Source organism: Apus apus, chromosome 22 (assembly GCF_020740795.1).
Source record: "Apus apus isolate bApuApu2 chromosome 22, bApuApu2.pri.cur, whole genome shotgun sequence".
Lineage (NCBI taxonomy): Eukaryota > Metazoa > Chordata > Aves > Apodiformes > Apodidae > Apus > Apus apus.
The window spans coordinates 7,219,800-7,288,131 of NC_067303.1; the positions used below are offsets into that span (position 1 = coordinate 7,219,800).

At 51.8% G+C, this 68,332-nt stretch overlaps 3 protein-coding genes across 7 annotated transcripts in view; 2 read left to right on the top strand and 1 right to left on the bottom strand.

The window, feature by feature from the left end:
• The first annotated feature begins 956 nt into the window (after window positions 1-956).
• Window positions 957-46,591, top strand: BCL9L (BCL9 like). Of its 4 annotated transcripts, XM_051638468.1 has the most exons (9): window positions 31,356-31,428; window positions 33,313-33,676; window positions 35,017-35,139; window positions 36,031-36,241; window positions 36,990-37,074; window positions 37,487-39,872; window positions 40,341-40,601; window positions 41,883-42,389; window positions 42,477-46,591. In XM_051638468.1, exons 2-9 carry the CDS (start codon window positions 33,376-33,378, stop codon window positions 43,040-43,042), a joined length of 4,440 nt encoding a protein of 1,479 aa, XP_051494428.1. In that variant the 5' UTR covers window positions 31,356-31,428; window positions 33,313-33,375; the 3' UTR covers window positions 43,043-46,591. The 4 variants fall into 4 exon arrangements, with proteins under 4 accessions (XP_051494430.1, XP_051494428.1, XP_051494427.1 ...); XM_051638470.1 differs by lacking the exon at window positions 31,356-31,428 and adding an exon at window positions 957-1,108 and having other exon boundaries at window positions 41,883-46,591; XM_051638467.1 differs by having other exon boundaries at window positions 41,883-46,591.
• A 4,136-nt stretch (window positions 46,592-50,727) lies between these two features.
• CXCR5 (C-X-C motif chemokine receptor 5) lies at window positions 50,728-56,656 on the bottom strand. The gene is made up of 2 exons (XM_051638519.1): window positions 56,446-56,656; window positions 50,728-51,804 (listed from the first exon to the last, which is right to left on the bottom strand). Exons 1-2 carry the CDS (start codon window positions 56,623-56,625, stop codon window positions 50,728-50,730), a joined length of 1,257 nt encoding a protein of 418 aa, XP_051494479.1. The 5' UTR covers window positions 56,626-56,656.
• Window positions 56,657-58,405: 1,749 nt separating this feature from the next.
• Window positions 58,406-68,332, top strand: part of DDX6 (DEAD-box helicase 6) — a 17,040-nt gene continuing 7,113 nt past the window's right edge. Inside the window, exons 1-12 of one of the 2 annotated variants that reach the window (XM_051638421.1) lie at window positions 58,406-58,527; window positions 59,669-59,806; window positions 60,715-61,182; window positions 62,683-62,746; window positions 63,236-63,340; window positions 63,973-64,102; window positions 64,522-64,668; window positions 64,882-64,980; window positions 65,816-65,934; window positions 66,426-66,554; window positions 66,885-67,001; window positions 67,813-67,876. In XM_051638421.1, the coding sequence (XP_051494381.1) occupies window positions 60,983-61,182; window positions 62,683-62,746; window positions 63,236-63,340; window positions 63,973-64,102; window positions 64,522-64,668; window positions 64,882-64,980; window positions 65,816-65,934; window positions 66,426-66,554; window positions 66,885-67,001; window positions 67,813-67,876 (1,174 nt within the window). In that variant the 5' untranslated portion in view covers window positions 58,406-58,527; window positions 59,669-59,806; window positions 60,715-60,982. The remainder of the gene's footprint in view (window positions 58,528-59,668; window positions 59,807-60,714; window positions 61,183-62,682; window positions 62,747-63,235; window positions 63,341-63,972; window positions 64,103-64,521; window positions 64,669-64,881; window positions 64,981-65,815; window positions 65,935-66,425; window positions 66,555-66,884; window positions 67,002-67,812; window positions 67,877-68,332) is intronic. The other variant, XM_051638420.1, reaches the window with a different exon arrangement.

The window sequence follows — 68,332 nt, forward strand, 5'->3', positions numbered from 1 at the left end:
TGGTTAACACATGGCAAACTTGTTCGTAAAGGCTAACACGTTGCCCATCCCAGGCAATGGGGCCAGCCCTTGTATATCTTGTGCAGAGAATATGGGTGAGGAGGCAGAGGGGGGCTGCGGTGGGGGATCTCCCCAGCACGGCGAGGCTCAAAAGCAGGTTACAATCAGAACTCGGTGATGTTTTCGGTGAAAAAGCCGGGCAGAGAGATGCTCGGCAGAAGTCCTGATGCTGTCGTGGGGAGGTCTGGGATGCAGCATTGCTGCGTTCAGGCGATGCTGGGATCTGTGTACAACGGTGCGTGTGTCCGACAACTGAGTGCCCGACATCTCCTGTACCTGGCTGGCCACTGGCAGGTGACCCCAGATCGGACGCCGTTTCTGGGCGGGGACTGCTCGTGGCACGGTCGTCCCCAGTCTCCCCGGCGCCCCCGGGTCCCTCTGGTACAGTGCCGGTTTCGGTCTCCCCGGTCCCGGTGCTGATCCCCCCGGTACGGTGCCGTTCTCGCCGGTCCCGATTTCTCCCCCGGCGCAGTCCCGGTGCCCTCCGGCACCCTGGTGCCGGTCAGGCCGTGGGTGCCGGCACAGCGCCCGCGACCAGGAAGCGGTTAATGAGCGCGCGGGGCTTTTATTTTGACAGGGCAGCGCCTGGCTCCGCACTCGGAGGAAAGTGAATGATCCCGTTTCTCCAAATGATTATTCCGGCTCCGGCGGAGAAAGGAGCCGCTCGCCACGCAGCGCCTCGCCCTCGCCACGGCGCCCCCGCCCGCGCTCGGGCCGCCGCGCCCGCCGGCTCCGCAGCCCGCCGCCGCCGCAGCGCGGGGAAGCCGCCCGCGGCCCGGGGCCGGGCGGGCAGCCGGGGCCCGCCGCGGCCGGACGCCAACCCCCGCCGGCGGGCGCGGGCTGGAGCCGGCGCCGGCGGAAGGAGCGGGGCGGCGGGGCTGGGGGCTCCGCCGGCCCCGGGCCCCGCGGCGGGCGGCCGAGCCATGAGCGCGGCCCGCGCCGCCGGCCCCGCGCCGCCGGCCGGCCCTCAGCAGCCCGCGGAGCCGCAGAGCCGCGCCGCCCCGGCGGGCTCGCCCGGCCTGCCCTGAGCCCCGCCGCCGCCGCCGAGGTGAGTGCCTCGTCGGGCCCGGGCGGCCGCCGCCCCATTGTTCCGCCCTGGGGAGCCTGGGCTTTGCGCCCGCCTCGGGGCTGTCATTCGGGCGCGTCCCGGTGCGCGGGGACCGGCGGAGCTGCCGTGCTGCAGCCCCCGGGGGACTTGGAGGGGGGGAGCAGAGGCGGGAACGAGACGGCGGCGGCCCCGGCGGCTGGGCCTGCCCGGCGCTGCGCTCTGCGGGCGGGTCCGGGCTCTGCGTCCGGCGCTCCGGCCCGAGCCGGGGACACCGGCCGGCTGGGGACACGCTGTCAGCGCTCCCGCTGTCTTCGGGCATCGCCCCCGGGACGCGTGGCCCTTCCCGCTTTACTCGTCAGTTTCGGGGTTCCCTCTTCCCGGCTCCGTGTAGCCTATTGCTGTGGCCGCTGGTGATTCCTCGAGGGCTCCACTCCAGATGCAAAGAACTTACTTGCATTGTGCCGGGTCTTGCCTGGGCTGCTCTGGGTTTTGCAAGGTGATATCGGTGCTGCTAAAGCCCCGAGGAGGATTGGAACTGGGATTCCTGTATCCAGGAATTTATCCAGGTTTTTTAATAAACCTGTCAGAGCTTATCCTAAGTGTCAGGGGAGACCTCTCTCCTCTCTTTGCAGGGTCCTACTCCATGGACTCCTGTTCCCTCTTGAGGTAAACCAGGCATGTGGTCAGCTTGGAGGAAAAAGGGAGGTAACACCATGCCTATGTGCTTTCCTTTCACACAGAAGGGAACTGATGTAACGAAACCTGCCTAGTGTTGTGTTGGGGACGTGTCTTTAGCAGGTGGTGAACTTGTCCTCGCCCTGCTCTGCTAGCAACCACTTGCTGGAGTAGAAACGTGAGAAGGATGCATATCTGAACACATGAGTAACACTACATGACAGGGCAGGCTGTTTTGTTGTGTGCAGCATCTGTGTGCTGTGGGACAGTGCTGTTTGACAGTGTTGGGCTTCGGTGACACATGGCTGAGTCCTGCCTGCGCCAGGCCAAGGGCTGCCGACAGCATGGCATGCAGGACGACTGGGCACCTTTGGCTGTTGTCCTCCCCATAACACAGGGCTGCAGGAGCCTTAGCGGTGCGCTCTTGACCTGCGGGATCCGTGCTGTGAACGTGACTCTGCTGCTACTCGTCCTGCCCACGCGCTGCTTCCTGCCAGGCATGCAGTAAGACGCACAGCCCCTTCCACACCTCAGTCACCAGGTCTCTGCAAGGGGATGTCTGTGCGCCTTGTTTTGCTACTTTGGCAGCAGGAGGGATAAGAAAAGTGAGTCACGGAGGAAGTGATTTGTCCAAGGTCGCATGGTGACTCCATGTCAGTGCTGAAGCAAGACCTCCTTTGACTCCAGTGCCTGTGATAGTGCTGGCTGCCACCACATGTGGGTATATAACACATATACCCAAGACTGGTGGTTATAGTGCAAAAATCGGTAGGTCAGTGTTGCCTGATTCTCTTTCACCTTGGTAGAAAGATGAGTGTATTGATGTGCTGTCTCTACAGCACCTGTCTTCTCCATCAGGGACTTCTAGAGCATTCACACCCTAGGTGGTCTAGAATTTTTTTTGTGTCTCTTTTAACATGTGTTTTGCCATTTTAGCTAAGCAGGTGGTGTGATTAGTGCCTCCCCCCCCCCCCGGGCCTGTATCCTCATTACCTAGAAAATACATTTTGTGGTGTTTGGTATTTTCTACAGTGCAATGTTGTAGGTGTTACTATGTTACCTGCCCTGAAAGTTACTTTACTCTTTCCAGACCCCCCCTCGCTGGAAAAACAAAAAAGCAGCAGCTAAGGGAAAACTTACTCAGAAGCTTGAAAACACAGTTGTTGGAGAAGGCAAAATAGTTACATTTTGTGCTTTAAAGCCCTCCACCTTTTGCATCTTGCTGTGTTGCTGTTGGAAGGTGGCCCTGTGTGACAGGGGGGTCAGACCACTGCCTGAAGCAACTGGGCCATCACAAAGCTGAAAGTACTGAGCTCGTCAGCTATGGTGTTCCAGGGTAGCTGCTGGAGATGTGCTGGACTTTCACTTTGGCTCCAGGCTAACTCAAGGCCATAGAGCCCTGTGGGCCTTGCTTGTGCTGGCTTGGAGTCCCAAAGGTCCAAGCTCAACTAAGCCTTTGACTTTTCTATCAAGTCGTTGACCCAGCTGGCATCATGTCCTCTGTACTTGCTGGTTTTCCGTGCCCCTGCTGCTGTTTTTGTTGCAGAAAGGCTGTGAGCACTTTCCTCCCCGCAGTGCTTGCTGAGTGGAGGAGTATGGAAGGGAGCAGTGGCTAGAGAGGAGGCTCTTGGTTCTCTCTGTGGAGCATCACCCATGTCCTGAGTAAAAGATGGGATTAATTCTGTGCCCCATCTCTTGCCAGTACAGTGTTGGGTTCAGCCTTCACTCCTTTGTACTGTCTCAGATCACTGCGTCAGGCTCAGCTGCTGCTAAGAGTGAAAGTTTTCATTTGTTGGAATGCTTGAGGATGTGTCTGTGTCACTTGGAGGGCCAGATGTGCTCTTGCTGGCACTAGTTGTGTATTCCAGCTGCTATGATGGGTTTTAAGCTGCTCGGGTCTAGCCATATGCTGACCTGATGCCACAGGCTGGCGTCCATCTCTTCATTCCTTAGGGCTCCATCCAGTTTTACATGCCCTGACCAGTGGACCTCCCAAGGAGGCCTCTCCTGTGAGTGGAAGTTGCTGTGGAAAAGCACAGGTTTGCTGTTCCTGCCTGAGAAGGCATCAGGGAGTCTGCTCCACCTGTGAGCCTTCTCCTGAGCTGCCTCCTCCAGAAATGCTGTTGGCCTCCATAGCCTTAGATAAGCAGAAGCCCGGAGCTTGCCCTGCAAATATTACTTTCCTTGTGCTGTTGCTCTTTTGGGAAAGACCCAGTGTCGCACTAGTGCCCTGGGACAAGGGGGAATATATGAGAGTTGTGCTATGTTTGTGACTGCTTTTGGCATTTTAAATAGGAAGTACGGTACATAGGTGCAAAGATACATGAAATATTGAAGGACAAAGATATCAGAGTGATATGAAATACAAATGCAGCAATATTTTGTCTGTGTTGTTTAAGTTGCATCAGCGAAGTGCTGGGAGGATTGCTGGCATGACCCTTCTGGCAAATCAAAATCTAAGGTAGGTCAGGACTCCACGTCTCTCAGCTCTCCTTTCCTTTCAGGGAGATATTGACTGGCAGATGCATCTTCTGTCTTCATGTGTTTCCAGGGGTTGCCTTGATTACTGACTTTATGTAGTTGATCTCCATGAGATTAAAACTACCCCATGAGGTTTCTTGTAGTGCTGAAGCTGTGGAAAAATGCACCCATCTCTGAGCGAGGGACCCAGGAAGCGTTGCAGCTGCTTTGCTGGGTTGAGGATAGCCAGAAGGGGATCCCTTAGTTCTTCCTGACTTGTGTTTTGAAGTTGCGTGCTCCTTTCCGGCAGGTTGGTCTCTGCTCCTCTGATTTGCCTTCCATTCTGCGAGCACTCTGGGAGCCCGAGTGGAAGGTACCCAGGAACTGTTACAGGAGGTTGGCAGGGATGGTTTCTGTTGCTGCATTTTGCCCTTCCTTGGCCTCTCCCTGGCAAGCAGCACCAGCCAAACCACGTGGCATGGATGAGGCACCCTTCCTCCTTCTGTGGTGCCTGTTCCAGGTCATCCGCTTGGCATGAGGCCCCCCCTAGGAATAGGGAGCTGCTTTTGTTTTCTTCCTACCTGATTTTCTTTGACATTCAAAGGTGGAGAGGGTGATGGATTTTGTTCTAATTGGGACCACTTCATGGTAGTGTTGGCTGTTGTCATGGGGTTTTACTCAGCAGGAGCCAGTGTAGAGGAAGCAGTTAGTGTCACTGGCACCTGCTTTTGATTTAAGGGAGAGCCACGCTATGGAGGGGTGGCTTGCCAGGAGCCCTGCGCTCCTGGCATCCTTGGCGAGCAGAGCTATGCTTGTCGGTGCCCTGGGAAGCCTTGTCCCTGGTGTGACAGGAGAGGGAGCCCAGGCCACCTCAGCACAGCTGTCTGAAGCTTGCGCCAAGACTTGGAAACGGGTGTGCTCCGTTTGAGTGTCCTGACCAGCTCCGAGTCCCACTTGCTTGGACCCAGACCTTCCTTCCCACCTTGTGCTCCTGCTATCTCTCTTCTAGGGCATGGGCCAGGCCACTGGAGAGAGACAGCCCTCCAGTGGGCAGGATTGCCTTGATGCTGGCAGTGACTCTCTGCCAGAGAAGCCAGTGTGAGGATGGTGGGCTGCGGCACCCTGAAGTGCCAAGTGGGAAACTGTTTTGCTGTCGCTAGGTGCGTGTCCAGGCTGGGCGCAGCCAGGGGCATGGGGCCTGCTTCCCACTTGTGCAGCTGTTTCTGGAGAGATGGGTTGGTTCTTTGGCAGCTGCCAGTGTCTGGACCCAAGCAGGTCCCCTGTATCCTAGTGTCCTTGCTGGATTGTCAGATGGGTGCATGGTTTCCAATCCCTCTGCACTGCCAGTGATGGAAGGGCAGGACCTTCACTTGGCATCTTGTCCTGCTGTGTCTTTCTCGGCAGCTGCAGGCAGAGGAACATGGTAGCTGGGCCTGGCTGTCTTTCAGATGCTGCGCTTCCCAGATTGTCTGCTGGCTTCAGACAGAGTTGGTAGAGAAAATGGCACTTTGTCGCTGGGTTTAGCTTCCACTGAGAGCCAGAGCTACGTTCTGGGTTTGGTTTTGTCAGCTGTGACTTAAGATGCCTTGAATCCTAGCTTGGGGATGATGGGGATCCTCTTCTGATGCTGGGGTAGTAGCGTCAAGATGGCTTTAAGGCTGGGCTGTGCACTGTGCCCAGAGGTGGGGCGTCACCCTGTTTGGTGAGGAGCTCTGCTGGAGCCAAGTCCTGGGCCGGCAGCCAGGTTTGTGATTCGTGCCAGAGAGGGCGAGACTTGGAAAGCAAAGCAGAGCTCCTCCTGTGTGAGAGATGGCCTGAAATACCGAGCAAAACCACAGAGTGCTCCTTGTTCCTGCCTATGCCTACTGGTCTTCCCTCTCCCTGAAGTATGTGGGAGGCCACAGGACATATCTGTTAGGGAGTGGAGGGCTGAACTCCTCGGGCACCTGTGCTCCAGCCTGTCTCTTCAGGCTACTGGTTGGGTTGGTTTTTAGGGTGTGTTTTTTTTTTCCTTTTAACCCTGCTTCTCTCATTGCCCTATCTTCCCTCATCCATCCTTGCTGCTGCTGTTTGAGGGCCACCTCCTTGCAGGTGGGCTGTCTGGAGCGATGCTGATGTGGTGCTGCTCCTCTGTCATGGTTTAACGTGGTGGCAGAGGAGAGGAGCAGGCCAGGATATGATTTGTGTAGAAGGTGCTCAGTAGCACTGACTGTTTACAGGCTCTGTGCTTCTCATCCTGTAAGCAGAGGAAGCACCGGGGTCTGCGTGGCTCCTGCATGCTGAGTATCTCACAGCCTCTGGTGGTACCAATGTTCTGCACTGTCACAGGCCAGAGGAGGTTTCAAGTGCTGTGCAAAATCAAGGGCTTGGTTTTTTCACCTCTGAAATAGAGACTGGGAGGAAAAGTAAAAGGAAATTACTTAACCAAAGACAGGAAGGGAATATGGGGCAGAGCTAGGGACAGAAGCTAGGATTTCTGATTCCTGCTCATCGCTCCACTCCTCCTGAGCTTCCTCCTTGGGTCTCAGCCTCCTAGTTGAGTCCAGGCATAGGAGGCTTTTCCAGCCCTCTGAGAAGGTGGAGGTCAGGAGCTTCTCTAATGAGGTATCCTCAGTGCTCAGTGTGTCTGTGAGCTTTCCACTCCCTGACTGTCTCCATGATTTGCCCAGCTGAGAAAACTAAGTTAGAAAGCTACCACTGGTGTGGTTACAGCAGAAGTAGCAAACCACGACCTTGGCTACTGAGCAGGTGTGTGTTGGTTGCCTGGGTCTGCAGGCAGGGACTCCGTGGAGCATTGCAAAGTCTTCCTAATAGAAAATATATTAATATCCTCTTTGGAGAAAGATCCTGCTGAGCAGCTGTTTATCAGTGAACAGTTTAGCTGCCCTCAGACAGGAAGGGTTTTCAGCAGTGGTTGGAAAGGCTGATGCTTCATTCTGTTGTTACACTGTGCTGGGCTCCGGGCTTCTTGGGAAAGGCTTTGTGCGAGGCTGCGAGCAGTAGAGCATGATGGCTTGTAAAAAGAGGGTTGCAAGGGTCCTGAGCAGCCATGATGTAGGTTTCCTGCAGCCCTGCCAGGCTCAGGACGGTGAGGAGCTGGATGGGAAGCTCTAAAGGGCAGTGACCAAGGGCAAGGACTGCACCTCTGGGCTACTCTTCCTGAGAGCAAGTTGGCCAAGGCTGTGGAATCCCCTGCAGCACTGGAGCTTTCACCACTTCCTCAGCAGGATTCGTTCCAGCACGGGTCTGCAGCAGGGGATGGGGCCAGACAGGGCCTGAATGGAGCGGGTCCGGCCGCAGGCGAGCCTCGAGCACGCAGCAATGAGGCTGGGCTGAAAGCTGCCTGTGTCCTGCCTCTGTGCAGCCTTGTTTGAACTTTTCTCTGGCAAGGACCAAAAGGAGCCAGGGCGACCTAGGGCTGGTCCAAGCAAGTTTCCTCTGCTCTCCCCACCCCCAGATGCGATGGGGGGAACAGCAGCAGCTCCAGACTGCTGTCCTGGAGAGGAGCGGTTTGGGGGGCCTCAGTCACAGCAACGTTTGAGCAAACGGTTTTTTGCCTCTGGTATTCCCTGTCTCTTGGGCTGCGATGCAGGGAGGGGGAAGTGAAACTGTGGTTCAGAACAAGCCCTCTGGATGGCAAGAAAATTGCTGAGTAGCCAGTTTCCAGGTTGCCGAGGTCCTAGCCAGGGCCCGGCACAGCTGCCAGAAGCAACAGGCTTGGAATTTCCTCCGGCTGGTGCCAGCTCCTCTTGGGCTGGCTGCAGCACCTCTGCAGGGGCTGGGGCTCCTCGAGCCCTGCAGATAGGGCGCTCCTGGAGCAGGGGTTACACTGGAGCCAGAGCTGCTCCCCTTGCTTCTCGCAGCCTGGTTTCTATTTTCTTTTCGAGGGTCCAAGCTGTTTTGAATTATGCAGCCTGCACCTCCCGCGGGGCTCCTTGAGCAGCCGTCTAATGAGCTGAGCTCCTGACAAACTTTGCTCTGGCTCTGGCTATGCTTGGAAAATTTTACAGCCTTTTCAGAAAAAGGAAATGCCAGGAAAGGCCTGTCTCTTCTTATTTTTATGAGGGGGTCCCAGTTGAGAGAGGGTGAGATGCATTTGGAAGAGAAGACAGGAAGGATTTTGTACACTCTGTGGCACAAACACTTTCTAGTGGTGGGGGCGAGTGGGCTCCATACCTCCTGCCAGGCACATTGCGGGGCAGGACCTGCAAGGCTCTTGGAGGCTGCAGGGAAGCAGTGGCTCTGATTCTTTGGGGGCAGTGTGGGTCTGCGTCTTCCCTTCCAGCTGCCAGCAGAGCTCCTGGCTATTTAAACTTTGCTAATTATGCTTTTTCTGAATGGTTTTGTTTCTACTGAGGTCTCAGGCAGAGACTTTGGTGTGTGGATAGTGTGCTCTGTGTTGGTGCACAAGACTTGCAGGGAGGACCACCACTGGGTACTGGGCTGGTGGTCCCCTGTCACAGAGGATGGCAGAGTGCCTGGGCAAGGTGCTGGTGGGGACAGGGCTGTAGGAGCACAGGTGCCATCAGCACAACGTTTGACCTGAAAGGAACTGTCTTGTGTAATTTACCCCTTTGGCTGAGCAACCCTATCACAGCAGAAGAAACTGGGGCACAAAATAACCTGTGACTTTCCTTGGTAAGATGGCACTGAGGAGGGAGCCAGGAGGCCTCAGTTTTGGACAAAATCCCCCTTGGTGAGGTGCTGAAGGTCTGCCCTGGCATTTGCCTGGCTTCCTTCAGCAGAGCCCACCAATGGTGGCATTGATCTTCTGACAAGTGCCTCTCTCTGTAGAGGTGCTGGGGCTACAGACAGGTCCTTGCCATCCTCCTTGTATGTCCTCATGGTGTCCCAGATGCCATTCCAATGATATAAAGACATACACAGGGACCAGGACAAGGGCATATGTTACAGCCTGTTCAACTGTAGCTGCCTGGGAAGCTGTGGAGCTTCTCCAGAGAGAGGGATTGAGGTTTCTGCATGATCCGTAGGCATCAGCTGCTGCCAGTCGTGGTGGATGAGCATCAGACATGGGCAGTGATGGCCCTGGGTAGAAGGAGCCTTGCGCCGGTCCTGCTGTGAGGGCTTTGGCTGTCATGCCTGTCAGGAGCGTGTCTCAGGACGGCTATTTGATGTGGCAGCCTGTGCAGGCCTGGCAGCCCTGGGAGTGGCATGTGGGCACAAGAACCATGCCCTCCTCTCCCTTTTCATCGCTGCTCCACCCAACCCCAGCTTTATGCTGTGTTGGGCAAGAGAAAGCTCCTCCTTGGGGCTGCATCCCCTCCTCCACCTGGAAAATGGGTGATATGTCCCCTTTCCATTCCTGTGGCTCACGGGCAGGAGCTGAGATCACGTTTGACAGTGGAGGCCAAGCTCCTTTGTTCTGCTGCTGGGAGGCACGAACATGGTTCTCTTGACTTCTCACAGAGATGAGCTTCGCCATCCCAGCTCACTCTTGGAGCTCAGAACACACAGGGAGCTGCTGGGAAAGGTATTAAAAATTGTTAAATACTTTTTTTTGTTGTTTCTGTGATGCCATCTGGTTTAGAGTGGCTGAACTGCATGTTTTTTGTACTCTTTAATTAGTTTTCTAATTGTTAGTGGGAAGTCTTGTTATACGTGAAGTTGACACTGCTGGAGAAAAGTCCAAAGCCCCATTTGTCATCTTTGCCATGAGAAAAGCACAAACCCAGATGAAGAACAGGTACGTGCAGGGGCATGGCTGTGTTTCCGGCACCTTTCCTTCTAAAACCTTTCCACAAGTCAGGGGTTCAGGAATGATTTGCCTGGGTTGCCCACCTCTGTTGGAGAGTTCAGTGTAAGTTTTGCTCCTCTCTCTTTTAAAACTCTATTAAAAAAAAAATAAATAAAAAGAGATCACAGTATTCAGTGTTTGAATCTGTGCTTTGGAGCCTGCTTCAGAAAAGAAAAACAAACAGAAAAGCCTCCCAAACCACAAACCGGGTTGTGCTCATTGCAAGTCAGTTTCAAGAGTTAAAGTTGTAAATGTTTTGTTGATTAGCAAGAGTTACTTGTTACTTAAGCACATCTTCAGCAGAGCAGTGTCCTGTCACTTACAAATATTTTGCTATAAATGTCCTTTTAGCCCTGATTTTGCATGTGTGTGTGTTATTTTAGTGAGAAGAGCAATTTACCTACCTGAGTTTGTGTGATCAGGACCTTACATGGAGGTGATGGCTCCCCATCCTGCATAGTGCTTTTGGAGTATTCAGACTCCACTACTGGTGGCAAATGTTTATCCGTTGGTTTAGTATGCTTCTCAGTCAATAGTAATTGTTAAAAGTCCTAGTCTAATCAAAGTGTGTTACTTATGTTAGTAGGTTTTAGACTTCTTTTAAGGGCTCTGGTTACTTTTCTGATGCTGGCCTGAACCCCTATGCAACAAATCTCAGGCTATTGCAATAACAGGCTGCCTTTCTTAAGTGCTTTCCCCAGCAGTAGCTTAGGGGCCCTTGGAGCTCTTCAGTGGGTAGGTTTAACACCACTAAAGCAACCCAGCTGCCCTTGGGGTTTCCCATTTCTTGGGCTGATGCTGGCAGTGCTGGGCTCCGAGCCCTTTCGGTGGAAGGGGATGATGTTGGCATTGCTCAGAGCTGCTCGTCCCTGTTGAGGTGATGCTGAGCATTGTGTTCATCTCACTTCAGCCTGATGGAGAGGTTAACTGCTTTGCCCAGTCTCTGGTTGGAACAAGACTGCAGAAGAGGGTAGCTGTAGTTGGTGGTTCATTAGTTGGAAGGAGAGAGGGGAGGTGAGCATGTCCAAGTGTGACGGCATGCTTTGGGATTGCCCTTCCTCCAAGACCCGATTCTGGTCATGTTGGATGGCTGCCATTTTGGTGTTTGATCTGTCACTGTTCCTGGCTGGGTTAGAGTTAACTTTCTTCATAGTAGCTGGTATGTGCTGTGTTTTGGATTTGTGCTGAAAACAGTGTTGATAATTCAGGGATGTTTTCATTATTACTGAGCAGTGCTTACACAGGGTCAAGGTCTTTTCTGCTTGTCACACCACCCCATCAGTGAGTAGGCTGGGGGTGCTCAGGAAGCTGGGAGGGGACACAACTGGGACAGCTGACTCCAACTGACCAAAGGGATATTCCACACCATATGACATTGTGCTTGGCATATAAAGCTGAGGGAAGAAGAGGGAAGGGAGGGATGTTTGGAGTGATGGCATTTGTCTTCCTGAGTAACTGTTACACGTGATGGAGCCTTGCTTTTCCATGGGGTCCTCCCTGCTCCAGAGAACCATGGCTAATGGCTGACCCTGGCTTGGGAAGAAGAGGTGTGCGGGAGTTGGGATTGTAGGGTGAAGCAGTGGGGAATCTGTGCATCGCCCTTGGCCGGTAGACTAGTCTAATGCCTTGTCTGATTTGCATGTCAGTTAATTTTTATTTTGAGAGGACTCAAGTGGACCCAAGTGCCAGACTGTGTCTCAGTATGCTGTAGGAGGAGCCCAGGAACGGCTTGATTTGATCTGAACAAGCCTGAGGGTGGTATCACTTAATGAGCCAAAGACCCCTCTAGCTGAAGGCAGTTCCTTTCCATCTGAGCCAGGCAAGCGCCGATTTTTCTGGGGGTTTTAAGGTCCTTTTGAGCAGTGTGGGCAGTGACAGAAAGAGCTGAGGTATAGTCTGATGGGAGGACCTGCCCCTGTCCTCAGGTGTCCCAGTGCCACAGGACTGATTCTCTAAGGTGCTGCTTCCTGCCATTGTACATCTTGTCAGACCAACGCTGCCTGGCTTGCTGCGTCCCAGGTGCAGGACAAAGCCTGTGAGAATGGTGCTTGCAGGGTCGCTACTGGATGCAGAGCGCCCCTGGCCGGCCTCACTGCTGTGGGGTGGGGAGGAAGCCAATCTCCAAGGCAAGAAACAGGAACCGCGTGGGCTGCCTTGGAGCCCTGGCAGCGTGGCTAGTCTTGGCCCCATGGAGCCAGTCGCTCTCTTCTGTGTCCCTTGTTTGCAAAGTGAAGGTGGAGACAAGGACACCCTTGGTGGGGAGGGTCCCCCCTTTTGGCTCCAGTGCCCAGACCGGAATGCTGCAGCCAGAGCTCCTGGGCTTTCTTTCTGCTGGGAATCTGCTGTGTTGATCCTTGCACCTGCCTGGCCTCTGGCTGGCAGAGCCGGCTGTCACGTATGCCAGGAATACAGGCAGCTCATGGGCTGGAGCATGCTACCCTTGGCTCTACTGGGGTTTGCAGCCACTGCTGCTTCCTGGGGAAGGGTCTTACAGTTTTCATGGCAGGATTTTTTCCTCCTGCATTCGAGGTCTTTCAACAGTCATTCCAAGGTCTTTCTCTGACCCCTGGCTGGGGTCCTGGGACTCCTGCTTTCCATCGCTGAAGTAGTGGTTATCAGAGGGAAAGGCAACCTAAGCTTTCTCGGCAGACCCTGTCATGTTTGTCCTGTTCAATTACAATGCAGCAGCAGTGGCACCAGCCGCCGCCTTCCTCTCCTTACTGGGCTGGAGCGCTGCAGGCTTTCGGCAAATGCTGTCTGCGGACATCTGCTGCCTCCTCCCCCACCGCCTCCTGGCAAGCGGCAGCAGCTTCCCAGTGAACAGCCTGCTCCTCGCATCACCCCCTGCATGCCTGACCAAAGCTCCCTTCTGCTCTTACAGGCTCCTTTGCAGGACCTTGAAATGGTGGTTTCCCCAGTGTTGGCTCAGCTCCAAGCAGCCTTCCGTCTCACAAGACTGTAGCTGGAAAAAAAAAAAATCAGGGTGCCTGATGGAAGGGAAAGGCTTATTAAAGGTGATGCTTACCCAGTTCTGGCTGGTGATTCAAACAGGCAGCCCTCTCCTTGGCAGGTCTCCAGCCAGCGCCTGGGGCCTAAGGCAGGCGCACAGTCCGGGGCAAAAAGCTGGGAGCCATTTTACTGGAGCAGGTGTGGCAAGGTCAGCTGGGAGCTGCAGCCCTGGTGCCAGAGCAGGATGCTTTGGTCCCGTGTCTGGCTCAAGTCTGTCCTGTGCAGCTGTGAGGCAAAGTTCACTATTCCAGATATTAATCTGGCCCCTCCAGGACGAAGAGAGGTTCATTTCCTTCTGCTATGGCCAAGAGGTAGGATGACGTGCTCCTTTGGTGTAATGGGCAGCAGGGCTTTGGATTTCCACCTCCTGAGAGTAGCCCCCAGGCTTGGTGGTCCTGCTGTCCTGGTGGCAGGAAGGTCCCTGCAAAGTGGCATTTTTGTGGCTTTATCCTCTCAACACTCCTGCACCAGATCACCCTCCGTGGGTGTGTGTTTGGCACCAGAGTGTGTCAGTAGCTCTTTACCCAAAGCCCAGCCAGTCCCCCAGCACAACAGTCACCGAGATGCTGTGGCTGCACCACACGTGCTTCTAGCCTGGGGGCTATTCTGGAGGTGAGACTGGAGGAGCTCGGAAGGATGGAGCAGAAGGATTTAATGAAGAGGGCACAGGAGAGAGGAGCGTGTGGCAAACTCCTTCCTCCTGAAATCAGTGAGGCAGTATCTAGGAGCATGAAGGAAATGCTGGGCTGTGATCTTGGGGAAAGCCCAGAAGGAGGGCTGAGGTATGTGGATTAGTTAGAAGAGATGGTAGAGGATGAAAGAGGGTTCAGTGCCTCCGACTGTAAAGGAAGGTTTAGAAGAAGGAGCTGGAGGGATTGCAGGTGGGTCATGAAAACAGGAGCTTGGAAAGATAGGATAAATGGAGCCGGTGGGGGAATTTGCCATTTTGTACCTGGATGTGAAAGACGTGAGCGCAATTCAAAGGGATTTAGACAAGAAGGCACAAGTTTGTGTTTGGAGTGAGAGGGACTGTCTTTGCAGTGGAGGGGTGCAGAAGCCCAGCCAGGTACCCCCTGCCAGCTTAAAGGAACTGTGGTGTTGAGGAGCATTGCTTGGCACACAGCTGGCAGTAGGTTCTGGCCCCTGGTTTGGTTAGTTCAGCTGCAGTGCATCCTTGTGCCAGGTGTCAAAGAAGTAGTGATGGGAGAGCTGGGTGACTGCCACTGGATCTGGTGAAATGATCCGGTGTAGAGGTGGGAGGAAGACATCTTACTGACAGTGCGCAGTGAGGCCGAGGCTGCATGGTGAGCAGGGCCAAGGTTCTCCAGTGCCACTGGCCAGGGCCCTGGTGCACCCGGCGGGATGCTCTCCAGTAGCCGGGACCGGGTGCTGCCACGTGGAGGGGGAGAGCCCAGGGCAGACCCCGCACTGCTTGGGTCTCCGCTTTGCCTGGGCAGTAATCACGGGCCCCTCCTCCCCACTGGCGTGGCGCTGAGCACCAGGAGATGAAACAAGGGAAAGATGGGGCATGCTTCCGAGGGGAAGATAAGAGATGCCGCTGAGAAACAGAACTGAGCTCCCTTCCTCTTTGTGTGGTGGCGGATACTCCATGGGGTGGGGGTAGTGGGGCTGGGCTGCAGGCCAGAAATGCTTGCACACATAGCTGGGAGAGGAAGCTGAAATGCTGCAGGAAGCCATGCACAGGTGATACAGAGCCGCTGCGTTGCAGGGGTGAGGCAGCCAAGCCATGACTCCCCCGGCCAGCCTGTCCCAGAGCCTGGGAGGAGGTGGCCAAGGGGGTGAGGGAGCCTAGCAGGCTATCCTTTAAAGCCCCCATGGGGAATTGGGAGCATTGCCAGCCACTGGAGGCAAGAGTGGTAGGTCCTGGTGTTTACCCAATGCTGAGAAGAAGCAGAAGGTGTCACATGGAGGCCAGTGGCTGCCTCTCCCAGGAGACTGGCAGGGGAGAGGGGAAGCCCTGACTTTACCCTGGAAAGAAAGCACTGATGAGTGGAACAGAGGGAACGTCAGGGCCCAGGAGGTCACTGGAGAGGCTATAATCATAGAACATGCTTCCCTGGAGTGGAGAAGTGGTGCCAAGAGTCTGGCAGGACCCTGCTCATGGGAGCGTTATCTCCCCCAGGTGTCCTGGTTAGTGCCCCTGGTGGTGAGTGTGTGCCCACGGGCTGCTTGGAGGGCAGTGGTGTGGTGGCGACAGGTGGTTGGGCTGGTGTCGGGCTCGAGGAGATGAGTGCTTGGCACTTCTCCCTTTTGCAGGGGTGCTGGCTCCTGTGAGCTGTCTGGCCCTTGGTCGCTGGCAGGAGGGATGGAGCTGGAAGAGGAGAGGTATAGCTCTGTGAAGGGTTAACGGCGCGCTCCAGCCCTTTGGGCTGTGCTGCCGAGAGTGGTGTTTAGCAGCTTGCTCCAGTTGGCGTCTTTCCCAGAATGCTTTGGAAAAGCACCGGCCTCTGACCCCCAGTACAAACTGAGCTCAGCACGTGGGAGGGAGAAATTACTCCCAGACCTTCAGGCTCCAGGGTTTACAAGCTGCCTGCAATAAAGCAGCCATTTTTTCCGACAGTTACTAAATCTCCCCTTTTAGCTCTGCTGCAAAGCTCTGCCCATAGCTCTTCTCCCCTGCCCCCAACCCTGTGTCTTGCTCCTTCTGCTCAAATCAGAACCATCTCCCGAGGTGAGGTCAGCCTGTTGCCCTGGGCTGGGCAGAGCTTGAGCTCCTGGTCCACAAGTGGTGCTCCCCCACCCTGCCCCATCCTGCAGTGGCGGGTCCTACTTGGCTTGGCAGCTGTCCTGGCATCTGTCCTGTGGGAGCTGATGCTGGCAGTGCCGGGTGCCTCTGCAGCATCCTGCGGGGGGGTGGTCCTGCACCTGCTCCCCTTGCTTGCAGGAGTGCAGGTTTGCACCCCTCTCTGAGCCCTCTCAAGGCGGGCATGGTGCTGCAGGAGGGAATACCTGGTCAAGGGCAGCTGGCAGAGCATGTTTCAGTATTGTCTGTGTCTGTGCTGGGGACCAGGAGCCAAAGGGCAAACGTCGTCTTCTTGGCTGGGGCAGCTTTGGGCAAGGCCTTGGTATTTCTGTGCCTCTGTTCTGCTATCTTGAACCAGGATTAAGAGCTAGAGGGTTTGCTCTTACCTGTCCTCAGCTCCTTAGGTAACTTACTCTGTCTGCGTGCCCTGCAGTGAGCGAGGGATTAATCTCCAGGGAGGCTGGCCAGTTTCTATGGGAGATGGCTGCGTGGGAGGCTCACAAGGCTTCACCAGCCAGTGTTTATAATGCCTGCTGCAGCTGCAAAGTGCCAAGTACTGCTTGTTCACATAGGATTTCATGACCATCCAGTTGTGTGGAAGCGCCAAGCCGGCGCGGGGTGGCGAGCCCTGCGTGTCTGGGGCCACAGCGAGCGTGCCAGCGGGTTGCGTTGCTGCAGAGGGCGCGGGGAGTGCTTGTTCGTGTTTGTGCAGTGCCTTAGGAACAGAAAGAGCTCGTTACAAGTGGCTGCTGTGCCATGGGCACTGTGGGATCCAGCTAAATGAAATGGGAGCTGGTATTTCAAAACAACCCCTTCCCTGCTCCTCCCATCTCCTGTGCACATTCCTCTGGCGGGGAGCAGGCGAAGGTGGGGAGCTGCCCGCAGCACACAGCCCAGCCCAAGGCCGAGTGTGGCTGCAGCAGCTGGCAGCCCCACCACACAACTCTCTCCCCAGCAGATGCTGGACACCTTGGTCACCCTGGCCATGATGCCTGTCAGGTAGTGGTACTGGTGTCCTCTACTCCTCAAGGTGGCTGGAGGGAACTAGCTCTGTGGGCAGCGCTGGAGCCCTAGGCTTTTCCTACACTTCTTTCCAGACCCAGCAGTTTGTCATCAGTAGTGCCGTGAGTCTCACACCGTGCCTTGCTCTGCGCCAAGGCCCTGGGCACAGTGTGGCCAGAAAGCCATTTTCCTAAATGCATCTTGGGCCGGTCTAGGATCTGCTTGACACGCAACAAAAAAGAGCATTCATCTGAATCCCCTTCTCTCCCCTCTTTGAGAGCTTGGTTTTGTTTTTAAATCTATATGGCAGGCGACCAAACTGGCTGAGTCAGCTGGCTGGCCACCAGAAGTAAAAATGCGGTTTTGTCCCCTCCCTCATTCCCCTCTCTTCCCCCCAGATTTTTTTTCTCCTTCACTTAGCGACAGTTTCATGTATTGACAACAAACCTCTCTCTCCATCTTTCTCTCTTGGGGCCCCAACAAGTGGAAGCTGGTTTTTATTTTCAGAATCAGTCCAGGGGGAAAAGGTGCAGGATGGCAGCCTGATTTTGTCTCCTTGCTTCTGCCAGCAGTGCTGCTGCCTGGGAAGAGGGGAGCTGCCTGCTGCACCCAGGCCTTGGCAGCGTGATGGAGATAAGGAGAGTTGAAGTGTCTTGCCCAAAGCCATGCAGGCCAGGCCTGGAAGGATGGGAGCTGAGGAGCAAGTCTCCCCAGATTGCACTGCTCTCTCCATCCCTGCTGCACCAGGTGCTAGGGTGACTAGGGTGCACTGGAGCACTGGACTCGGATGTGGACACAAAAAGTTCGAGAGCCTCTGCTTGTCACTGGCAGCATTCTTGGGCCTCTGCTTTGGACTGTTAATTCCCAGGAAGCAGCATCAGTGTCCCACCCTGTGCTCCCACTGCACGCATCCCTGCACGCAGACATAGTTCTGCAGCCTGAGCTGCGTGACAGGTCGGGGATCTCACTGTGTGTCCCAGCTCCCGGAGGGTCACCGGGCACTGGAGCTGTGGCACCCCACAGGAGTAAAACTTACTGAGCAAACAAAGGAGGCTCCTGCCCTCGAAAGGAGTTTTCAAATGCAAATTGGCCGTTTGGTTTCGGAGACAGATTTTCTTAATTTGTATGTTGATTTTTTTTCTATTTCAAATGCATGAATCGAAGCAAATGCTCCAGCTGGACTCTGGCTTCTGTGTACTTCAGCAAGAGGGCTGCATGAGAGAAAGCAGCCGGTTGGCTGCCATGAGCCATGTGGGTATCTGAGGATACCCACGCTGGTCTGAACTAGTTTGCTGCTTCCTCTGTCATGTATCACTGCTCGATTGTGAGACATACTTCCAAGGCAGCAAAGGCAGGGAAGGGGAGAAATTGATTTACTGTTTTTTATTTTAGCAGGAGAGGATGTGATGGGCTAAGAAGTGTAAAAAGCAAAAGAAACCGTCCAGAATATTTTGCTCTGTTGAAATGAAGGGAACCTAAAGATGCATGAGGAGGTTTGAGAATGCAGTGGGGAAAGATGCCTGCAAGCTCCTGGTAAGGCTGAGCCTCTTTGCCACCTGTCACATGGGGAATGCAGACATGAGGGGAATGGTTACTATCTTAGTCCCTGCAACATGCAGTTGTGCCCCCACCTCTTCTCCCATGGTTGGTGTCCCTGGCTATGTTATGCAGCCGGAGGTGGCTGTGAAAAAGCTGCAGTGTGCATATGCCTGTGGTTCATACAGAAGCTGTGATAGCAGGACAGAAGCAGTGATGAAAAGTGAAAAGTGAGAAGTGCTGCTGGGATCTGGTGTTTCTCGGCAGAGATATCTGGGGCTGGAAATGAGTAGAGGGCAGTGGATCCTGCATGTTTGCTGGGCATTAAGGGCAGGAGCTTTGAGGTCAGGAGGTAGCTGCTGGGAATGCATCTCCTGCATTCATCTGTGCCTCGTCCTCAGCCTGTCCTCACTTCCCTTCCCCATCTCTTAAGAGCTTGTGCCTTCAGGGTTGAGGAGGAGAGCTCTAGCAATACCCCAATAACTGACTGATGTAGCCACGCTTTTTCCTCTTACTTATTTGTGGCGATTCACTCAGCATGTGTCTGGGACAGAAGAAGAGCAGGAATGGTTTGGAAGGTAATATAGTAATTTTGAGTGACCTGCAGATTTCCAGCACCCATGCCCAGGTGCTGAAGTGCCGACTGTTGTTTTCTACCTATTACAGAGCTCACTGGGGACTGGCGCTGGTGCAGGTAATATTTGTATACAGTGCTTTTGGAAGTTGTCTGTTAGTGGGCACCTCCTTGATCCCGGTACTTTTTTACTGTTTGCTTTTATTTTAGCTGAATAGAAGGAAACAAGATTTGTCAGATTCATGTTGTCCTGGTCAGTGTTGTTTTCTGGTTCTCAGGCCCTTGTCTGGTCAGATTGCAAACCTGTGGGGATCTTGAAATTCCGTTGCTCTTTCTGAGAGAAAGGGGGAGAAAATAATCCTGAACTGTATCTGCTGTTTTAAATCCTTTCCACCTCATGATCTGAAACCTCTTATAAGCTGCCTGTCCTTGAGCCCCCAGTTTACATTCTGGTACTGTACTCCTCAAAAAGCCAGCTCTGCTGTCCAGCTGGCTGTAGTGTTCCTCCACCCAACAACGTGGCATTTGATGTTGGGGGAACGGAGGAGGGAAGCATCCTTGAGGGACTGCTTAACTTCCACACCTGCTTACATTCTGCTCCCCAGGCGGGGTGGCTGGAGTTTGGCACAGTCTGTTTCTAACCTCATCACCAGGAAAGATGCTTGTAACAAGGTCTGACCCATGGGCAAACTTTTAAACAAACACAAACTCCTGCATCAAATCAATACCTGGATCAATGGAGTTTTTTTTCCCTTTGTCAGAAATAGAGTGTAGCTGTGTTGACTCAGTCTGCTGAGGCTGTTTCCCAGCACATCTCTGCACTGAAGCCTGAAATGAAGAGCTGGAATTTCAAGCTCTTTCCATTTACATCGTCAACCCAGTTTAAGGTGCCGCCTGCATTTTAGGCTTCTTGGAAAACCTTGCTTATAGTTCTTGGAGCTAGCTGGCTATCTCAATTGCATCAGAGAAGGTAAAAGAGACTGGGCAGCTCGGCAAACCCTGAGCATAAGTGTGGTCATATGTACTTTGTGACTTTCTTACCTGTCAGGTTCCCTACTGAACGTGGTCCAGGATAAAATTTGTGTCTGGATTTGGGAGCTGACAGCTCGTTTCCCATTTTGCCTCATGAATGTGAAGACGATCATTGTCTCCTGGATGTGCTTGCATGCAGTAAGGCTAATGGGCTTGGCATTTGGAAGGAGCTGTGAGAGACTTGGAGCCCACTCTGCTCCAAGAGAAAGCTGTCATGTCTGCAGTAGGAGCCTTGCCCCAGCTGCCTCTGTGGAGTGCTTGAGGAAATCCTGCAAGCCCCAGCTGGATGCGAGCAGGGTGGCTTGTCTCTGGCCTCACGCAGATCAGGCTTTACTTGCTTTCACAGTGAGGTTCTGGTGCCTGGAGGTGGAGTTGCTGAATTTGCTGAGCCAAGCGTTGAACAAGAGAACTGGCGTCCTCCTTCCCGCCCCTGCTGTGCCGTAGGGTAGCCTCGCTCTTGTGTGGTGGGTGCCAGAGACCTCACAGGACAACTTGCTTTGTGCTGTGGCCAAGCAGGACTGGGCTGCAGTGGGAGAGGTGCTCGACCGTGTCCTGCCGGGGAAGAGGGCACAGCAGGACTGCCCTCGCGTCCATGGGCAGAGAGGCTTCCATGTTCTTCCACGCTCTCTCACGCCTACGCACCTGTGCAGACGCGCACACGCGTACAGATGCAGGTTTGTACCAGTGCAAACATGCTTGTGCAGATCCACATGGATTGGTGGTTCAGCAGGCACACCCACACCGGCATAGATGCAAATCGACCTGTGCTGGTGTGGGCCTGCTTGCTGTCACCGTGGCAGACGTGTTCTTATTTGCACAGCTCCAGGCGCACGCAGACGCGGGCGATGGAGCTAAGCCACAGCGCTGGTCTATTTTTGGGAGCACTCCTAAGAATTGTGAGCGTGTTTCAGATGATAGAGTCTTACATGGGGGGAGAGCTAGAACAGATGGCTGGAGGGTTCAGAGCAGCAGCCCTGCTGAGAACAGATATTTATAGGCAGAATTAACCCTTGTGTGGTCTCTGGAGCCATGTTTAAAGAACAGCGGCTGGGCGAGTGGTGCGGAGCCAAGAGGTGACCTCTGAGGGTGTGCTGTCCTATCTGGTGTTTTTGATGAGCTGATTATCAGTGTAACCTGGAACTCCCATCTATGCTCTATCTCTTTCTTAAGCACAGGGATCCAGCTTTCCCTGGACCATAGAGCCTGGTTTCTATAAGCCTCACTGAAATTGGGCCAATTGTGCTTATTCCTTGCTGTCCAAGCTGGGCAGTGCGTACTGACGGCCCTGTGCTTGCATGACCAGCAAAATGAGGACAAAGATTGTCTTGTCCCTCTTGCCCTGATTATTTTTTTTTCTTATTGTTCTTATTTTCTTTTTCTTTTTCTTTTTTTCCTTGCCTCTTTTTGCCAGAGGTTACCCAGATTCTTCCTTTTCCTTGTTGGAAGAAGAGATTGTTTTCTTTCAGGTATGCCATCTGCTAAAGATATACAGATTAAACCCTGCCCTGTCAGATCTGTCAGATGTTTTTACCTGCCCTCAGCCTGAGCCCTCTTGCTTGAGTATTTAGGGAAGGGCAGAATCCATCTGCAGGCTGAGCTGGTTTGTTGAACAGAGCTGGCTGCAAAGTGAGGAGCACAGCATGTTTACATTGATAGATCTCTATTTGTAGCTCTTTCTTTGAGAGCAGCTGGCCTCCTGTTTGGGACCTGAAGTAGTCTTGTATTTAAGTTGTATAGTGTGTCTTGGAGTGGGGTTGGCAGAGCTGAGTAACAGCAGCTGGAGACAGTGATCTGGGGGTAAGGAAGAAAGCGATGCCCTCAGGTGGGAAATGTAAAGAAATGACAGAATAGTTATTTGGGAGTAGCAGGGAAGAAGGCTCCAGCTCTGAAAGCAGAAATCAGGGTGCAGACCTAGGGAGCTGTGTGAGTCTGCTCGTGCAGCTTGTCAGCCTAGTTCTGAGAAAATAAAGGAGCAGTGGTACTCCTGAGCTAGCATGGGATGCTGGGAGATGGGATAGAAAAGAAACAGAGATGGGGACTGCTGGCGGAGTTGGTGCTGCCAGGTCAGAGAATTGTGCTGGCCTGTATTTGTGCTCCTGGAAATGGGGAAATGGAGACAGGGGAAGAAGCTGCAGCACTGAGTGAAAAGGACACGTTTCCCACACAGACAGGCAGTCAGTCCTGTAGGGTCTAAGCTGCAGTGGTTGTGCATAGCAGTACACACTGCATGCACCTGAGCTGCGCCTTCTTGTCGTGACTCAGACTAACCCAGGTGTTTGGGGCTGCACTCTGCAGCATCACCCAGCACAAGGGGTCCAGGGCAGGCAGTGCCAAGTGCTATGGGGCTGTTTTCCATTTCTCTGTGCACTGCTCTTGTGGACCAGACAGAGCTGCTGCCAATGCTGGAGGCAGCATGCAGTGGCTTTAAGTTGGGCTGTTAGTCCAGAGTCAGGTTCCTGGCCAAGGGTTTCGTGCAGATGCAGAGTGTACACTTCAGTGAGCTGAGTTTGTTGCTGTGTAGCCTGGTTCCGTGCCTGAGGGGGCATGAAGCTCTGTTGGAAAATCTGGGAGTGTGACAGAGTGCTGGCCTTGCCTCAGCGTAGGACTTCCCAGCGGTGCCTCTGTGTCGGGGATGGGCTCTGTGTCTTGGGGTGTGAATTCAGAGCATCCCAAGCTCCCTTTCCCCTGATGTTCTAGGGCTGGGACATGCAAATCTGTAGGAGAGTGGGAGTATGTTGGATCTGCTTGCTCCCTTACTTATTCTTCCCGGTTTCAGACTGTGGAGGCTTGGAAGGCGGTCAGTATTGTCCCCTCACAGTTGTGTTCTCACTGCTCACATGCGTCAAATTGAGGAGTCCTCAGGTTTCCCAGAAGCTCTTGGTCCCAGGCCAGCACTTGCACCCACCATTGAAATGTGACTTTAGGGTGAGAAAATCCTGGTTCCTCATGCTCCGGTCCCCCTGTCACACGTCCTGAGAGCACAGCTGATCCTGCGGGAGGCCCAGGTGCGGCGCTGGCAGTGTCGAGCAGCCAGCTCAAAGTCGGCCCTGCCTCGTGCTGGTGTCAGCTGGCAGCCGCGTGCCTGTGGCTGTCTGACTGCATTTTGTACCCAGACAAATTGGTAGGAGTGAGGTTGCTCGGCGGGGCCACTGGGCAGGCTGGCATGATGTTCCTGCTGCTGGGCTGGCCCCAGTTTCTCCCAGGTCCCCTGGGAAGGGCTGGCACCCTTTCCTCTACCTGCCTAAAGAAGGAGAGTGCCTGGCAGTACCGACCCACCCAGTGGGTAACTGCCAGTCCCGGGGACCTGCCCACACTTGCCTGGCCTCCCACAATGGCCCCATTGTTCCAAGAGGGCAAGGAGGAGGCTGCCAGCAGCTCTCTGGGCATTGTTAACCCTCTGCCTGCCAGCAGCAGGGCCTGCGTGGGTCAGTAGGCCCAGAAGGCATTGTGGGCAGGTGGAGGAGCTCCTGCCACCCCTCACTGTGCTGGGGGGAGCAGAGCTAGCTGCCTCCAAACCTGCCAGTGGCTGTTGTTTTGAGGACAGCTAGCGCACGCCTGTGGTGAAGATGTACATGGAGAGGCAGGGCCCTGCTGAGCCTTGATTTCCTCTGACTAGGTGTAGGGAGGCTCTCTGTGTTCCAGGCTGCTTGCTGCCGTGAGCTTGCCCCGGGAGCAGCCCCGCTGTGGCTGCCAGTGGCTGTGCAGCTCTGGCCCCAGCACACATGCCAGAGCAGGATGTGTCTTTAGGAACGGGATGTTTGGGGTGTTGGGGTGCTAATTCCAGTGGCTGAGGTATTGGTGTGGAAGCTGTTTAAAGTGATTCCAGCCTGATCAAAGTGCCTTCTTCCTTCCTGTCCTGTAACATGATCGTGGTCATGGTCTGCTGTGCTTTCTGGTTCCTGTTGTTGAGGCGCAGCCTTGGAGGGCGCAGGCATGCCTCGCCGGTGTGCTCACACTGCTGGGGCGCAGGCTCAGAGCCAGGCCCCCGTGTCCGTGTGCTTCTGAGGACAACAAGTACTCTGTCACTGGCCAGAGAAGATGGACACCCACGTCCCTCTCTGCTGGCCAGCCTGTTGTTCGGTAGCAGTGATGCTTCCTTGCAGCTTTTTGCCATGCTTGCTTCCTTGTCAGCTGACTCCAGGGATTGCAGAGCTGCCTCAGCACCCCTGCTCTGTCACAGATTTCCTCTCCAGGATCTGGGGGATGAGGCAGAGGAAGAGGCATTTGGCTGGCATGCCAAGACGGTGTATGGGAGAAGTTCTGGCTGTTGTTCTTCAGCGATGTCAATCCTGGTATGTCTTGTGCTAGCTCAGAGACTTGGCGAATCGGCTCAGTAATCCTGATGGGCGAGAATTTTGAAACCGAAGATCTGTTGTGTGAGCATCACTAATTAGTCCTACTGCAAACCCCACACCTAATTCACTTGTATCATAGTCTAAACAGCTACCCTGCTTCCAAAAGGTCTGTTATCTCCACTTCTCCCACTAGGTAGCCTTGTGCTCTTCCTCCATCCTTTGTACCCCAGTCTTTGTAGCTGCAGTAACTTTTCTTTTTGATATCTTCTGTTTTTTAAGTTATGGTGTAACTGGAGTAGAGTGTGGAAGGCCAAGGGCTGAGATGGTAGTGCTTGATGACCTCAGTTACTGTACCAAGTGCCAATGAAACTGCTGCAGACCTTAATCGGGCTGAGTCTGGGCACCTGAGCTCTGGCCACAGACCACGGCAGACCCCAAAGGCTGGAGAGGTCAGAAGCCTCAGGTCAGGTTAACTTGTTGCCTCTCTGCAGGAGCTCAGTGAACTGTGGGAGGGTTTGTATAAGGGCAAAGTAGCCCCTGCTAGGTCTGTGGGGAAGGCTGTACCTTTTTGCACCCCTAGAGTGGGAGAAGCTGGGGAATTTCAGCTCGAGGTGTGGAGGTGAAGCATGGGGAGGAGGTGGAGTGGCTGTCTTTTTGGGGTGTGCAGTGGGGAAGCCCCTCTTAGGGTCGGTGCAAGCCCAGGCTCTGATGGTAAAACCATGGTAAGACCATGGGCTCTTGTCTCCTTGAGGTCTCTTCCTCCCTCTCAGCCCGGTGCCGGTCCCAGTGCCACCCGCCAGCAGCTGCCACTGCTCAGCAGCAGGATCGCCGCTGCCTGGCCGGTCCCATCTGTGCTGGGGAAGGTGAAGGGTTTCCCAGGGTGGAATTTCCTGCAAGGCAGATGCATGGCTGCTTCCCCTCTGACCTTAAACCCCGATGTGCCTTAGTCATGATGGCATGCAAATAAAGGGAGCTGCTGGGAGAAGGAAGTGACCTCAGCCAGGGTTTAAATATAGAGCCCAGGCTGTGCTGCGTGCTGGGCCTGGTATTTATAATCCTAGAGGAGCGCTTGGCCACTCTGCATCTCCTTTGCAGTGGGCAGAGAGCAGTGCGGGGGCCAGGGGCTGGGACAGCCAGCCTTGCCATCCCCCTTCTTCCCTGCATTTCTCTGCTCCCTGGGTGAGCCAGGGTACACGTGTGCTCATGTGCAGACACAGTGCTGCAATCCCTGGGGGATTGCTGGCCCACAGGTGCTCCAGCCTCTGCTTGTTGTGCAGGTGTCTCCTTTGTATGTTGGAATTAGCGCAGGACTAGGCGCAGGAAAGGACCCCAGCTCTTCCCCAACTTCTATTTTGAGAATAGGCATAGAGCCCTGGGACACCAAGTGATTGCAAAGTGTGTATAGTCAGGTTAAAGCAGTGCTGTTGGACCAAGCCTTCCGGCATGTGGCTTAAAATGTCTTATTTTCTCTGCTGTGCTGTGAGCCTCCTCAAAGGCAAACAAACCTGCTGGTTACACTGCTGGTTGTACCAAGTGGTGCAGCCAGCGTACGCGGCATTGAGAAGTGGTAGGTCCCTGCCACAAGGGCTTCCTGCCAGGACTCTGCACAGCTTGTGGCCTGAGCTCATGTGGTCGGGCTCACAGGGAGAGCTATTGTTTGGGGGAGATTTTCTGCAAGGTGGTATAGGATGTCCAGCCCCTGCTTGCAGCATGCAGCAGGCATCTCTGTGCTGCCTTTGTCCGAGGAAGCGGGGTAAGCATCTGTGGCTGGGATCTGGTGTGTGGCTTTGCCCTCCTACAGATCCCTCGCACCCCATGGGGTCCTCGGTGTAAGGGCTGGGGTGTAGGGGAAGCCGGTGGTCCTGGCGAGGCTCCTGTGCCCGCAGGAGATGCAACGAGTTGGCCCATGATCAGCCCTGCGGGCACCCAGGGTGACGGTGACACCTAGTGGCTTTGTTCCACAGGCTCCACCTCGGGCCCAGAGACAGGGCACACTGGGTGTGACACCTCCTGGTGCTTCTGGACACAGCCGACATTAAGGTGGACCAGCTGTGGGCAATGGACCCCTCCTCGGTCACCTGTACATGTCTGGTTTGAAGACAACGGGCAGGGAAGGGACCAAGTGTGGGTGATGGTCAGTCTGTCACGGGGCCCTGCAGAGAGACTTTCTGCTAAAAAGAAGAGCAGAAACAACCGTGTAAAGGCTTGGGAGCTCCTAGTGAAGCTCTGGCATTGCTGGGTTCCAATCCTGCACACTGCTGTTACCTCATGGGCTGCTTTAGTTATTGCTGAGGAATCCTAAAGCAGTTCCTGATAGAACAGAAAGACTGTCCTCATAGGCTGAGCTGCCTCGGGCATTTACCCAACATGTGTGACTCTAGGCAAGACTTGGCTCCCTTGTGATTCCTGTGGGAAAGTCACGTTTCCAAGGTCTGGTCTACAAGCCCTGCTGCTCAGGAGAGCTGGTTTAGCAGAGGGCAGCATGAGGCACAGCTCACTAGGTCAGCTTTTTAACATTACTCACCCAGTCCCAGTAACCCCAGTGCGCAGACACAGTGGGAATTGCCCAAGGAGATCTTTCAATCCCAACTGCACGGGGAGGTCTGTGATGTGGCCTTGCATTGTAGCCTGCAGTGTTGTCTGCCAGAAGGGTTTTTGCAGGGAAACTGCAGGTACAAGTGAACTTGTCCTTCTGCACCCCAGCACAGCCACGCTGTTGGGACTTGAGGTCTTCTGCCCTGAGTGTGTGGTGGAACAGCTGGCAGTGAGTGGTTGAGGGGCTAGGGTGCAAGGTGCCTGCTGTAGGCTTGTGTATCCCAGTGATGCTACCTGCGTGTCTATGAACTAAGATCCTCCAGGCGTTTACCAAAGGCTGCATGAGGGTGTCCAGCTATCACAGCAGCCTGTTACTCTGGCCACATTCCACATACTGTAGGAAGAGATCCTGCCTTGGAGGAAATCAAAGGTCCCTGAGCAGCAGCGGTACCTTTGGGAAGAGGTTTTTGGCTTTGTTCCCTGACCTGCTAGATGGTGACACCACTGCAGCCCGCTGAGCCGCAGCGTGGATGGCTGTGTCCCCTGCAGGTCGGGCACCTGCAGCTTCCTGCAGGTCAGTCCTTGACCTGTCCCCAGCAAGTCAATGAGCCAGTGTGTGAAATAATTCCTTGTTGTCTCAATAGAGCTGCATGTCATTGTCGAGTCACGTCTGGCACTTGCAGGGTTTCTGTAGAGAATGTGCCAGCTGGACTCGGAAGCTGGAAGGATCTGTGAATTTGGTGATAGACCTGGAGACTCCCTGAGCACAGACAGGAAGCCAGGCTGTGCCTGGGGGTGCAGTAAGCAGCAGAAGAGTGGGAGAAACTGTTGAGCTGGGGGCAAGGTGGTGCTAAGAAAAGCTCTTCTAACCGATGGATTGAAGCTGCAACAGGAGAAAGGTAGCGGGGTGCAGGGCAGAAAGCACATGTGTTCCTGATTCACCTCACTCTCTGCTAGTCTCAGTTTCCACCCTTGTTAAGTGGAGATGTCTGTCCCTAGGTGGAAGGGAACATGAATCTGCAGTTTTGTCCTACTACAGACCTTTGAGACTCATGGCCAGGCAGCCTTGTTGAAATGCATCGCTCCCAAGGCAGCTCCAAATGGCGTGAGATCAGCAGGGCCTGCCAAAATGTCTCTGAGAACTGCTGGGATTCCACAGAGGAGCATTAGGTTCTCTCTCTGGGTCTTTTAGAACCCTCCATGCAGCTAGTGTGGGTACCACCTTTCCTGACAGTTAAAAGGGCATGAGAAGGATTCAATAAATTAATAGAAGAGAGAATGGGCTTTCTCAGGGCTATTGGTCTCATGGTGTAAGAACAAGGTAATTTAATGACACATTCAAAACAGATGACTCTTGTCAGCAGTGTTGCCCTGTGGAGCTCCCTGCCTCCCGATGTCTCTCAGCCCAAGCAAGGCTTAAATGAGAGCACAGCAGCATCCTGGGCTAAGGCTGTTCTCGCTGATGCTAGACACACTCAGGCAAGTGCTCCCACACAGGGATTAGGGAGATGCTCCTGAAAGAGTTGGTTGCTAAAGACTGTGCTAGCACAGAGCTGTGCTCATCAGGCTCGGGGGGAGCGGGGGGGGCATTCCAGGGCTCATCTGTCTGCTAGAGCCCATCGCTGACTCTTGGCTAGAGCTGGCTGGGTGACAGCAGTGTTGTTTTAGCTACTGTTTTTGAGGGTTTTATTTTTCACTGGAACAGACTCAAAACCCATGGAATGGTCTTGCAAAAAGAATTGTTTTGGAACATCCATTTTTGCATGGAAAAGGTCAAGCTTCTGATTCTGGTCTTTTTCTCAAATCCAAGAGTCTTGGACTTCAGAAATCTTGCTTCTGGAAAGTTTGCCATAGTCTGTGCCTCTGACTTTTAATTAAATAGTATGGTATTTTGTTGGAGGTGTTCCAACCCCTTCTGCTCTTAATCCTGGGAGGACTGGTAATCTTGGCATGGTGTTAGGCAGCGTGCCTGTAATCTCATCCACGTTTGGGGTGAGAGGTATTTCAGGAGGGGGTGGCAGGTCTTTGGGGTCTCTCCTTTCGCTGTTCTCTGCTTAATGCCTTTCTTCAAGAAGACATTGAGCTTGCTTAGTAACTCTCATTTCCAAAGCCAGGGTGTTCCACTGGAGTTTATGGTAGTGTCCACAGGATGGTTTGGATCAGGTTTGTCCTGAGATTGATGCTTGCTGTGAGCAGGTGGGTGATTATCAGCAGAGGCCATGTGCTTAGAGGGTGTTTGCAATGGCAACCTGGTCTTGTTTCTTCCAGGACTGGCTGGCAGAGAGGGACTGGGTTACTTTTTGCTCATTGCATCACTCTGTCATGACCCATCTTGTACGTTGGGTGTTTGTGAGCTGCAGGGCATGTCGGCACAGCTCAGGGTTCTGGTCTTCGCTGGGAATCCACGAGTCCGTGGTTGTCTGGGTTTCGCAAGAGCTCTCCCCAGCATCTCACAGGAGGGAGGTGCAGTGAAGCTCCTTCCTTTTTGAATTGTTGTGACTCTGGTTTCCCGGCTTGCTCTCTCACCCTTTCTTCCGACGGGGATAGCACAGCAGCGATGTCAGCCAGCACCGAGGCGTGGATGCTGTGGGGCAGGCAGGCTGGCAGCCGGGAGCCGTTCCTGCCCCATCCCGAGGCAGGCGCAGGCTCCGCATTCTTGCGGCAGAGTTGGGAATCTGTGTTATCGTCCGTCTGAGTGAGCGGGAGCATGATTCACCAGAAAGTCCTCCAGTAACGCAGTGGGGTTTCAGGTTTCTTGAACTATCAGCTAGCAATTCTGGGATTGGGAATACCGTCAGCCCAGTCTCTCCTCACACAGAGGTTCCTCCTCCCTCTCTCCTGCTGCTTAGACCATACTGGAGGGGACTTACTGAAAGCAGTTCTTGTTTTGTTTTGAGGTTTCTTGTCTGCTAAGGTCCCAGTCTTTGATTTAAAGCTGTGGCTTTTCATATGTACCAGGCACAAATGCTCTCTACATTTTGCTGTAGCTCTTCGTTCTTCAGTGATATTTATTGTGGCTTGTAAACCTCCCTCCACGCATGAGTTAAGATGGGTTGTGCCCCCCTTTCAATGACAGGGGAATTGAGGCACCCAGAAACAGTCTGTCTTGCTCAGGTTCAGTCATGGAATTGGTAGCAGCTGCGGGCAGAAGCCAGGAGCCCCAGCTCCTTGCTTTGACCACGGGGAATTAAGTTTTCTATTGTCTTTAAAACTACTGGGCTGGAGTGGGTGTGTTGCTAAATTGCAGAGGGAGCCAGATTTCTATGCAATCTCCTTTTTGTCATGTTCTTTTCAAGACGTTTTGGATCATTTGTCTCCCTGTGTCAGTGTATCTACTTAACAGTTAATTCTCTTCTGCTGTCCAGATGTGTGGCATGCCTGCTGGAATCTAGTTTGAATCTAGGGGTGTGTGCAAGGAGTTCACAGCAATCAGGATGCCTATCGGCATGCTGCAACCAGACAGATGGGAGGCCAGGGTGGATCCACACTACGCATCTGCAACAGGATCCAACTGTTGCTACTCCTGAAAGCAGAGCAGAATCCATAGGCAGCTGCTTCTGGCATTATTCCCATTGGGAATTGCGAGGGGAGTGCAGTCGGTCTTGGTGAAGACTTGAAGAGGAGGAATTCCCAAGGTTGAGCCAGGGCCCCTTGTCAGCCCATGGTGGCTTCCCATCCTGCAGCTGGCCGAGGCAAGGTGATGGATGTCCTCCCTGGAGCACCAGCCTGCTCCCAGAATGAAGGATAGATGCCCCAAAAATACAATCTTCTGGAGGGACCTTGCAGCCAGCGAGGCTCATCCATGCTGTAGACTGCATATGAAGGTTTCGTTGTGATGGCTGCTTCAGGATCCATGTGTGTGTTCCCTGCATCTGACCTGAGGGCTGCATCTCAAGTGTTAGTTTCTGGATGCTGCAGGCATGATCTTAGCAGGGCTTCAGTTTTCTTCCTGGCTCACCAGGGTATCCACATGCCTATGCTGTGCTGTACTGGGGTAGTGCTGCAGTGCTGCTCAGCATTCACATTCTTGGTGAAGCACTTCAGGATCTACTTGGAATGCAATACCGTGAGTATGCAGGTGTGCCACAGGCAGACCTGCATCTCCCAGCCTGTCATCCCTGTGGATGGCAGTGGTAGCACCCTGCTGCTGGTCGATTTGTGACCCCCAGGACTACGATGCGATGTGTTGTGAACATTCCGGCGCAGCAGGCAGGGGCTGTGGGCCACCAGCAGTGGGAGCTGCTGCAGGGCTTGCTTTCTGGAATGCTGTCTGGCAGCAGCCTCTTCCAGCAGGCTGAAGGCTCCTTGTGGCTGGCCAGGCAGTGGCTGTGCTTCACGCTGCAGCTTGTGCCATATGGACCTTCTCCTCCTCCCCACTTGCCCTCTCCATGTCTCCTTCCCCGCTCCACTCCCCTCCCCCTGCTAGCGGTTCGACAGAGCAATTGGGCAGGCGCTGGGATGGCAGCTCTGACATAAATCTCTCCTGGTGTGGAATGAGGGGTATAAATATCCAGAGAGTGATGTGATCTTTCCAGCTGCTATTAATAGGTCCCTGGAGAACAAGAGCGAGCGAGTGAGACTGGCTGACACTTAAAGGGCTAGCAACTCCCTTATGTGCTGTGAAAATTAATCAGCGCTGTGGCTCACCATCTTCCTCCAGGCTAGAGCAGAGTTCTCACCGAGGTGCGTGGGGAGGAGGGAGAAACTAACGACTTAATAGTTAGGAAGCAGTGACAGGCCAAGCTGTGCACGAACGATGCCACTAACTAACCTGGAATGCCCGGGCGGGCAGCATGATGTGGCTGTTGGTGTGGCTCTCGGGCGGTCGGGCAACATAGTGTGCCAGCCAGCCGCCAGCTCAGCCTGGCAGGGAGGCAGGTGCTGAGAAGTCACTTTTGCAGGCAGGGAACTGGCTGGCGGTGGGTGGCGGGCTGCACTGGCGCCTTGTGGCATTTGCTGTCATTGGGGGATTGCGGGTCTGCCAAATGTGCATTGCTCTTTGCTTGTGAGCTGTTCAGGGTACAGTGTTTTGCCCTAGCAGAGCGAGTACTTGGCTCTTGCTGGTGGTATGTCTTCAGGCCTGCCTTCAGCAAGCCAGGAGCATAGTGTGTTGTGCTGCTGAGCTCTCGTGGCGCTATTTAGAGGTGCAGGGTTTGGTCTGGAGCCGGTGCTTCCTGTCCCTGGGTGGTAGAAGAAATCTGTGCACAGCATCTGGCCTGCATGGTCCAGATAGGAGGAGCAGACCATGGGCCCCATAACCCCTGTGTGCTGGGAAATTTCTCTGCCTCTGCACAGGAAAGATTCTTGAGTGAGTTGTGGGGGTGTCATGCAAAGCACGTAGTGGATGAAAGCAAACAGAGAGTAATACCTCAACTTCCATAAACACATGGTTTACTCTCCTTTCCCCCCTGCTCCCCAAAAAGTAGAGAAGACTAACTCTGCAGCTTTGGGTCACTGTAGTGAGGAGGCTGTAGCAGGACCATGATGCAAGAAGAGTTACATGCTCTAGGTGAAGAAAACCAGTAGTTCTCATGGGGGCATCCATCTTTCTGCACTGGGACCATCTCTGATGGCTTAGCAGTGAATGTGGTTTGGGCCGGGAAGAGTTGGTGTGTAAGAACCACATCTGAAGGTCAGGGATGTCCTCTGCCCACTCTGGTAGACCCTGAGGTGAGGGGGGCTCATCAGGGGGACAGCCCGTGATGTCCCACACTGCCTGTGCCATGTTGAAGAAGGCTCCTTGATGCAAGTAGGACGCACCCGTAGCCAGGAGGGATGTACCCTGCAGTCGCATGGGGTGTAGTTGGAACTGAGGGTTGGTAGCAGCCTTCCAGAACATGTAGTGTGCTCCGGTACTGTGGAGCTGCACCCCAGTCATCCCTAATGCCTGTGCAGAGCTCTGAGGGGAAGAATCCCAGCGTGAGCTTAAGAAACTCTGCCAAGGCAAATAGATCCTGCAAGAAAGGCTGCCGCAGCATTGCTCAGCTGCATGCATGGCCCCCAACCCTGAAGCCTGCTTGCTCTGCCCTAACTGCCACTTCCCTGAAATGCTCTGCCTCGGGCTGTGGGGTGATTGGGAGAGCTGGGCTGGGTCTGGAGCAGGGGAGCCTCATCCTGCGGTCTTGGGAGGGCTGTGGCACGTTACATCATCCTTCTGGTCTGGAAGCTGCCACTGAAGTGGACGCTCCCTCACCCAGGGCCTTGGAGCAGAAGCTGGAATGGTCCCTGGGAAGAGACAGGCATACCACTTAGCCGATGAGTGCCTGCGCTTCCTGGCTCTGCTCTTGCCTTGCAACCCACCACCAAAAGGACCAGGCTGGCATGGAGCACCCTGTTATCATGGTCTCAGAAATGAGGGCTCTCCTGCCCATGCCTGTGCCTTGGAGTGCTGACAGGGTTGCTCTGCTTGGGTGGGAGTTTGCTGTGGATCAGGATCCTTTGCGCGAAGGGGCCAGAGCCAATTCCCGGCATTAATGGCTTCTGGGCTCTGCCTGGCCCTGTCCCCTAGCAGTGCCCAGTGCATGTGTGAGGGGCACCATCCTCACCCACTGCCCTCTTCTCTTGCAGGTTGCTGACCCAAGGGGCTGGGAGCTCCCTCCACTGGCACTGTGGGAAGCTTTAGCCAATCCAATGCACCCTGACAACAAACTGCCCAGCCATGGCAAGGCAGGCAGCAGCAGTGCCCCGGCCCAGCACCACAATGTGAGCCAAGCACCCACCTGCAACCTGGGCTCGAAGGGTGTGGGGACAGGCAGCCATGGCAGCAAGGCCACTCAGATCTCCCCTGGCAACTCTGGACTGAAAAACAGCCAGAACACTGTCCCAAACTTGAGCTCCTTGAAGGGCAAGGTGAAACGGGAACGAAGCATCTCGGTGGACTCCGGAGAACAGCGAGAATCCAGCACCCCTTCACAGGACGCAGAATCAAAAGGTAATGTTCTCCCAAACCTTGCCTCAGCACGTCCTCCTTGCAGTTGCTCCAAGCATCCTGGCAGGACCTGGGATGGGAGCAGCTGTGAGGATCTTGGGTTCCTGTGCTGCGGCTTCTGTCTGGGCTTGTCCCGGCCGCCTGTGTATCTTTGCATCACTGTTTGTCACATCCCCAGTTTTGGGACCAGAGTGTCTGAGCGTTGTTTTCACATTTCATTCCCTAAACTATTTGTTACATTGGGAATCTGGAACTCTGGTTTGCATGGACTGCTGAGGCCAGCTAAGCAAAAGCGTAGTTCACTGAAACTGCACCAAATGCCCCTGCTTTGCAATGTGCAGGCTTTCCATTTGGAACCACATTGAGTTGTTTTCTGTCTCCTTGCTGTTGACAAAGAGCTGCCTTTGTTGACTTGCAGCTGCCCGATGACTCGGTTGTGGTTAGTGAGGAGATGCTGTGAGGGTCTCTGTCTGAACAGTTCTGTGGTTTTGTCAGCAATGGATGACTCTTGTGTTACAGCACGTGGCTTCTGGAAAAGGGCTGAGTCAGTGCTTCCAAACCCTCTGTCTTCCCTTGTCCTCATCAGCCTTCCCTTTCCCGGTGGTGCCCTTGGTTCCAACCAGGACTCACACCCGGTCCCCAAATGCAGAGCCACTGCTGTGGCTCATGCCTCTCAATATTTGGGTTCTAAGTGATGATAAAAAAGGGAGGCCAGACAGTGTTATGTTGGGGTTAAAGCACAGGACTGGAAGTTACCCACCCTGTGTTTGATTCCTTTCCCCAAGTCCCTGGGTGCCTTTAGATGAGCCGCTTCCTCTTGGAGCTGCATCGGTCCCATCTGAGAAATGGAAGGAGCATCTAAATTCACAGAGGGCATAAAGACCTCTCTGCCTGATTGATGTCTGTGAAGGGCAGGGTCTGTCTCTTGTTCCTACGAAGAATGTGAATATGCTTTCCCATTCCATTTTCAGGTTTTAATTGCTAAATTACAGACCCCTTAAATTTAGGGTTAATGCCCGACACTGCTCCGGTTTGGAGCAGCAGTTAGACATGTCTTGTGTTTGCAGACTGCCTTCAGAGAGTAAAAAATACTTCTCATTCTGAACTGGTAGCTCTCACAGGCAAGTCTCGCCAGGTCTGGCTGCAAAGATAGTGAGCCCAGATCAAGCAGATGCTCTAGGATCTTCACCAGGGCTGGACAGGTGTCAGTGTAAGGCTTCTTACCTGGTGCATCCTTGCTGTGTTGGAAGTGCCAGCATGCAGCATGCAGCTGGGCAGGATCCCAGCCTTTCCAGCTCCTGCCAGGCCTCTTCAGCTCTTCTGATGGCTCTGTCCCTTTGCAGGTGAGGTGGCTCCCCGTAGCAAGCGACGGTGCGTGCTGGAAAGGAAGCAGCCATACAGTGGGGATGAATGGTGCTCTGGGCCGGACAGTGAGGAAGACGACAAGCCCATCAGCAGCGTACACAGTGAGTATCTACCTATTTACCAGCTCAGAAGCCTGAATCAAGCCGGGTCCTTCCTGCACCTCAGCAGGGCAGATGGCACTGGCACCTCTACCTTTGCCTGGGTGTGCTGACTTAGCTGGGTGTGTGAGCCATTGCAGTCGGTGACCATTGTGCTGGGATCGTGTTTGTGGCTGATTTTGTGGAGATGGTACCAAAATGCTGGAGGAGAAGGTGTTTGGGGTTGAATGTCCCTGCTGTACGTTGCTTTGTAGGGCCGAAGGGCCACAGCTGATGGGGAACACGGAAGTGTATAAAACCAGGTAGAGGGTGGCCTTTGTGCTTCTCTGCACAGTTCACTGCCCTCGTGGGCAGGGATAGTGCTGCCTCCTTGTCACAGCCTGCTCCAGGATCTATTTGATCAGAGCTGGTCAAGGTGGGGCTGTCCAGGGGCAAGGGCTGGCAGTGAGACAATGTGTGTGTCCTCCTGCCAGGTTTCCAGTAGGTTTCTTCTCTTTAAAGAGAGCTAGTGGCAGTGCTGTAGGGTGGGTCTGCGGGTGGGGGCCGTGGAGGGAGGCCGCAGGGAGGAGAACAGGGGGTGTAGCGAGTGTGTGCGTGTGAGGAGCTAGGCAAGAAGAGGGCACTGTGTGTTCCTGGTAAGTGCGATGCTTATTAATTAGCGATGTTACCTGATAACAGCAGACGATTAATAGCGACCGCTGCAGCGGGCAGCATCCCCACTTTCCCTGCTTTCGGGGTGTCCGTTCCGCGGGCTCGATCCCCGCTCTGGGCACCGGGGGGACAGCGGCCACCGCGAGGCGAGGGTGGCCGGGCCGGTGCTGCCACCTGCTGGCGTCCGCTCCGCCGCTCCGGTTCCTGCCGTGGCTGAGCATCTCCTCTCGTGTGCCCCCGCAGATTGTAATGTAGCAGATCCTGCGATGTCCACAGCCTCGCAGCTTGGCCCAGGGTCCAACCCGCTGCCCAGCCTGAACGAGACCACTTCTTCCAGCGTGCCTCATGGTGCTGCCCCCGGCTTGCGCTCCGATGCTGCAGCAGGCGGAGGTGGTGGGACAGGAAAGCAACCTTCACAGTTTGTTTACGTCTTTACAACTCACCTTGCTAACACGTAAGCAACTAAGCCCATCCATCCCCCCTGGCACAAGGCTGGCCTGTCACACCCATCTGCAGTGTGCTACAGTTTGGTACAAGGGACCTGGACAGACCTAGGCTGCTTTGCTGCCCAGAGTGGGTACCTGGGTCCCTGACGTTCAGGAGGCTGACAACTACTGCTGGTGGGCAAACCTGGTCTGAAATGCACCCTTCCTCCCAGCAATGTCCAGTGCTGCATTCTGCAACACATGCCATCAACTGCATCTAGTCATCATCCAATGAAAATATTTACCCAAAGCAGTATGAACCGCTGGTCTGATTCAGGAGTATCTGAGGAACTGGGTGTCACAGGGAGTGCCGTGTAACACTTGGTGTTCTCCCCTCAATTCCTCCTTTCTGTCCTGCATTGTCTCAGCCATGTAGTCTTAGTGAGGCTGTTCGGTTCCAGAGCTCTGCTGTGCCACAGGCTGGGTGTGATAGATTCCAGAGTATCTCAGCAGTGGCTACCTTAGGACAGCAGGCACAAGGCAGAGCCTAGGATGTGAGGAGAGGGAAATACCAGGGCATGCAGTAGTCAGGTGGAGAGCTTCACTGGGGCCTGTGTGGGACACATGGGAGGACTCTGAGAATATCTTCCCTTCTGGGTGGCCTGCAGAGATTTCACTCCTTCCACAGGACTGAAGAGTGGAGGCAGCACCTGGAGCCTGGGATGGGGGGGATGGGGCACAATGCCTGTTCTCAAACAGTCTGTGCTCTCTCCCCAGAGCTGCAGAAGCTGTCCTGCAGGGCCGAGCTGACTCCATTCTGGCCTACCATCAGCAGAATGTCCCACGGGCAAAGCTAGACCAGGTATACCAGCTATGATTAAATGCTCCCATCCGCACGTGCTTTTAACTGCCGGCCCTTCCCTTTGGCTGTTCTCCCCCAGCTCCTGGCTCAGCTGTGGAGGAATAAGTTGTCAGAGTGCCCTTTGAGTGGGATGGGAAGCTGCTTTGCTTTGGAACTTCAGAATGACTCCTGGCTGCTGTCAGCTGTGAAAAGTTTGGGATGGGGCATGGTATGTGGCCCCACAGCCATGTGGGCAGAACTCCTGACTGTGTGTTTCCAGGGGTCGTAACAGGGCCCACTTCTTCCACCGGAAGGAATGAAGGTGAACTGCCATAGGGCATGTTTTTGGACAGAGAGGTCTCCTGCAGGGTGCAGGGAGGAACACCTACCCAGGGTTTTTCTTGCTCACGTTTATTTCCCTTTTCTCTGCCAGGCACCAGCTCCCAAAGTGCTGGGGGTTGCTGAACCACTCCCGATTAACCCTCCTGTTGCCAACACTCCACAGTCCCAGCCGCCGGCACCTCAAGTGAGTCAACCGCAGCCACAGCCTCCTCCACCACAGCCTCCGCCTCAGACCATCAGTCAAACACCTTTGCCTGCACCCAGCAGCCTCCCCCAGGAAGGGACGAGTGAAGATGTCAGGAGAGACCTGACTCCCAACTCTCTGGGGAACAACAGCAGCAGCAACCAGGCTGGAAGTAACCACCCCAGTACGCCCACTGCACCTGCCAGCACCATGCAGCCTGGGCAACTGGACTCCTCTGCTACGTCTGGCTCCAACCTCCTTGCAGAGGGCCCAGGTCCAGGGATGTCGGGGAACGGGCAGGCAGGCCTGGGCTCCAGGAACCCCATGAACTCAGAAGGGCTCTCCAAGGAGCAGCTGGAGCACCGGGAGCGCTCTCTGCAGACCCTGCGGGACATTGAGCGCCTGCTGCTGCGCAGCGGGGAGGCTGAGCCCTTCATGAAGTCCAGCCAAAACGCAGGCGAGGGTGGGACTGCCCCTCAACCACAGGCTGCCCCTGCCCCGCCCCCTGTGCCCCCCACGAGCATGAAGAAGTATGAAGAACCTCTGCAGTCCATGATCTCCCAGACCCAAAGCCTTGGTGGGCCCAATCTGGAACATGAGGTGTCCCACCACCCTGGCGCTGACATGGGGCAGCAGATGAACATGATGATGCAGCGGCTGAACCAGGACAGCCTGACACCAGAGCAGGTGGCCTGGAGGAAGTTACAGGAAGAGTACTATGAGGAAAAGCGACGGAAAGAGGAGCAGATTGGCATCCATGGCCGGCCCATGCAGGAAATCATGATCCCGCAGTCAATAGGCAGCATGATGATGCGTGGGCCCCCACCACCCTACCACAGCAAGCCTGGAGAGCAGTGGCCCCCAGGGATGGGCAGCCAGCTGCGGGGGCCCATAGATGTGCAGGACCCTATGCAGCTGCGGGGAGGGCCACCCTTCCCAGGGCCACGGTTCCCTGCGAATCAAATGCAGAGAGTCTCTGGCTTCGGAGGGATGCAGAATATGCCCTTGGATGCCCTTGGGCCCATGAATGCCATGCAGAGGCCAGTCAGGCCCAGCATGGGATGGAGTGATGATATGCCACCTATGGGAGGCCCTGGGAATTTTCCACAAGGTACCCTGCCCTACCCCTCGGGGCAAGGGGACCCTGAAAGGTTCATGAATCCCCGTGCCAGGGAGGAGATCCTGCGGCATCAGCTGATGGAGAAACGCCCAGTGGCAATGCAGAGGCCCATGGGCATGTCTGGAAACTCCATGAGCCAGGGCATGGAAATGGAGAGGATGATACAGGCTCACAGGCAGATGGATCCATCCATGTTTGCTGGGCAGATAACAGGGGACAGCCTGAGCAGCGCCCCAATGGGAATGGACTTTGCAGGCACTCGCGGGATGCTGAGCCCCCCAATGAGTCAGTCAGGTCTTCGGGACATGGATGCACCCATGGGCCCTGGCAACCTCAACATGAACATGAACGTCAACATGAACATGAACATGAACCTCAATGTCCAGATGACCCCACAGCAGCAGATGATGATGTCACAGAAGATGAGGGGTCCTGATATGATGGCCCACCAGGGCATGAGCCCTGAGGAGCTGGCCAGGGCACGGGCTCAGAATGGCAATGGCAGTGCAATGCTGGGGGGCCCCCAGAAAATTATGATACCCTCCCAGTTCCCCAACCAAGGACAGCAAGGCTTCTCAAGCACGCAAGGGCCTTATCCCAGCATGCCCCAGGAGATGGGCAGCAACTCGGACATGTTCAGCCCTGAGCAGGGCACCATGCCCATCGGGAGCATCGGTGGCACCACCAGGCTCAGCCACATCCCTCTGCCCTCTGCCTCAAATCCCACTCCCACGCAAGGGGGCAACCTGGCCAACATACACCCAGCACCTTCCCGGGGGCTGGGCCGCCGGCCCTCCGACCTCACCATCAACATCAGCCAGATGAACTCTCCCAGCATGGGCCACCTCAAGTCTCCCACCCTCAGCCAGGTGCATTCGCCACTGGTCACCTCCCCCTCTGCCAACCTCAAGTCCCCACAGACACCCTCACAGATGGTCAGCATGCCACCTTCAAACCAGTCCGGACCTCTCAAGTCTCCCCAGGTGATGAACTCCTCACTTAACGTCCGGTCTCCAGCTGGTTCACCGAGCCGCCTGAAGTCCCCTTCTATGGCTGTTCCTTCCCCTGGTTGGGTGCCATCTCCTAAAGCCACCATGCCCAGCCCGGGAGTCAACCAGAGCAAGCAGACCCTCAGCATGAGCTCATCTGCTTCCATGGGAGGACTGGATCAGGGTATGCTGGCTATCTCGTGTGATGTGCTTGATTTTGGCGAGTGTGTGTACAGCGTTTCTCTCCAGCCTGTGTGCTATCACAGGGGTGGGGGGACACCTGTGCCTCTTGTGTGCCCTTATGTCTCACAGAGCAAGTCTTTTTTCCCTGAGTCAAAATGGGGCCTTTTCAGGTAGATGGGAGGGGGAACAGAGCAGCTTTTAACATCAACCCTGGCTCATGCTCTATGATACAGATGGCAAAGGATGTGTGTGTGCTGGGCAGTCAGAGGCAGTTTAACATGGATGTCCATCATCGCTCTTCTGGAGTTGGGTTTCCTCCACATGAGCCTCCTCAGTGTCCAGAGGGTGATGGGCCATGTGTTTTGCCGCCTTCTCTGGTCACTACTGTCAGAAGGAGGGGATGGGGTTGCTGTCTGGTAGGAGCAAGTCACAGTGGTTGGGCTGTACTAAGCTGGTCTCTTGCTTGCAGGTTCTCTCCCTTCTGGGCCTCGGAGCAGCTCTTCCGCACCAGCCAGTAACACCTCTAGCTCCATGAATCCCAACATGCCTTTTACTTCCTCTCCAGATCCATCCCCCTCCCAGAACCCCCTCTCTTTGATGATGTCCCAGATGTCCAAGTATGCTATGCCCAGCTCCACGCCACTTTACCACAATGCCATCAAAACCATCGCCACCTCTGATGATGAGCTGCTGCCAGACCGGCCTATGCTCCCGCCTGGAAGCATGTCAGGTACATACTCCTGGGGCTGGGCTTGTAAGGGATCAGACTGTCTGGTGCCTGCTGGCAGCACAAGGTGGAGAAAGGACTAGAAACTATGTTCTCCCAGTAACTGCCACATCTAATAGCTTAAATTTGCCCTCCTTCATAACAGTCTGCTCAGTCTTCCACCTTGTGGCCAGGCTGTCCATCAATTTTGGCTTGAGTGTGCTGCCTGGAAGGACATGAGCCAGTCTGGCATTTGAGGCACCCTTCTTCCACCAGCGCTGGAAGTTTTCGGAGCTGCCTTTACCCTGTGCGGATGTGCCGGCCCTGGATTTTTGTGGCTCCTGGAGTTGTCTCAGACCCTGGACTTGCAGGTCTCTGGAGGTCTGCTGCTTGGAGCCCTTGTGTTCTTGTGCAGCGGGACAGGGACACCGAACAGGGTTTGGGAGTCTGGTGTTTTGAGTGCAGCCCAGGTGCCTGTCCAGGCAAGGCTGTGTCACAGCACAGTTCTGATTTCAGTAGGCGACAGCTAGACACGCTCTGCTGGCTGGTGGCACTGGTAAGGACAGCTAGGCAAATGAATGTTTTTCGTCACTTGTGACCAGCCCGAAGGGGAATTCCAGCGTGCTGTACCACTTGATTTAGGGGTTTAAAGCTGTCTGATAAATATTTTTGGCAGTTTTCAAAATGAAAAATCAACTTTTTGGCTCTTTCACTGCTGAGTAGTCCCTTAGGTTGACTGCAGGCATGTAAATGCATTGTTGCCCTCCTCACACAAGCCCCTTGGCAGGCACTGATGGTGGTGCTGTACTGACCAGCACAGGCCTCCCTCCGGGTCTGCACTGGGTTTTGCTGCTTTCTCTCTTGCTTTTTTTCTCCTCACTGCCTGAGGTCGTGTGGTTGCAGGAGCTTGCCGGGTGGCTGACCCTGCAGGCAGGCAGTGGTGAAGGGTTCCTCCTCGGTGCCCTCCAGGCAGCTGAGAGCCCTGCTGAGATCATGGTGTACGGCTGTCCCAACAGGGAGAGCTTGTTGGGACTCTGGAAAGAGTGGGCTAGAAGGACATAAAAATCCAGCCTGGGCCTGAATGAAGCTGGAATAATTCTCTGCTACTCGTGGGCTTGGGAACCTGGAGTCTGGGTCGCTTTTTCCTGATGTTGGTGCTTTGCAGTCCCATCTTGTGGCTGCTTACTGAGCATCATGCTCTGCACTCAGGGCTTTGTGAGTACTTGGCAGGCTTATAGGGTGTGGACTGGGTAGCCTTGAGAGGTCTGTGGGCAGAGTTCACCTTCTCTCTTTTTCTCTTCTTAGGTGTGACAGGGAATCAGCCGAATCAACTGCACTTGAACTCGGTCGGGCCTGGATCCTCTCAGAGCCCCATGGGAATGAACCTGCCTGGTCAGCAACCCCTCTCTCATGAACCACCCCCCACCTCCATGATGTCCTCCCCAAACCCTTTAGGCTCCAACATTCCTATGCACCCCAGTGCACCAGGGACAGGTGTTCCCCCCCAGAACCCCATGATGCTGCCCCCGGGGCCTCAGGACGCGTTGAACCAGCAGTGCGGCCCCGTGCCAAACAGTTCACAGATGATTCCTTCCAACCAGCTCGTGTTCCCCCGCATGCAGCAGCCCCACAACGCTATGCCATCTCCTGCTGGAGGCATGCCCATGGCCCCTGGTGGGGGAGGTGGCCCTGCGATGCAGCAGCATTACCCGCCGGGATTGCCCTTGCCGCCTGAGGACCTTCCCCCCCAGCAGCCCAGCCAGATGCCCCCTCAGCAGCACATGATGGGCAAGAACATCCCTCCCCGCATCGGTGAGCCCTACCCACCTGTGCTCCCTGGGGTAGCATCGGTGCTGAATGACCCTGAGCTCAGCGAGGTCATTCGCCCCACGCCCACAGGTATCCCTGAGTTTGACCTGTCCAGGATCATTCCGTCAGAGAAGCCAAGCAGCACCTTGCAGTATTTCCCCAAGAGTGACAACCAAGCGCCCAAATCGCAGCCTTCCAACCTCCACCTCATGAACCTGCAGAACATGATGGCTGACCAGCCCCCGGTGCGGCCAGGTATGAATGCCCCCAGCATCCCTGGGCAGCAGACCGTGCAGCGGGGACTCAGCATGCCCATGTGCCACCCCGGACAAGTGCCCATGCTGGGCAGGACAGGCATACCACCCCAGCAAGGCATGATGGGCAACAGCATGCACCAGGGCATGATGTCTCCGCAGCAGAGCCTGATGGCCCAGCAGAATTTCATGCTGATGCAGGCCAAGCAGAGGAGCATGTCTGTGTCAGGGGAGATGTATGCTCAGACAGGACACATGATGTCACCTCAGGGCTCTCTTATGGGGCCCCCGCCTCAGCAGAACCTCATGGTCACACACCAGATGAGGCAGAGGAGTGTCTCCCTGGACAGCCAGATGGGTTACATCCCCGGGCCTGGGAACATGGCGAACCTGCCCTTCTAACCCTGGCTGGTGCTTGGGGTGGGAGGGGATGGAGCTGCCTGGACAAACCTTTTTAAACCTTTCTTTGGGGGAGGGTTGGGGGCCAATGCTGGTGGAGGACACTGTGGGATGCTTTTCATATCGGATTCGCCTCTACACAGAAAACCAGATGTGCAGTAAACTTGATGTGAATTGGGTTTATTTTTCCTTTCTTTTTTGGGGAAGGGGGGGGGAGGAAGGGCTGGGAGTGGGTCTGTTACTTTTGAACCCTTTGTGGTGACCAGGGACACCCAAACCCTGTGGCAGTTTGTAAAGTTTATAGTTTTCCTCTGTCAAGTGTTTTTCTTTACTTCCCCCCCTCCCCGTCCCTCTCTTCTTTCCTTTTTCTTTATTTTTTCTTGTTTTGTTTGTATGTTTGGTTTTTTGTTTGTTTGTTTTTGGTTTTGTTTTGGTTTTTTAAGCAATCAAAATGTGCAAGAGGGTTTTTGGAACTAGCTGTAAATAGGTCGCTGGGAAAGGCAAAACTTGTGCTGGTTTTTAATTGTTCTGTATTTCTGTGTTTTAATAGAAGCCTCAAAACATGTTTTAAAAAAAACAGAAACAAAAAACATGCTAAAGGCAACAGCGTACAAGGATTGAAAACTCTCCCTTGGTGGGAGGCAAGAGGATCCTCCAGGTTGCACAGGGCATTGAGGGATCCCATTGTAGAGTGACTCTGTGTCAAACCTGTGTTGTTCATGTGTCTGAACAGTTTGCATGTGCAGGGTGTTACAGTTTCATGCAGACCTTAGGCCCCTGTGGAGGCTGCGCAGAGAACATGAACTCAACCCTTGCTGAGGACCATCGGGGAGGTTCTGAGCTGGTGAAACGTTGCTGGAGCAGCACTCATCTGGCAGGGCAGAGGCTGCAGCTTCACAGGATGCAGCTGCTGCTGGATGGCAAAGCTGCCGTGGCTGGAATGGGGAGGATGCTGGCCCCCCAGCTGGACAGGTAGTGGAGGTTCTGAGCTTTGCGGACAGTAATGTGCTGGCCCAAAGGTCTCGACCAGATGTGTCACCTCAGGACCCTCCTTTTCCCTTCATACTGTCCCCTGTGAATATGTAGGGATAGATGGGGTCTAAGATGAGCAAGGTGGTGCATTCCTGTCCTTCCAGGAGCAGCTGGCTGGGAACCCTGCTTCTTTGCAGCCTTCCTGCACCAGTCCTTTATCCCACCATTGTCCTCCGCAAATGCTCTGTGCTCCCTCTACCTCTGCCGTTGAATGCTCTCCCATGTCTTCCTCACTCCCCTCACTCCTCCTCTGGAGTTTCACAGGCAGTCTTTGCTCTGCCTTGCCACTGGCAGCAGCCCTGCCCTACTGCACAATAGAGGTCTAGCTGTTGAGGACAACCTGTCCCTGTGTGCAATGCTCCATCTCATTCAAAGAGTGCAGTGTCAGTGGTGTGGCCGTCCTGTGTTTTGGACAGAAGAGACCAAGGTTGCGTGGCAGCCCCTCATTCCTAGGCTGGCAGACACATGCCATTTGAACAACTCTGACTTTTCTGGATGTGCTCCACCCTCCCTGTCCTCCATGAGGTCTTCCTGCATGCAGCACTGATGGTCCTTCCCATTTGTTCATGGAGGGGACCATGGGGTGACGCGCACACGCTTCTGTGCTCAGCACAGTATCTCTGGACTTCGGCAGGGACTGCGGTCCAGCATGGTGTACCCTGTGGGTGTCCAGTGCTGAACTCGGGGCACATGACTGCCGGAGGAATTCCAGTTGGAAGATTATCGCTGCAGAGCCAGATTTAGCATACTACCTCTCTCATAACAGAGCTCACCTTTCCCTTCTTGCTACTGCAGGGAGGAGAGGGCTGTTGGAAAGGGAGATTGATTGTCAAGTAGTTGTTTATTGTGTTACAAGCTGTTTGGAAAGGTCAGTGGGTGCTGGAACATCAGCCAGTGGCTGTATTGATCCAATGTGTTAGAAGATGGAGCCACAAAGTCCAGTTAGGAATACCTGGAAGCTTTGAGGCATTTTGTAGTGAGCAGTACTGAATAGGAAGCATGGGTATGAATTGGAGGAGGAATTTTGCTCTGGTCTCCTGCTTTGTTTGGTTTTGTTGTGTGCAATGTGAGCGAGCAGCTGTTTCAGGATGGCAAAATGGGAGCAATCCCACAAAGTGCCCATTTCTGCCTGGTTGGCTGGAGCAGATAAAGAATCTTTAGCCCAGGCTAGTGAGGTGTGCTTTGGACCTGATGGTTGGATTCTCCATCCTTTCAGAATGTGTGTTTCATGTGGGAGGATATGGCTCAAACAGATGTAGCTCTTTCTAAGCTTGACTTGCCTGAAAGGCTGTGGCTTCTCCTGGCTGCACTTCGGGGTATTGGCTGCTGGTAGTTTCTAGTAACATCCAAATACCACTGCCAGCTCCAAACCTTACTCATCACCTACCAGCTAGTCTCAGTTAATTTGAAGCCATAATATTTTCTATACAGAAGTATTTTGTTTGTCTGTAGACGGCTGTTGTTTTAGCCCAGTTGAGATCTCCACATGTCTGTACCTTCCCTGTTGTCCCTTTCACCCAGCCCAACTGAGAAGTTGCCTGGGGTTTGCAGTCCTTGCTCTGCTGGCAGCACGTTGTCCTGGTGTCAGTGGAGCCCACGGGCTGGGGCACACAGCTGTGCAGTGCTAGGGAGGCCGGCCATGCTATTTCTGCCTGGTGGCAGGAGGAAGACCTGTTCTTTGGTGACAAATGAGTATGAAGCAAAGCCTTTTGACTCAGCAGTCCTGGATACAAAAGGGAAATCCTGACAGCAGGTCAGAGCCAGGGACTAAGGAGCAGCAGTTGGCACTCATCTGCAAAATATCCCACCACCCTGGAGCCAGCCCTACCCCTGCTGCTGTGATGGCTGAACAAAAGGGAGAGCGGTTGGACTTAGTAATCTTAAAGGTCTTTTCCAACCAAATCAATTCTATGATTCTAACAAGTGCTGCCTAACACCTCTTTGCCCCGGGTGCCACTCCCAACTGTGTCTGTGAACAGCAATATGGTAGGAGCTCCTCTGGAAGCTCAGTAACCACCAGTCCTTGTTAGACCTGGGCAGGGTTTGCCATCAGCTGGTTGCCCACTGCCGTGAGCCATGTCTAGTCTTGTGTCTTGTAGTTTATCGCTCGGCTTCTAAGCTTGAGTTCTGTGTACCGACTCCACCTAATCACAGTAAAAGGTTTGCCCATGTTTTAGCCATGACTTCACCGTGTTTTTCCAGCTCCAAAAAAGCAAACACTTGGAAATCTCTTCTTTCAGTATGTCAGATAATCACACGCCCGGAAGTAGCTTTCACATTGAGGTAATGGTGACTGACCTGTTCTCTGTCATCCCATGGAGACACTTCCCCAGTCATTTTGTACCATTATATAAATATATATATATAAATATAAATATATAAATACAATATGTGAAGACATCTTATTGGTTTTTATTTGAAACAATTTTTAGGCTTGTTTTTGGGTATCTGTGCTGCCTGTAATGTATTGACCTGTTTTATAGGTGCCTTTTTATTAAAAAGACAAATTTAAAAACCTGACCCTGTGCCTGTCTTCAGTGGGCTGCGTGATTTTCTGCAAGGCTGCGAGTGGGTGTGTGCAGCCCAGCCCTGGGAACTCAGCGAGTGTCACCTGCGGCAAGTTGGGGCTGATGCGAGGGGCTCAGCTGGCCCCACTATAAATACCTGTCGTCAGGCAGGGCCTTGGTTTGGGAGGAGAGAGCTCTTCTGGACTGCAGGAGTTGTCTGTGCGGAAGGTATGCTGAGATGTGGCTGCAGTTAGTTTCCTTCCTGTGAAATTCAGGCAGCCCCCTCTCGAAGCGATGTCAGCAATTGGGTACCTGCTGCAATCCATGCGAGGTGGGCCATTTTACCCCCGGCTGCTTGTGTTCTGCCTCCCCAGCATCAGATGAGACCCAACCACACAGCTTGGAGCACTTCATTACCATGTCAAGGGTTTTACTACCTAGATCCAGGCTGTGCCAGCTGTTCTCTCCCATTCTCTGCTGTGCCAGTTCCTCCTCTACCTTCTGTGGCTTGAAATGGATCATCTTTTCTAGCTGCTGGGCCAGGACCAGGGAACTGCCTTTGCAGGACTCAGGACAGGACAGTCCCCTTAGGTAGGTGGAGGGGCACGCACAGGGCTAGGGGTCAGGGGACAGACAGGGCCACCTTGGACACCTCAAGTCCCTGGCAGGACTGCAGAGCAGAGGGGTGACCTAGAGCAGGGACCTGCTGGTGCATGGAACTCACACTGTACTTACCCTCTTGTCCTGGGGACCTTGTGGCCTGGGAAAAGTGGTCTGTGTTGTAGCTTCTTGGTGCTTGTAGGGAGCCAGAGCAAATGCAGAACACACTGTGGAAGAGGAAAGGGACATTCCACCCTCTGTGTGGGAAGCCTGGCCGGCTTCCAGGAGCCAAGCTCATGGGCTGTGGTGGACCTGTGTGTTATGTCCGGGGCCGCCTCTGCTCACAATAAAGAAGATACAGCAGGCAGTGAAGTGCTTGAGTTTGCTTGATTCTGGGAGATTGGGGTGAGGAAGCAGGTCATCTTCCTAAGAAGGAAAATGAAACTGTGTGTGAGTCACAGCGGGGCAGAGGGTGCCGGAGCTGCTTGGAGGGGTGCGAAGGTGTGGGGAGAGCCCCTTCCCTGCAGCGCTCCCAGGCACGTGTGTGTTCGTGCGTGCCCTGGCTCTCTGGTTGCTGCACGCTCTGCTGCCTGCCATGGCCTGTGATCGCTGTGTGCAGCAGGATGCCGGGCTGAAACACCCCAGCGCTGTCTCATGGGAGGCTTGGTCACCCCATGGGACATACAGAGCTGTGTGCTGTTGTGGGGGTCTTTGTGTCCCATTCCTTGGGGTTGCTCTCAGCAGAGACTGGGGCTTTCTCTTAATTGTCTGACCCAGCCTTTTTCGCAGAGCACAGTCCAGGGCCATCTGAGCGTGTGCGGTGGACTGTGGTGATACAGCCTTGGCCACCTCCCACCTGCTGCAGCTGCCTTGGAGCTTCCCTTGGCCCTCTGTCCCCTTTCACAGTGGCTTAGGGGGTGCAGAGCCCCTCTGCCTCACCTGGTAGTGGTGGGCTGGGGCTGAGTGGAACTTCATAGGGACCTTGAAGGTTTGTCTGAGGGCTGCAGTGTCTGGTGCCAGCTCTGACAGCTGGAAGCCCACTCTGGGCCAAGGCATGTAATGCCCATGGAAACCTGGGGGAGACGGGGAGGATTTTACTAGAATGGAAAGCCCAGCTTCCTCTGTGGCGAAGTCGAGTTCCTCTTGCGCTCTTGTCATGGCCATTCAGCAGGCTGGCTGGACTGAAGTGGGTGCAAGGGCACCTTTCTACTCAGGGTAGCAGCTGCTATAAAACCAGGGTGGAAGGTGCTGCAGTCAGTGGAAGAGGTTCTGTAAAGCGGGGAGCTAATTTAGGTCTGGAACAACTCTGAACACAGCAGAGCCTTTTGTGGCACAGGCAAAGGGAACTGAGCAAGGGGCTTTTATGAGCCTTGTGGTCTCCATGCGTGAACAGCAATGCCTCTCAGAAAAGTGCCATCATTCCCTTTTGTGCTCTCTGATGCATTTTCCTTGCAAAACTGACATGACTGCAAACAACTGCTTACAAGCATTATACGTGAGAGCACAGTATTTTATTTAACTATTACAGCTCACATCAAAACTTTCTAAAAGTTTACCAGTGCTAAAAACTATAGTAACAGTGGATCCATAAGGGATGCACCCTTATGTGCAGATTTTCTTTTTACCATGTGAACTCTGTAAGAATTTTACACTCTTTCTTCAGTAACATTTTCTCTGTAGGAACACAATTCCCCTCAGAACCAGAGCTGGGGAGACATTTACGATAAACTGCGACATATTTGGTCTCCAGTACAACTGTGGAGATGGCAAGGACAAGCTTCAGAGAGCTACTCTTTCTCTGCTGCGTGTACGTGCTTGGACAACCACGGTTGCCATTACCTGCAGGTTTCAGCTTTGAAGATGCAGCGCTGCAGGAAATGGTGGGCTGCTCTTTGTACAAAAGCTTTATACTTGGGAGTTTTCTCCTCGAGGCACAATTTGAGAATGAACTATTAAGATCTCTGCCTGAGCTGGACTGATGTAATGTGACCCCTTCTGTAATGACTGGTCTTGTTAGTGGGGCCCTTGGGTACAGTGAAGTTCAGCTGTAAACAAGCCCTTTCTTAGTGAGCTGAACTTCAGAAGTGAGTTGTTGATGTTGCTCTGACTTTGTTTAAAAAGTGAGGTGTAAAGTGCTCGTTATTGGGGTTATGTTCACGTGATGGTTGGTACGTGTGGCTCTTGTACAGCAAGAGAAATGTAATGGAGTGAGTGCTGTGCTGTTACATTGTGACAAGACCTACTGGGCAGCAGCCGGCTGCGCGAGGCTGTTGGGGCTGCCGCCGTGTCAGCTTGTGTGCCACTATTAATGGTGGAGAAGGCTGCTGCTCTTATTTGGGACCTAATTGTTATCAAGCAGCCCTGATCTGAGCAGTTGCTGGATACTGGTGGTTCAGGGCAGGAATAGCGCCCAGGTTTGCTCCGTGTAAACTAGGATGCACCAAACCTCTGAAATCCCTGTAGGTGTAGGTGGAGCAAAAATATCAGAAATCAAAGTGTAAAGCAAGACACTATGTTTAGCCCGATAAAAAACAAAGAGAAATTCTGAAAATGAGCTCTTTTCCTTACTCTGGGGCAGTGAATCTCCTTGCTCTCAGAACCTACAAAGTGCCTTACAACTAGCTGGGAAAAAAAAAAAAAAAAAAAGGAAAGAAAATTAAAATAAAGTTACAACTTCAGCCTCACAAAGCCATAGTTCATCTGCCCTGTGTCCAGTCACAAGACACAAGCCGTTTCTCCAGATGGCTTTCTTCCTTGAAAGAAAGCTTTTGCATAGTCAGGCATTCAATTCAGCAGTCACTCACTGGAGTTCTTACAGCAGTAAAACAGATCAAATGAGCAGGAAAAGATGCAGCTGATGTCAGGAAAGGAAGCTGTGACAGTCAGATCTTTTGAGTCCACGGCAGGACCTCCTGGTGTGAGCCAAGATGGGAAAATCAATGTGCCATGGCTGGCAAGGGGAGGTCACGCAGCAGAAAGAGCAGTATTGCAGCCAGAGACCCTCCAGCACTGCATGCCTGTGCTATCGGAGTGAGCCCTGCATCTCTTCTTCCAGCCGCTGTGGCCACTGAGTCCTGTCACTTCCTTTAGGCATATCTCTTACCATGTCTCTACCACCAGAGCCGGTGCAATGGAAACCTACGTAGCTTTTGTCCTCAGTCCTCATGCCACGTGACTCCACATTTTCTTGGCTGCACTTTTTTCCTTGCCCTCAAGCACCCCAATCTCATGTCTGGCTTTGTGCACAGAACATCTGCAGTCAGTTTTTCAGGGTGACGTGGAAATGTCAGGTTCATCTGGCCCTGCCAGAGTGACTACAGGACAGCCAGCATTTGCCAACAGCTGCCAGATGGATTTCTACAGGTATGAGAACCAGAAGGAGCCGGGTAAGGTATCTGGTGGGATTTGGGTGTTTGCTGGCTATTGGACCTCAGTTTTCTGAGGAATGAAGGAAGTGGTGGAGATGTATGTGAAACTTGGGACTGAAGCCACAGCACGTGTCACTGCAAAACCCCAGTTTGGTTCTGCCCTGCAGGAAGCCTTTCCCAGCTAGAATGTGGAGATAGAGGTGGTGTTGTCAGACTCAATCCCGCTGCCTTTCCTTGTCACCTCCAGGATCTCCTGCAGGGTCTTCTGGCTTATGCAGCCAAGCTCCTGCAGGATTCGGAAGAAGTCATTACGGAACTTGACTCCAATGAAGGCATAGAGGATGGGGTTGAGGCAGCAGTGCGTGAAGCCGATGGCCTCTGTCACCATAATGGCCGTGTCCAGCTGGTCTTCCAGGAGGCAATTCTTGGTGAAGGCTTCTAGCTTGGTAAGCGTGTTCAGGAAGATCACAATGTGGTAGGGGCTCCAGCAGAGCAGGAAGATGCCTGTAACCAGAATGGCTACGCGAACAGCTTTTTGCCTCTGCAAGCGCGCGGACTGACACAGAGCCCGGACGATGGCCATGTAGCAGTAACACATGACTAACAGGGGCACAAAGAAGCCCACGGTGTGGTAGAGAAAGCGGGTCGCTAGCCAGACGTTGTTGCCATCAATCCCAACTTCCGGAAAATAGCAAATGCTGCGGTTGCTGTCGTCTGTCCAGACTTCCATGAAGATGAGATCAGGTAAGGTCAACAGCAGTGAGCAGAGCCAGACAGCCATGCAGGTCAGGTGGATGGAGTGAGCTCTGCGTTTACGGTAGGTGTGGATTGCATAAACGATGGCCAGGTAGCGGTCCACTGCAATGCAACCCAGCAGCATGCTACTGCAGTAGAAATTGATCTTGTGGACAGCACTAAGGATCTTGCAGAGGAACTTCCCAAATACCCACCCAGCCAAGCTCTCCACCACGCTGAAGGGGAAGGTGAGTAATAGTGCCAGGTTGGCCAAGGTTAGGTGAAAAAGGAAGTTTTCTGTGGTAGTACGGGACCGCTTGAACCTCTCTAAAATGACCAGGACCAAGGCATTGCCCACAGTACCCAACACAAACATTAGCAGATAGATGAGGGGCATGAAGACCTTTCTGAAGGGGTCTCTTTGGTTGCCCACTATGGATGAGGCTGGGTTGAAGCAAAAGTAGCCTTCCAAAGAAGGGGTGGTGTTCTCAGCTTCATAGTAACCGCTCAGCTCCACCTGGCTCTGCGGAACAGAGAGAGTTTGGTTACAAAAGGGGAGTTTCTGAACATGGGAACCCAGTCCCTCAGCTGCCCCTGGAAGACCCGGAGCAGAGCATCTCATGTCCCGCAGTCCACCTGCACTAGAAGCAGGTGCTGCCTGTCTGTAGCCTTATGACCCCTCTGGAGCCAGGTCTCAGGAGGGGCAGCAGCACATGAAGAGGGTTGTCCTGATCTGTGATAGCAAGGGCTGCTCACTCTGCAATCTTTAACTAGCATATTTGAGGGTGTTGTGGTGTCCAGACAGACGACCAGTTTTATAATTTGGTTCTTACTGAGTTACTTGCTGGTGGCTTTTGCTTTCTCACACAGAATAGAACCATCCTGGCTACCAGCTTTCCCAATCTTTCTGCCCATTTCTGACTCTCCCTGTCCTGTGCACTGTCTGCTGACAGGTATGAAGGTGGTGGGATTCACTGCAGAGCACACCTCTACCTCAAGTTATGGGCACTGATCCTGTGCTTTCTGCCTCTCCTCCTCAGAGACCTCAGGGCTGCCTGGGGCAGGGCAAGGCAAGCAGCAGCTGCACTTGGGATCGCTTTCTACGCACCCACTAGAAGGTGTGGGGCAGCTGTTGAAACACGGCTGGAGGAATGCCTCTGAGCTATAGGGGTGGATGTTGGACAGAGAAATCTGTTCCACTGGTTAACCTTGTGGTTCTGTATTAATTGCAGTTGGAGCAGGAAAGGAATTCTGAAAACACCACTCAGTCCCTGGACTGGTACCTGGTAAGGAAAGTGCAATAGAGCTGCCACAGATGTGATTCATGCTCAGCCTGCTGTAGCTCCTTGCCAGGTGAGCAACCGGTATTCAGGCTGAGACTGCGCCCGAGTCCCAGGCACTGGAAAACTGCATCCATGCTCAGGACAAGCCCTCGGGCAGTGGGGACACTGGCTGGCCTCAGGCACCTCACAGGAGCTGGGCGTTCACAAAAGCAAAGGGCTGAGGTGCAGAAGGGCAGAAAAAGAGCAGTACAGGAGGCTTGCAGCATGCTGAGAAGTTAGTGACAACTGGGAAGAGCTTGGCAGCAGCTACCATGAACTCCCCCACCCACACCCTCTCTGGAGACTAGTGCTGAGACTCCAGTGTCAACCACAGCGGAAATCTCTGCTCGCTGCTTTCATACCTTTCACTGCCAGCTGTAGACGTTTGCACCTGCTGCTCCTTCCCTCAGCAGCCAAAGTTCCCTCTAAAAATACTAGCTCTGCTTTAAACAGTTTCAGAGCTGATTTCTGGGGTTTTTGTTCCCCACATGTGCTGCTAAGCCAAATAACCATGTCCAGCCTTGAGGGCGGCATTATGCCTAGCTAAAGCAGGGTGATGAATGTTTCTTCTCTCTCAGGCAGCCTTCCCTGTGGGTTAACGAGATGACATCACAGCGGTAGTGCTCAGCTCAAACTGCTGTGCTGCTGAAGCCATCTGCATGGCTCTGAGTGGAGCCCAGGCCTGCTTACAGGGAAGAGTCCCCAGAAAATGACTGAACAGTGGAGCAGGCAGCTGGCTCGGGTGGTCCTGGGGAAGTATATGGTAGGAGGGCGAGCCAGCTCTTGGGAAAAGGGCAGAATAAGTTTGCCCAGCTCTTGCTCAGATGTTCACCTTTGGTTACTGCCAGAAAGAGCATTGAGCCAGACTCTGGTCTGACCTGTTACTCTTGATCTTGCCATGGTCCTGTATCCCACCAGCTCTGCACCCAGCAATGCTGCTGCTGGGTGTGATGCCCTGGTGCTTCCTCCCAAATAGCTGAGAGCTGGTCCTCTCAGGGGCAGAGAGTCCTCCTCCCTGCCCAAAACATCAAGCACACATGACTCTTTCCCAATGTAACAGTGGGGCTGCAAGCCTTTGGTGAGAAGCATTCATGTTCCCAGAGAACAATTATTTTTCTGGTTTTCGGGTACGATTTGGGAGACTGGAGATTGCTGCTAAACACATAAATGTTTAGAAAACCCTCCCAGTTTGTTTTCTGTCTGGCTTGAAAATCTTTCCTGCCTAGTCCATCCTGGGACCCTGCATCAGGAGTTACTAACATGCACAGAAACCTGTGATGTGTTGTCCAGGGACAGATCCTTGAAGCTCCCTTAAAAAAAAGCACAAACCCCCAAAAAACCAAAAACCTTAAAAATTTGGTACAGGGACAAAGCCAGGATGTGTTTGTAGGTTTTTTTGTTGTTATTTTTTTGCTTTTTCTTTTTGTTTGTTTGTTTATTGTTTGGGGTTTTTTGTGTTTTCTCAGGATGCATGGCTGGCTGAGCTGAAAAACCTGAAGAAGAGAACATGTGTTGGAAGAGGTGACTTCACTGGGGAGAGGCTGGGGGGTTCCAGCTGTAAAGTGAAAAAAAGAAATTGCAGGAAATGGCAGGGATTGCTGGCTGGAGTGTTGATGACAGCGGGGATAGGCAGCCTGCGAAACGTTTGACAGCTTTGGCTGCTGAACAGCTTCCAGCATCACCTTGCATTCTGGTGGAGGATGAGCGCTGTTATCAGACACCATCTGATTGCTGATAAGAGGGCAGGTAGGGCTCTTACTGTAAGTCACTCTCAAGCAGCCGGGGAAGCGTATGCTGGCTGTGCTGGAGGCGTCCTCTCATGTGCATCTTTGAGCAGAGCAGCGAGTGTGGGTGGAGTGGATAGAGATGAGTTGGAGACAAATACGAGAGGATGAAAAGTCAGAGTCCAGGCTGAGACAGGAAGGGCAGGGACCGGAGCTGCAGGAGATGCACCGACTGTGACAAGCTGAGGCTCCTGGGGACTGTTCTGCGATTCTCATTTCTAGTACTAGGAGGGGATGGCTGCCTGATTTAGGATGGGAGACAACGGTGTGTCCATGGGGGGACGTTTGCACAAGTCTCCTGCAATAAAGTAGCAGCCAGATTTGGGGGTAGGCGACAAAATAGTGCCTTTTTCTGTAACTGAGCAGTCAAGTGCCTGCTTGGGAAGCTGTTCTCTTTGTTCAGGGATCCTTTTTCCCCTCTAACCCACATCTCAGAGTTATTCCAGTCTCTGTGTGTCAGCTGCTTTTTTCAGTTCCCCACAACTGCCAGTGATCAAAACATTTGGCTGCAGAAGAGAAGCAGCTTGTGCACTATTAGAGATTTTCCACGTGATTCATTCCTGTGTAGCCTATGCCAGGGCTGGGAGAAGCATGTTTCATTCCCAAAGCCTTAAAGCTGAAATTGCCTGCATCAATGCAAGTTACCTTTCTCTGGGTGCTGAACTAGGAAAGCCCAAGACTAAAAGCAAAGCCTGTGAAAATGCCATGTAACTGCAGCACAGGTGCCTTTATGGTTCTTGAGTCATGTTGGTTCCATGCAGCACCTCAGGGGACCTGGTGGAGATCTTGGTGGTCTTTCTGCAACTGTGTTTTAGTTTCTCTAGTCTGCAGCTGAGGAAGGTTAAGTGAGCAAAGCTTTCTTGCTATGGAGAAGTGAGAGTTCAGCTGGAGGAACAAACCAGCATGAAGATGAAAAAGGGTTGAGTTTGGTTTTAACTTCCCAGCAAGCATTAGTGCTGCCACTGTACTTCAGCAGAAGCCAGGGAGAGAAGTGTCTTCTGCAAAAAAAGTTTTAAAGGAAATAACCACCATTCACAAAGGATTTTTATACTGGATGAATCAGAAAAAGTAAGAAGGGTAGGGCTTGCACCCCATATCTCTCTCTTCCCTGTTATATAGGGCAAATGAGGGATGGAAAAAATGCTAATAATTTAATCCAGCAATTCTCTCTCTAGAGAAACTAAACATAAACTGAGGTCTGTTGCACTGAGCCACTATATTAAAAAATAAATTCTGAGCTGTAACATTTGAAAACCAGGCTAATGATAGCGTTGCTGTGGACTTCCCCTTGAATAGCACAACACACTCTAAAAGGTGCAGCTGCTGTCTTGTTCTTGCAAGCCCAGGGGAAAGAACTACAGGGCAGAATGCACAGTGTCATCACTCACTATTAGAAGAAGTGCTTGCAATTTCTGTTCCCCTCTTTAAAATTCCCCTCTTGTAATTGTATGATGTATTCCCCTTTCAGCAGAGTCTACGGCAGCCTTTGTGGAGAAGGCAAGCAGGGGTAGGAGCATGTGGAGTAATTCCAAGCACTTTCGTATGCAGAGAGAGACAGCATTGGGTTTGTTTGGTATTCCTGCTAAGGAAAGATACTAGACAAGATTTCCAGGGCTGTGTGCACAGTATTTTATATCACCAAAGGCTGGTGCAAACGACACCCGACTCGGAACGCACCTTTTATGCCTACACTGTGTTGATGGCTGCACAGACAGCAGGGCAGCAGCATGGGATGGGGCTGCAGCAGCCCAGCTCTCCCAGCAGTCCCTTCAGCAGCCACCAGGGTCCTGGTCCCTGGGGGTCTGGGTATGAGGTGCCGGTGGTCAGGCAGGTGTCCCCAAGGGAAGACCTAGCACCCTAGGATGACTAGGTCTGCTCTCTGCAGCACAGGCCCCTTGTCCTGACTTCAGGGATGGGACGCCTGAGTGTGCCAGTTCAAGCTCCTGCTCTGCCAGCAGGAGGGTGAGAAGATGGATGGACAGACATGCGATCTGTCAGCCCACCCCAGCTCTACCTGCTCTTCCCATTATCCTCGCAAACAAGCAAAGCCTGACTCACCAAGTCATAGGTCTCTGACGAGTAGCTGACAGGCCCCATGGTTTCAGGGACAGGATCTGTATCTCCTCCAGCAGTTTCAGCAAAAGTTATTTTTTGGGGTGGAGTTAGTAATTTAAGTGAGTAGGGAGGGACCCAGCATGTAACAATAGAGTATTTGCAAGGCAAATGAGCTCTAAGCATTGAGTGACCTAATCAACGTAAAGATTAGCATCTATCTTTATCCTTTTCTTTTTTTTTTTTTTTTTTTAGTGCTATAAATTGATTTTTAAAGTGCAGTTTGAAGAATCTATGTTCTTTGGTCAGAATTCAATGATAGATATTTGAGGATTGTTTTGGTGTCTGTACATGGGAATTCCTGGCTTGTTTGGTTGTTTTGTTTTTCCATGTATACACAGTCTCACTGGAGAACTGTTCTTGTTTTGTTGGAAACATAACATTTTGTTAATTTGTATAAGGTGGTCTGACAACAGGAAATTATTCAGCTTTACTCAAGGATGATAAAATGTACTGCTTGTGTATGAAGTTGTTCTGTTCTGTATAACTATGTGACTGAGCAGTTTGACATTACACTGACTGAGCTCTGCTTGAGAAAAGCCAGATTGTTTCTGGCTCCTGAATCTTCTCACCCCTAATGCTTTTGTCTTGTCTTACTTGCTGTTACCATAACTAAAAATTTGCAAAGCACGTGCTGCCTACAGACGTTAAACACGTTTATCGATCTGTTAATTTCTGCTGTCATTTGCTTTTTTAAGGTCAGAGCATGCTATTTCCTGTACCTCTCCTTGTGAAGTGCGATGCTTGGGCCTGTAAAGGGTTGAGATGAAAGGCAGGTCCCCGCATGGTGGGGCCAGAGCAGCAGCGGGTGCTGGAGAAGGAGGGTGGTGCCCAGAGCAGTGCTTCTGTCTGCAGTACTGGGGGAACTGAGGCTTCTCCAGCTGCACCCTTCGGCCAACGGGCAGCACAACAAAGTGGCACAGCAAGAAAAAGGTGAGATGCAGCATCTTTGCTCCCCTGGCATTTGAAGGCCTGTCTTTTCAGCTTATTTTTTCTCTTGCTGTGTTTGGAACTGAAGCTTTACAAAGAAGGAGGGACTCACTGGGTGGGAGACAGGACCACAAGGGAGCTCCACGCTCAGGACACAGTGGCACCTCCCAACAGAGCAGCAGCTTGTCTGGGAGTGAAGGAAAGACAGAAACTCGGGACAAGTCTATGCTGATTGCATTTCCCATGAGCATTGGGCAGGAATATGTGAAGTTATGACTCTGGAAAGGCTGCTAGGCCTGATGGGGATGTCTTTACCTTGTCTGGCAGAGATAGGAGCAGTGTGGCATCTCTCACTGTATCTGCAGACGTCTCACAATGCTGAGGGCAAGCATTTGAACTAAAACTTTTCTGCAAACCAGTTTTGGAATTACCAGCATTTTAGGCTAATGTTTAAGAACACATTCCTGTTGGGCCTCAGTTTACCAACATCCTTGTCTAAGTAACAGTCATTTAAACAAGGATGTCCAGCCTGTCGTGATGAGTGGTTATGGCTCCTGCGTGCCATGGCTCAGTCCTTTATGATGTTTGTTTTAATGACTATGTGATGGAGTCACGTTGACTTTCCAGCATCTTTTGTTATGAGGTCTACGACGGGTGCTGCTTCCGAGCACAAAAACTCATTGATGTTTGTGGTTTCCACCTTTGTCACCGCGTGTCCCCCTTGATTTTAGAGATACGTAAAAGGGCAAAAAGGGCTCCATAGCTGTGCGGGCATTGCATCTCCCTCCCCCCCCACCTCCCGCCTGCCCTCAAGCCTTCGCAGCGCCCCCGAGCGCCCGGCGCCCGCCGCCGGGCTGAGGCCGAGCCGGGCCCGGCCCGCCGGTACCTGCCCCGCCCGCGGCCCCCGGGCGTGCGTGCGTGCGTGCTGGCGTGCGTGCGTGCGTGAGGGGCGGGGCCGGGCTGCCCTGCCGGGAGGGGGAGGGCGCACGGGAGGAAGGAGGAAGCCGCCATCTTGGAGCGTCGAGTCGCCATAACAAGGCACCAAGGGGGAGCGAGAGGATTTTATACCTGGGCGAGGGGAGAGCGCGGCTGGTGGCGGTGAGGACGGGCCAGGGCGCCGGGGCAGGCGTGTGGTCGCGGAGCGGGGCGGTGAGGGGGGCTGCCACCCGGCCAGCCTTGCGGCCTGCGGCGGCCCGCGGGAGCGGCCGGGCCTGAGTGGGGCCTGGCGGCGCCGAGCGGCCGCGAGCGGGGCGGGGGCGACCGGGCCGTGGCGGGAGAGGCTGGGCCGTGGGGCCGGCGCGCGGGGCGGGGCCGCGGCGGCGCTCGCAGTCGGCCGGAGCGGTGGGCGAGGGCCGCTCCATTGTTCCCGGGCGGGAGGTGTCGGTGTGGCGCAGCTGCGTTTGGCGGGCGGCGCCGGCCCCGCCGTGGGGCCTGGGGGCCGCGCTGCTCTCCGCCGCGGCGGGGGCGACGCCGCAGTGCGGCCTGGGCTCGCCGGAACAATGGGCACCGCGGGGGTTCTTGCGGCTGGGCTAGATGCGTGGCCGCTTTGTGCCGAGGCCATTCCGGCCCGGCTCCGTCGAGGCACAGGGAGCTGGCTGTCGGCAGAAGAAGGGAAGGGTTTAGCGGAGGCTCCACGACCGCCAGCCCGCCTCCCTACGTGGTCTGCCCCTGGAGAGGCGAGACGTCGTGCCGGGGGCCTTGTCCCGTTGGGCCGCTCGTTTGCGAAATGGAGGCGCTTCTCGTCTCGGAATGGGGAAATGTGTTGTGTTCGATGAGGCTACGTGTTCTCCTTTGACCTCTTCCAAAGCGTTCTTGGGAGCGAGGGAGGTGAAGGGACCGAGAGGTCCCATCATCTTTAATATTGGAGGACTTCTCGGCGTTGGTGTCTGGGTCTCTTAGGTGGCCCTAGTTACTTTTGTGAGTCGTCCAGTTTGTGCAAACTTGACTGGAGGAGAGATCTCTCTTCAAAGATGACTTGAAATGGCACTTCCAGACAGGAAGATTATTAACAGAAAAATCTTAGTTCTGAAAGCTTTGAAGGTCTTGTGAGGTTAGACTTGACACACTTGGAAACAGCCGGGAAGTCTGTGGAGAGTTGGAATTCCTTTTCCATCCTCTTGAATGTGCCTTTTATTCGCTGGGGAAACCTGGATTTTTTTTTTTTTTTTTTTTTTTGTGGACGCTGCAATTAGGAAGCGGTGGTCTGCTGTTTTTTCCTTTGTGTTTTTCCAAAATACAGATGTGTTGCGTGGGAAGTTGTACAAGCACACCTACTTTCTGTTGCTTCCAAAAGGTTTCAGACTGGGAATGTTTTGGTTCCCTAATATCATCAACAGGAGTTTTCCAGCTCTGGGTCATGCCTAATTTTTCTTGTCAGGTGCAGATTTTATATTACCTCTTTATAGTTTTGCTGACCTTTCTGTTAAATACTATGTCAATATTAAGTCATGCCTACCAAATGTTGTCTTATGCTTGCAATATGAGTTTTTACTGACAGCTGGAAGGGGTAACATCATGCAGAAATCATAAGCAGGAAGCTAGATATCTAATGTAAATGCATATTACTCACTGCTTCACTTTAGGGTCAGTCACTTAGACTTGAGAAAACAGGAAGCTACTGTCAGTTCAGGTTTATGATATTGTTAGTTTCGCTATTCTGAATGATGTTTAATCAATATCCAATTTAAAAGTTGAGTAAGCTGGTTGAATTAACTTTTTGAGTTGGAGGAGCGTAAACTGCTTTTTTGTTTGTGTTTCATTATTATTAATTTAAAAAATAACAGAATTCTATTTCCCTTTTGAAGTGAAAGCAGCAATCAGTAACTTCAGGGTTTTGTCAGTTACAGCTGGAATGTCCAGTTGATATTGTGGTCTTGCATCCTGTCACAAACTTCTGCATAATGTTGTTGCTTAGCATTTTAGAACTGCTTTGCTGTGTCCCAGAAGTTGGGGAATTTCAAGAACTGGCAAAAGAATTGATGTAATTCATACTTAATTTATGGGGTGGGGAGGCAGGTAGTATTTTTCAAGCGATTACTCCCTGGAAGGCTGCTGAAAGTACAGCTGTTCAGGAAATTACCTAGATGACTGAAGGAGGTGGGTGCAGCTTTATAGAATGGGGAAAAACTTTGATATGTGTCTTGATAATTATCACTGAAAAAACAGAAAAGCACTCCTGTTGTTGCACACTGCCTGGGAAGAAGTAATTCTTAAAATTCTTAAACTGATGTGATTTACATAGAAGAAAATCCACATATTAATTTTTATTGTCTGCTTCTCTTTCAGATTGAAGCAAGCGAATGCTGATATAACTCAACTTTGTTAGAGGGCTTTTTTTTTTTTAAAAAAAGTTGATCCACAGTGCATCAGAGCAAGTTGCTACTTTACTTTTGAGTGACTTACAGGTGCTTGCCTGCATTGCAATAAAGGACTCATATATTGAGCAAGACTTATTTATCTCTTCGTTTTGGAGAGTCTAATAAACTGTTATTACAGTTTCTGTACTGACTTTCAAAGTTTTGAAGTCTAAAAAGACATCTTTAAAAATAAAACCATGAGCACGGCCAGAACAGAGAACCCTGTTATAATGGGTCTATCCAGTCAGAATGGGCAGTTGAGAGGCCCTGTAAAACCCAGTGGGGGCCCAGGAGGTGGAGGCACACAAACTCAGCAACAGATGAACCAGCTGAAAAATGCCAACACAATCAATAACGGCACTCAACAGCAAGCACAGAGTATGACCACCGCTATTAAGTAAGTGTTTGTATCAGCTGCCACTTAAGCAATGTTTAAAAGTCACATATGGCAAAGTGTTCTAGGGTTCCCATGTCTAAGAAATTTTCTTGTTTGATGGCATTGGTGGTTACAAGTTTTCTGTGATGTGCATTATGAAAAAAAGCTGTATTTCCATATGCGAGTTTCCCTCTTGTCAAGTGATCTTTGCAGTGTGTTTGTTGTGAAGACCGAATAAGACACTTTGCTTTTCAGGACGTGTAGCTGCTTGTCAGAGGTAGCCCACTGAGCAGCAACTGCAGTGTTCTGTTTTCTGTGCTCACTGCGAGCGGTATGAGTGGGAAGTTGGGGGGTGGGAAGGAACTGAACTGAGACTTAAGACAGAGGAGGAAACACCACCTAGTCTCAGTCCAGTTGTGTATGCTTTTCAGTTCTTTGCAGTTCTGTCTTATGGTGAGAAATTTATTACAGTTGATTATCTTTTGTCATTGATCTTAAACAGTAGTGCTCGCTCTCCTTGGTGTAGCACTCTGGTGTTAATTAATCCAAGCCTGAGCTGAGATAATATGGTGCCACTGTGATGCCCTCGTAGCATCAAACTGGTTGTGGAAGTGTACTAATAAAACATGAGCGTGCTGGTTGGAAACGTTGAAAAATGTGGAAGACTTGGATGGTATGGTAACGTGTTCCTTTTTCTGTTTTTCCCCGTGATTCCTCCTGCCCCTGATCAACATTAACTTTTACTTCGTTACTAGATTATTTACAAAGGAAATGCTAGCTGTCATCAGAGTGTACGTAATGGAATACTCAGGTTCTTAAAGTTTGCCTAAATAATTTCCCCCCCCGCCCCCTTTTCTTTTTTTTCCAAATGGGTCACTCTGAAGAAACCGATGAGTTAAACTTATCAAAATTCACTGTGACTTCCTAGAAGTGAGGAAGAAAAGGATTTACTGTCCTCTGCATGGGGACTTTAGAGAGGGGATGGGTGTCTAAATCTCATTGAGAACAAAAGGTAACGTTTGATCAACAAGTGGAGCATGTGCTTACTTCATTTTCTCCGGAAAGTGTTTGTTATCACTCACATTACTCACGGATTAAGAATGGATGTTCCGTGGGCAAGAACATTTTTTAAGTGATGAAATATTCTCCTGTGGATTTATTATAGCCAGTTTCTGTCATATGACTAAGTCAGTGCTCTGTTTAAAATCTGTGTTCTACTGGATTGATTCAGAGCCCTAAAAATGGGACCTGAATCATGACTAGATAAAGATTTCCCGAATTCTCTGTGTGCTTGGCAGACTGCTGATTTTGTGCGTTTACAGTTTCCTGCCTGTTGCATCCTGCTTAGCTCAGAGAAGTCTTGAACTTGTTTGTGTAGGCGCTTTCAGCTTTCAGGGGATGAACATGTTACATGTTCATCACTGTATCTAATAAAATAAAATAAAACAATAAAAACATTAGCAAGCTAAAGATACTTTACTAATTTATTTTTAATTTTTTTAAATTTTATTTTTACTATAGACCTGGTGATGACTGGAAGAAGACTTTAAAACTCCCTCCAAAGGATCTGAGAATCAAAACTTCGGTAAGGTGGTTGAATTGTTGGAATAAATATTAAATACATGACACGGGAGAAGCTGCACTGGCAGAATGTTTATACTGAACAAAGATTCAAAAGCATTTCAGCTCTTGCTGTTTTAAATGAAGAATTAATTTTGTTATACCACTACATGGGAGAAATGCTTCTCTTGGAAAGGTCAAAACCAGAATTTACTGTGGATTTCTTACCTTATTAATGTTACAGCGTGATACTGATTGTCAGTGTCTTGCAAGGCAGATAGAAAGTCTGCATATGTTCACTGTGTATGTTCCCTGTGTTATGTTACGAAAGAGCCGGTGTTTCCTTCTCTGGTCTGTGGTACTGCACGGAGTGGTGGGAATTCCTGCATAGTAGTGGAATATGCTTTGTGGTCTTCATGCATCAGCAATCTGTCATTGAGTCAGACCAACCTACAGCTGTGGGTTGTATGACATCATCTTATGGATGTACTTTTTTTTTTTTTTTATTACTCAGGACGTGACCTCCACAAAAGGAAACGAGTTTGAGGATTACTGTTTGAAACGGGAGTTGCTGATGGGAATTTTTGAAATGGGCTGGGAAAAACCATCCCCTATTCAGGTTGTTTACAAACAGCATTTCATTTTTATAAATTTATTGAAATTCTTATTCATGCTTAAATATTAGATCCTCATGTCATGACTTGGGAAAACTGGCATTGTGAATGGTAGAACATGGTGGCCCTTTGGGGAGGGTGAGATTATGTGACATGTGAGTCAAGCAGTGGGTGTCTTAGAGAGGGGACTGACTGACACTGTCACAAGACCATGTAGGTTTGATGTACACAGGATGAGGTGGTCCTCAAGATACACGTAGGTAACTTTTTCCGTAGGAGGAGTTTGCTAGTGACTGTCATTGTCTTTTCATTTTTTTTTCCTAATTTCTAACCTTTTTTTTTCTCTTTCTGATTGTCAGTATGTGTTTACCGTTTCTGTGGTGCCTGTTCCCTGGTTCCCTTATGACCAGGCAAGACAGGGACTTACGGGGTGGGTTATAGGGAGCAAAGCTATTGCTTTGTTGAGGAGCTCTATATCGATAGGTTTAACTGCTTCCTGTTGTGAGTCTGTAGTGCTTGCAGTTGCTGTTCATGGAACAGTGGGATTTCACGTGATACTGTTAGTGTTAAATTTGGCCAGCCTCTTTGGGGAGCGTGGCTTACGATTGCGCATGCACTGTCTGTCATTGTATTTCAGGAGGAGAGCATCCCCATTGCTTTATCTGGTAGGGATATCTTGGCTAGAGCGAAAAATGGAACAGGCAAGAGTGGAGCCTACCTCATTCCTTTACTTGAACGGCTAGACTTAAAGAAGGACAATATACAAGGTCAGTTAAGATGGATTTCACACCTGCAGTCAAGGAATTGTATCAGTTGTTACACAGCAGCCTTGGATCTAAAACTGATCAATGAAATCGTTCCAGGTTATCTGGTTGTACTTCCAAAGAAAGTTAATGGGCAGTGGTGAAGGGGACGTGAAGTTTTAAAAGTTCCACAGTTAGAAAGTGGATTTGGAATACTAAGCAAGCGTGCTGGCTGGGGGACTCTGTGGAGGGAACACTGAGGAATGGAGAACCCTAGCGCAGGATTTGTTTTTTCATAAGCAATTTCTGCGTCTTGTTCAGGATATCTGTAGTGGAATTCCAAAACCAGTATAGCTTTCATAAAGTCTCTTGTCTCCACTGAGGATTAGTATTTAAGGTATGGTTTGTTACTAGTAACTCACATTGATGCTTTTTACTTTCAGCAATGGTGATTGTTCCCACACGTGAACTAGCCCTGCAGGTCAGTCAAATCTGTATCCAAGTCAGCAAACACATGGGAGGTGCCAAAGTGATGGCAACAACGGGAGGAACCAATTTGCGAGATGACATAATGAGACTTGATGATACAGGTCAGAGCACCTTTGCTACGCTACAGTTGCTGTTTGTTCATGGCTTTCGCAGTGTGGCAGTGGAATTTCTTCTTGTTATTGACTGAGATATGTCCTATTTGCTGTTGTATTCAGTCATTATTTGCTCAGACTGTTTGTATGAGATGTGGCCATGAATGCTGGAAACGTTTTAATTGCCTTAACCATTTATTTTTTTCTCTTCTAACCTTACAGTGCATGTGGTGATAGCTACACCTGGGAGAATTCTCGATCTTATCAAGAAGGGAGTAGCAAAAGTTGAGCATGTCCAGATGATAGTATTGGATGAGGCAAGTTACTCCTGTTAAACATTTTGGGATTTTAACACCAAGTTAAAGCAGTGCTTTATCTTCTGGAGTCTCCTTGTTCTGCACAGCACTAAATCAAACTTGGCTTAGACACTGTGAGGTTATAACTCAACCATTTCTCTGTATTTTTGAAAAGGTGTTTTGGCAGAATTAATTATTCTGCATGTGAATCTTTTAAGAAAACAACTTAGGAGGATTTGGCTTTCATGTTGCCTTTGCTATTTCTGAAGATTAACAATCTATTCTGAAATGAAGAAAAGCACTTAATTTGGTCTCAATTTCTAATGAGTGAGCTGTGCGTACCACGTAGTTGTACTTAAAACTGATTATGAACATCCAGTAGTGTGCAGGTTTCTGAGCATGTGGTAGAAAAAAAGAGTTGTGTGAAAGCTCTTGAATGAATCTGATAGGAACCTCGTAGGAGCCCTGATAACTGTTTTCAGTTGAGATTCCATTTATTTTTCCTGAATTTGATTCTGTTTATATCAAAAGTGCTAAAAACAAGGAGATGGTACAGTTCCTTTTATTGATTAATCTTGTCTCCAGCAGCTAAATTGCACATCTTTTGGAGTGTGGTCTGTGCTCCAAAGGGTATGGTCCCATCATAAGGTCAGGAATGAGTGCTCCAGGTGGTTGTATTATTATTATTATTATTATTATTATTATTATTATTATTATTATTATTATTATTATTATTATTATTATTATTATTATTATTATTTAGGTTTTTTTTTTTTCCTCTCAATGTGGTACTACCAGAAGACTGCAATCTTCCACCATTAATATAACTTACTCTTAATTGTTTCGGTTGTTACAGGCAGATAAGTTGCTGTCTCAAGATTTTGTTCAAATAATGGAAGACATTATTCTCACGCTACCTAAAAACAGACAGATTTTGCTCTACTCAGCCACTTTTCCTTTGAGTGTACAGAAATTCATGGTGAGTGCAGATCTATTAATATGCATACAGTGGTGACATTGCATGTGAAGTGTGTGAGTGAGCAGTGCCTAGCTGTTAGTGCTCCATTTTTTTAATGTGTCCCAAGTTTCATTTGTTTAATCTAAATCAGTCGAAATCTAGGACAGAAGTTGGAAGATAATTTTTGACACACAATAGCATTACTGGGAAAGCTGGGTAGGCACAGTTCTTGCCTATAAGGTGCTGTTTTCTACTTTGTACATTAGTTACGTGCTGTCTGCCTTGATTTGATTCCAGAGGGTGCTCCTGTTTGGCCTGCTTGATTGCACTGAATTTATAAGTAATCCTTTGTAAAATTTTGCCCACCCTGTCTTTCTTGTGTGTATCGTGAAGAGTGAGTGGCTAGGTGGTGCATCTTGCTATGGAGAACATTCAGTGTACCGGAGGGTGGAAAGTAGTTACATTGTTTTGCATGTAGATATGCCTGCTTTATCCTTATCTTTATTTTTCAGAATTCCCATTTGCAGAAACCCTACGAGATTAATCTGATGGAGGAGCTGACCTTGAAGGGAGTTACTCAGTACTATGCCTATGTAACTGAGCGTCAGAAAGTACACTGCCTCAATACACTCTTTTCCAGGGTAAGCAGCGGGGCTGGGTCAAGAAGATACAGAAGCTTTTTTCCTTTCAGAACCAAGTGTAAGACTGAGGGTGACAAATACAGCTTAGTGACACTTTTTTCCTGTCAAAAGGTGCTATTTAGCTGAAGCTAAAGATGTCTGCTTCTTGTCCTGCACCTTTGGGTTATAGAACTTTGCTAATTTTTTCCCCTCTTCTACAAAAACATATACTATGTAAATTACCGGCAGCATGCCTGCTTTGCTTTCTTTCTGTAAGGGATTTAGACTTATGTCTTAGATCATTTGTTACTAAAATGCTGCGTTTACTAAGCACGGTACTTTTATGTTCAGCTCCAGATTAACCAGTCGATCATTTTCTGCAACTCCTCTCAACGGGTTGAATTGCTCGCCAAAAAGATCTCCCAGCTGGGCTATTCCTGCTTCTATATCCATGCTAAAATGAGGCAGGTGAGTATGTAGTCTATGGCAATTTATTCTACACCACTCCAAGCTTTATTGCACAACTTAAGTCTTGTGCTTGCTTTAAATTTGCATGTTCTTAGAAAACTGAAACATGTATTGCTTTGTTATCAATTTGGTTTTAGACTTAAGCCCCTCCATCCCCTGCCTTCTTCCCAGACTATTCATTGTAGCTGGTCAGTTAGTATATAAGAGTACTTCCTTGAAGGAGGTCTGAGTTTTATATGCCTTGATCAGTCAGTAGATCGTCCTTGTGACAAGATGCGGGTATGTCTGTCTGGAACCCTTCAGTTTATTCATTCCCACCACGAATTCCAGTCCCTAGCAGTGATAACTCCTTAATCTTTGTGTGGTCCGAAGTGATTTGTTTGAGAGAGGAGAGTCTTCACAGACAATTGACTTGTCCCCCCCCCTCATTCTGATTCAGTTGTGAAAAATACACTATTCTGGAATATGAATTCACTGCAATCTTCAGTTTTTAAGGGAGTGAATAAAACATGCACTGAATTTGGCAGAGGGCTTATATAGTATGATACAGTAAAAATATCAGTTTGACTTCTATGATGTGTGTTTCATGTAATTGTAACTTAAGATACTCATTCTGAGATGGCTTTGATGCAAATGTAGGAGGCTTTAAAACACAGTTAAGGGCCCCTCTGGTAAATTCTTTAGAATATATGGGTAAAAAATGCTAAAAAAATACATAGCAGCTTTGTTAGACTTGGTTGTTCTTGAATGATGAGGGGGAGAAATTAATGTGATTGTAATTTCAGTGTTTGTTATTTTTTTTTTTCCCCAGGAACACCGCAATCGTGTGTTTCACGATTTCCGAAATGGCTTATGCCGCAATCTTGTTTGCACTGGTAAGGGTTCCTAAACATTTTCCTGTTTCTAAAGGTTGTGATAGAAAGCAAATGAGCCCACGTATGATAGATCACTTGATTTGTAATAGAACAAAACAGTATGTTCTGATGTTGCTTCAAGCCTGCATGTAGCAGGGTGCAGCACTCCTTTAGGCAAGTAGATTTCCATCTTTTGTGACAAACAGTGAAGGTGCAAATTGCTAACAAACCATTTCATTGTGAATTTTCTGCACTGGTTATATTTGCTGTATATTTTCAAATGTGAGTAGTCTCTGAGTTGTTGGGCCTTAGCTTCATGAAATATCAGTAGAACTGTGGCTAGGATCACCCGAGTAAGTTTTGCCGATTCTTTCAATATTTACGGCTCATATTTTCTAGATTTTGTATAGTTTTGACAGGCCTTTGTATGATCAGATTTCTTCATTGTACACCTGTTCGGGCAGTACTGTTGGCAGT

Coding starts and splice junctions, on each gene's coding strand:
- BCL9L (XM_051638470.1), top strand. CDS start 33,376: ATGCACCCTGACAACAAACTGCCCAGCCATGGCAAGGCAGGCAGCAGC. Junction 33,677..35,016: donor ACAGGACGCAGAATCAAAAG/GTAATGTTCTCC, acceptor GTCCCTTTGCAG/GTGAGGTGGCTCCCCGTAGC. Junction 35,140..36,030: donor GCCCATCAGCAGCGTACACA/GTGAGTATCTAC, acceptor GTGCCCCCGCAG/ATTGTAATGTAGCAGATCCT.
- CXCR5 (XM_051638519.1), bottom strand. CDS start 56,625: ATGCTTAGAGCTCATTTGCCTTGCAAATACTCTATTGTTACATGCTGG. Junction 51,805..56,445: donor CGTCAGAGACCTATGACTTG/GTGAGTCAGGCT, acceptor TCTGTTCCGCAG/AGCCAGGTGGAGCTGAGCGG.